Source organism: Equus asinus, chromosome 1 (assembly GCF_041296235.1).
Source record: "Equus asinus isolate D_3611 breed Donkey chromosome 1, EquAss-T2T_v2, whole genome shotgun sequence".
Lineage (NCBI taxonomy): Eukaryota > Metazoa > Chordata > Mammalia > Perissodactyla > Equidae > Equus > Equus asinus.
In genome coordinates, this window is record NC_091790.1 from 100409608 (window position 1) to 100464548 (window position 54941).

Below are 54941 nucleotides of genomic sequence, written 5' to 3' on the forward strand. Positions count from 1 at the left end.
CATGGACACCTCAAGGCCCCTGGATATCAGAGGCCTGCGGAGCGGGCGGGGGGGGGGGGGGGTGTCACCAGGCTGGCACAGCTGCCTACAGAATTCCTGCCAGGTAGTGGCCAGGACTTTGAGGAAAGCTAATTAATATACTTTATATATATATATATATATATATATATATATATATATATATATATATAATGTAATATAATTTAAAAGCCTCCCAGTCCGGAAAAACCTCTCCAAAAAGGTAGACGTGAAAGAAAACAGATGTACTATTGAATAAGCATTAAGCCAGAACTCTGTGCTCAGTGCTCATCTCAGCCACTAAGAGATGGCAAAGACTGGAAGAGGCTTGCCCTTTTTACAGCCAGGTCAACCCATGCACGCGTGTTCTCAAGAGAGACGGAAACCAGTCCTGCAGTGAGAGCACCTGACAGCAACTCTGTCACACAGCTCACCTGCACACACCTGGCTGCTAGGAGATGTGACCTCAAAGAGATGCTCCCAGGTCCTTGAGAGACATTCAAGGTCAAAGCTGACAGAAGGCCTACTTTCTTCCAAAGAATGTATATGCATTTCAAAGAGAGGAGGAAGCACACCCAATCACAAGTTTTCCAAGGTAAATGCTCCAAGAAAAAGGAGAGGAGGGAAGTCTTCCCACATTCCAGGGAGAGGTAATATTACTGCACAAAATTGGGGTTCTCTTGTCTGATGTACATTAAAAAAGCCAATTATTGGGGCTGGTCCCATGGCATAGTGGTTAAATTTAGCACATTCCACTTTGGCGGCCTGAGTTCATGGTTTTAGATCTTGGGCACAGACCTCCACCACTCATCAGCAGCTGTGCTGCGGCAGTGACCCACATACAAAATAGAGGAAGGTTGGCACAGATGTTAGCTCAGGGCCAATCTTCCTCAGCAATAACAACAACCAGAAGTCAATTATTATGGCATCAGCTTTTGGGAAAAGAAGTCAGCTTTATTTTGCAAGATCGATCTGCAAAGAGACAAGGGCATATGCTCTCAGATCTGTCTCCCTGATCCAGGGCTTGGGGCACAATTTATGGGATGAAGGGCAGGGCAGTCTGAAGTGTGGAGCTAGATTGGAAGTAATGAGAAGGGAAGTAATTGATGATCTGCATGAGTGTGGTCAAGCTTCATGCCTCTTCATGGGATTCATGTTCACAGAATGGTGGCATTACCACGATCTGAGGGTGGAGTTTTTAGCTCCTTTATGTCAAAAAGGTCACTTATCACAGAGTGACATCAGCATCATGGCAGAATGAGTTGCTGCCTTTGTCTCTTCCCTCTAAGTTATGACTAAATGGACATCCACTAACCAAAAGAGGATTCCCTACACAGCACAACAGGATGCCTGAGGGATTCATGTCACTATACATCTGAAAGTGGGTGGACTGGACCCCCGGGAAGCAGTCGAACTAGGGGAGCAGCCACCTCTCCCTCCCCAGCAGCAGCGATCCAGGTTGTGGATCCTTACATGGCAGCCAGTGCAAGTAGCTGTGTGTGTGGGGGGGGGGGGGTAGCCCGGCCTGTGTGCAAATGCTTGTGGAGTGGCAGTAGCCCAGCCCACAGGAGCACCCACTGTGCCACAGCAGCCCCACCCATGTGAATGCAGAGCTGTCAACTGGCACAACTATGAGCAGATGAGGCAAGAACAGAACAAACAGCCCCTGCTCCCCCCAGATGGTGGCAGGTGAAACTGTGACCAGAAACTACAGGAACCACAGCAGAACCAGTGACCCAGCCCCCAGCGGTGGCAACTCTGACACCAGCTCCACCAACAATGGGGGATACATGTCCCTGGGTCCCAGGCCCCACCAGTGACAGTGATACCCATGAACCCAGCACCCCTGACAGTGGTGCAACCAACACCTCCAGACAATTTGGGAACAGCAGCACAGGTGGTGCATGGAATGACAGCATCTGAGATGACTACCCTGAGAGAGCCAGTGGAGGAACACAAGACGCAGGTGACCACAACCAAAGTAAGTAAAGCTGTACCCAAATAAGAAAAGGTGATTACTACCACAAATGCACTGGCAGAGGATCAATTCATCAAACACCATGAAGAACTACAGTAACACTGCAGAACAGAAGGAAAATGACAACTCTCCAAAAACCAGTCCTGAAGTCACAGGAGATTACAATCTAACTGACAGAGAATTCGAAATAGCTATCAAAGAAACTCAACACGTTACAGGAAAACTCAGAAAGACAGTTCAATGAGCTCAGGAATAAAATAAATGAACAGAAGGAATACATCACCAAAGAGACTGAAGCTCTAAAAAAAACCAAGCAGAAATTCTATATGTGAAGGACATAATTAATGAGATAGAAAAGTAATAAAGAGAGCCAGATCTAGCGGCCTAGTGGTTAAGTTTGGTGTGCTCCACTTCAGCGGCCCAGGTTTAGTTCCTGGGCACAGACCTACACCATTCATCTGTCAGTGGCCATGCTGTGGTAGTGGCCCACATACAAAAAGAGGAAGATTGGTGGCAGATGTTAGCTCAGGGTGAATCTTCCTCAGTAAATAATAATAATAATAATAATTTAGAAAGCATAAAAAAAAAACAGAATAGAACTTATGGAGGAGAAAATTACTGACCTCAAAGATAGAAACCTAGAAATGCTTCAGGTGGAGGAAGAGAGAGAACTAAGTTTTTTTAAAATGAAGAAATTCGTAGAGAAATATCCAACTCAATTATGAAAAGTAACACAAGGATTATAGGCATCTCAGAGGGAAAAGAGAGGGAGAAAGGAGCAGAGAGCTTGTTCAAGGAAATAATAGCTGAGAACCTCCCAAACCTGGAGAAGGAACTGGACTTACAAGTACACGAAGTCAATAGAACTCTTAATTACATCAATGCAAAAAGACCTTCTCCAAGGCATATAATATTAAAACTGCCAAAAGTTCAATGAGAAAGAAAAATATTAAGGTCAGCAAGAGAGAAGAAAATAATCACAAAGGAACCCCCACCAGACTCTCAGTGAATTTCTCAGCAGAAACCTTACAGGCTAGGAGAGAATGGAATGACATATCCAAAATACTGAAAGACAAAAACTATCAGCCAAGAATCCTCTATGCAGTGAAATTATCCTTCAGATATGACCGAGAAATAAAAGCTTTCCCAAATAAACAAAAGCTGAAGGAGTTCGTTGACACTAGACCTGCATTACAAGAAGTGATGCAGGGAGCCCTCCTCCCTGAAACAAAAAGTCAAATGTTTACAAAGTTTTGATCAAGGAGATAAATAGACAGACAAAATCAGGAAACTGTATCTCTTTATCAGAAAAGATTAGCAAACACTTAATTATAACATAAAAGAGAAAGAAAGCATCAAAAATAACCATAAACACTTCAATTGAGTCACAAACTCACAACACAAAGAATAATAATTTGTGAGAACAAAAACGTAGAAGGGGAAGAGGAAGGTGATGGAACATGCTTAGGCTAATGGAGACAAGAGGCAATCAGAAAATGGACTATCTCATCTATGAGATCTTTTATACAAACTTCATGGTAACCACAATACAAAAAATCACAGCAGAGTCATAAATCATAAATAAAGAGAAAATTGAGAAAACTATCACAGAAAACTACCAAACTGAAATGGCAGTCAGAGATACAAGGGAAAAGAAACAATGGAAATATAGAACAACCACAAAATAAAAGAAAAAAATGATATTATTAAGCCCTCATATATCAATAATCACTCTAAATGTGTGGATTGAATTCACCAATCAAAAGACACAGAGTGTGGGGACAGCCTGGTGGCGTAGTGGTTAAGTTCACACACTCCACTTCAGCAGCAGCCTGAAGTTTGCAGGCTCAGATCCTGGGCTCAGACCTAGTGCTGCTCATCAAGCCATGCTGTGGCAGCATCCCACATAACATAGAGGAAGAATGGCACAGATCTTGGCTCAGTGACAATCTTCCCCAAGCAAAAAGAGGAAGATTGGCAACGGATATTAGCTAGAAGCCAATGTTCCTCTCACACACCCACACACACAAAAAAAACACACACACAGAGTTGACTGGATGGATTTAAAACCAATACCCAACAATATGCTGCCTCCAGGAAACAAATCTCAACTCCAAAGACAAACATAGGCCTGGAGTGAAGAGATAGATGATACTCCAAGCAAATGGCAAGCAGAAGAAAGCAGGTGTAGCCACACTTGTAGCAGACAAAGCAGACTTCAAGGTAAAAAATAATAAGAGACAAATATGGGCATTATATAATGATAAAAGGGGCATTCCACCAAGAAGACATAATATTTTTAATATATATGTACCTAACAGAGGTGAACCAAAGTATATAAGGCAACTATTAACAGATCTAAAAGGAGAAATTGACAGCAACACAATAATATAGGGGACCTCAACACCTCAACTTACATCAAGGGATAGATCTTCCAGAGAGAAAATCAACAAGGAAACAGTGGCCTTAAACGAAACACTAGACCAGATGGACTTATAGATATATAGAGGCTATTCCACACAAAAGCAGCAGAATATGCGTTCTTCTCAATTGCACATGGAACATTCTCAATGATAGACCATATGTTGGGAAACAAGCCCAGCCTCAATAAATTTAAGAAGATTGAAACTATATCAAGCATCTTTTCTGACAACAATGCTATGAAACTAAAAATGAACTACAAGAAAAAAGCTGGGAAAGTCACAGAAAGGTAGAGATTAAACAACACATTTCTGAACAATCACTGGATCAATGAAGAAATCGAAGGAGAAATCAAAAAATGCCTGAAAAATGAAAATGAAACACAACATACCAACTCATATGGGATGCAGTAAAACTTATAGCAATACAGGCCTACCTCAACAAACAAGAAAAATCTCAAATAGGTAATCTTAAACTACACCTAAAATGACTAGAAAAAGTGGAATAAACAAAGCCCAAAGTCGGTAGAAGGAGAGAAATAATAAAAATCAGAACAGAAATAAGGGAAATGGAGACAAAAGAAAGAAGAGAAAGAAAAAAATCAATGAAACTAAGAGCTTAGCCAGACCCACTAAGAAAAAAAGAGAGAAGACTCAAATAAATAAAGTTAGAAATGAAAGAGGAGAAATTACAACAGACACAAAGAAATACAATGGAGTATAAGAGAATACTATGAAAAGCTATATGCCAACAAATTGGATAACCTAGAAGAAATGGATAAATTCCTAGAATTATACAACCTCCCAAAACTGAATCAAGAAGTAATAGAGAATATGAACAGACCAATCACAAGTAAAGAAATTGAAAGAGTAATCAACCACCCCACCCCACCCCCAAAAAAAGGCTAGGACCAGATGTCTTCTCTGGTGAATTCTACCAAAACTTCAAAGAAGATCTAATACCTATCCTTCTCAAACTATTCCAAAATATTGAAGAAGACAGGATGCTTCCTAATTCATCTGCAAGCCAAACATTACCATGATACCAAAACCAGACAAGGACAACACAAAAAAATGAAAATTACAGGCCAATATAGCTGATAAACAAAGATGCAAAAATTCTCAACTAAACATTAGCAAATCGAATACAACAAACATTAAAAGGATCATACACCATGATCAAGTGGGGATGCAGGGATGGTTCAACATCTGCAAGTCAATCAATATGATACACCACAGTACAAAATGAGGAATAAAAACCACATGATCATCTCAATAGATGTAGAGAAAACATTTGACAAGATAAGCATCCATTTATGAGAAAAACTCTTGATAAAATGGGTATAGAAGGAAAGTACCTCAACATAGTAAAGGCCACATATGACAAACCCACAGCCAACATCATATTCAATGGAGAAAGACTGATAGCCATTCCTCTGAGAACAGGAACAAGACAAGGATGCCCTCTCTTGCCACTCATATTCAACATAGTACTGGAAGTTTTAGCCAGAGCAATTAGGCAAGAGAAATAAAATAAAAGGAATTGGAGAAGAAGTAAAACTTTCACTGTTTGAGGATGACATGATTCTATATAGAGAAAACCCTGAAGAATCCACCAGAAAACAACTAGAAACAATCAACTGTACAGCAAATTTGCAAGGTACAAAATCAAGATACAAATATCAGTGCATTTCTATACACTAACAATGAACTAACAGAAAGAGAAGTCAAGAATACATCCCCATTTACAATCACAAAAAAAAGAATAAAATACCTAGGAATAAATTTAAGTAAGGAAGTAAAAGGCCTATACCATGAAAACTATAAGACATTATTGAAAGAAGTCAAAGAAGACATAAAGAAATGGAAAGATATTCCATGCTCATGGATTGAAAAAGTAAACATAGTTAAAGTGTCCATATTACCTAAAGCAATCTACAGATTCATTGCAATCCCAATCAGAATCCCAATGACAATCTTCACAGAACTAGAACAAAGAATCCTAAAATTTCTATGGAACAACATAAAACCCTGAAAGGCAAAAGAAACACTGAGAAAAAAGAACAAAGCTGGAGGTATCACAATTCCTGACTTCAAAATATATTACAAAGCAATAGCAATCAAAACAGCATGGTACTGGAGCCAGCCCCGTGGCCGAGTGGCTAAGTTCGCACGCTGCGCTTCAGCGACCCAGGGTTTCACCGGTTCGGATCCAGGGCGCAGACATGGCACTGCTCATCAAGCCACACTGAGGTGGCATCCAACATGCCACAACTAGAAGGCCCCACAACTAAAATATACAACTATGTAGTGGGAGGATTTGGGGAGAAAAAGGAAAAATAAAATCTTTAAAAAAAAAAAAACGAAAGAAAAGAAAAAGGAGATTGGCAGCAGTTGTTAGCTCAGGTGCCAATCGTTAAAAAAAAAAAAAAACAGCACGGTACTGGCAGAAAAACAGACACACAGATCAATGGATCAGAATTGAAAGCCCAGAAATAAACCCACACGTCTATGGACAGCTAATCTTAAACAAAGGAGTCAAGAACATACAAGGGAGAAAAAAAATTCTCTTCAATAAATAGTGTTGGGAAAACTGGACAGCCACATGCAAAAGAATGAAAGTAGACCATTATCTTACACTACACGCAAAAATTAACTCAAAATAGATTAAAGACTTGAATGTGGGACCTGAAGCCATAAAACTCCTAGAAGAAAATATAGTCAGTACACTGACATCAGTCTTAGCAGCACCTTTTGAATACCATGTCTACTCAGGCATGGGATCAAAAGAAAAAATAAACAAATGGGACTACACCAGACTAAAGAGCTTCTACAAGGCAAAGGAAACCAAGAGAAAAACAAAAAGACAGCCCAACAACTGGGAGAAAATATTTGCAAATCATATATCTGACAAGGTGTTAATATCTGAAATATATACAGAACTCATACAACTCAAGAGCAAAAAAATTAAATAATCCAACTGAAAAATGGGCAGAGGAACTAAATAGACATATGTCCAAGAAGACATACAAATGGCCAACAAGTACATGAAAAGGTGCTCAACAGCACTAATTATCAGGGAAATGTAATTCAAAACTACAATAAGATATCACCTTACACCTGTTAGAATGGCTATAACCACCAAGACAAAAAACCATGTTGGAGAGGATGTGGAGAAAAGGGAACCCTCATATGCTGCTGGTGGGAGTGCAAACTGGTGCAGCCACTATGGAAAACAGTATGGAGATTCCTCAAAAAATTAAAAATAGAAATACAATACAATCCATCTATCCCACTACAGGGTATTTATCCAAAGAACTTGAAATCAACAATTCAAAGAGAGTTATGCACCGCAATGTTCATTGCAGCATTACTCACAATAGCCAAGATGTGGAAACAACTCAAGTGCCCATCAATGGACAAATGGATAAAGAAGATGTGGTATCTATACAACGGTCATTAAAAAAAAAGAGAAAATGGTCGCATTTGTAATAACATGGGTGGACCCTGAGGACTTTATATTAAGCGAGATAAGCCAGACGAAGACAAACACCACATGATTTCACTCATATATAGAAGATAAACACATGGACAAAGAGAACAGATTAGTGGTCACCAGAGGGGAAGGGGGTGGAGAGGTGGTTGAAAGGAGTAAAGGGGCGCATATATATGGTGACAGACAAAAATTAGACTGTTGGTGGTGATCACGATGCAGTCTACACAGAAATTGATAAATAATAATGTACACCTGAAATTTATGCAATGTTATAAGCCAATATGACCTCAATAAAATAATTTTTTTTAAAAAGGTCACTTATCAAGCATTTGTGCAGGCCCAGTTGATGGGTTGGTGGTGTCAACCAGCCTAACTGGACAAGGGATCTCAGTTCCTGAAAAACCACTCTTAATCACTCTGTTGATAAGATGGGGTCATGTGAACTGGTCCTGGAGGGCCTGTGGTTACAGTAAGGCCCTGATGAACTTGTATTTGCCTTACAGCCCTAACTAGGGGCACTGCTGCCCTGCGCCCCAGTTTCCCAAGCTGGAGGAAGGACAGTAGCTCCGAAACATGGTGGTGGGGTGCCAATGGGGTGGAGGACCACACCTTCATCTTGAGCCTTAGTCTCCCAGTCAGAGCAGTGGGGCTACAGATGGATTTGCCAGTCCCATTACAGTGCTCAGAGTTTACAGAGGGAGGTGTGCGCCTTGGGGAAGCCATGGATTTGATCTCTTTAGTAGAATTTGCTGAGGGCAGCAATTGGGCTCCTTCAACTGTGTGTGAGAGATTTTAGTGCTGGGTGAGATGTGCCAGGTCCAACAGTCTCTGAGACCAGGCGTCAAGCTGTGTGAGTCCAACAGCACACCCCCAGGAGACAGTGAACACCCCAGGGGTGCTGAGCTCTGCATCCACACATGGCCAGCAGCACGTAGCAGGTGATGAGGTTCTGCTGGTCATTAAGGGCGGCATTGCCGCCAGCTCCAGGATGTTAGCCAGCGGAAGCTCCAGGAGGACAGCTAGGAAGACAGGAGTGCAGGAACCGGACACAAGGGGACTGCAGCTGGCCATGTGCAACGAGACTGAGCAGGACATAGGAAGACAGGGGACCCGGGGGGGGGGGGTGCGCCCTGAGCAAGAGAAGGGGGTCCACACCTCTTCTGTCCCAGGTTCTGTGGGAGCTCAGGGTCCCCAAGCCCAGGCTTGACCTAGGGTCAGCCCCATCTGCCTCACCAGCCAGGACATCAGGTTGTAACAGCTAGATCTTAAGTTAGCGTGAGGGAAGCCATCTTAGGGAAAGGAAGCAATATTGTAACTAGATATGACCCTGACTCACTAGACTTTCTGAATGCGTTCTGGCCCGCTCATAGCCTAGACGATTAAGCACCTCTCACTTTTGCAAAATACATGATCTGCTGGTTCTATGACTCTTGCTTACGTATATCTCCCAGCTGCAATAAGACAACTTTGTTCTCTGAGTTCCCCAGGAACATGACAACTGCCAGAAAGAAAAATTCTGCATTGGAATCCATCACAAATGATGGAAGAAAGAGAAAATGTGGCGACTTCAAGTTCGTCACACACCAGATGGTCAACATCCCTAAACCCTCTCCTTCCCTGTCCATTTCTGCTATAACTGCCTCAAAATTCTGTTTGATTTTAAGATGGCTCTTTAGGACAACTTTTTGCTTGGTTACAAGGTCTAGGGGACAACACGCCATCAGACTGGCTGAGATGAAGGTGGAACACAGGGATGTGGCTCACCTCCCTCCATGCCTGCCCTGGAGAGAAGGCGCCCTTAGAGCTGGGAAGGGAGGATTATGGACTAGTCATGGGGAGCCCACGCCATGGTACATGAGCTTGTGAGGTCACTCCTCCCAGGCTTCAGTGCCAACGAAGTCCTGTCCATCGTCACACTGTATCCATGACTAGAGGAAGGACAGAGTCTTGACTGACCTTCAATCCCTAGTACCAGGCCCTTCCCAGGCTGCTGGCCTCAGGGTGCACGTGGATCTCCCACAAGAGAGGGGCCCTCCTGAGTCACAGCGGCCCTGGAACTGCTGGTGCAGGAAGGGGAGGGGTGGGATGCAGGGTGCCAGGGCCCGTCTCAGAAGGTGAGATCTGGGCCCTTGCCCTGCCTTCAGTTTGTCTCCATCTCTGCCTGTCTGGGTTCACTCAATAAGTCACCACATGTTCAAGTTTCTGCCACGTGCCAGCTGTTGTATCAGGAGCTAGGGAGACAGGATGAATTGTCCCAAATGGAAAGGGCTTCAACCAGGGGCTGAATTTTGTTTCTGAACCATTCTCCATGAAAAGCAGTCAGGGCTCCTTGGAGAAATGTTGAGTGCAGAGAAAAGAAGGGAGTGTGGGACATCTCATGTCAGAAAGCAGGGAGCCAGGAGCTGGCCCAGTGGCACAGTGGTTAAGTGCGCACGTTCCACCTTGGCGGCCCGGGGTTCACCGGTTTGGATCCCGGGTGCAGACATAGCATCACTTGGCAAGCCATGCTGCGGGGAGCTGTGGCTACATCATTTGATCGGCTGTTTGACAGGGTCCAGCCGATTAATGCCGCGGGGTGCAGGGTTGCCCCTTGGTGAAGAATAACCGGCCGGCCCCTCACATAGTTCTGAAACCTGTGCTGCTTCTAATTGCCCTTCATTCCTTTTCCTTTCTTAACCTCCAGTTTTCACTCCTTTGGGTGGCTGCTAGGGAGGCACTACCTCCCGGGAAAATTAGATATAGTAAGAGAATGTGACCACCTGCAGGTAACTTTCAAGATATTTTTCAATTAATTAATGGAGGAGCACACAGTCCCTTTTGAGACAAGCAGAAAGGAATCCTGCCCAGATAAGCTGTCGAATTAGGTTTATGGCCTCCATCTGGTTAACGTTTCCTTCTCCCTCCAGTTCTTTGTCTAAATATATATATGCATCGTCCTTCTAAGTTTGCTGGTTAATTGGATGATCAAGAAGTATCTATATATTATTCTTGACCTTCTGCTTTCTGTTAAAATGTTATAGAGGTTTTCTCCTAAAAGCAATAAATAATAAATAATTGATGAGTAGAAGGGCAGAGGGGTGCAGGTATGCCCCTCGGTGAAGAATGGCTGGCCGACACCCCTGATATTTTCTGAATTATATGCATGCTTTCTAGCAAGGTTATGTCTATACTTATTTCTGTTTTTTATTCTTGAAGATATATAGTTTAGCTTAGCTTTTCAGCCCTTTACTTTACTAACAAAATGATATTTTCTCCGGGCAGTGTGCTTAGGGACTGTTAGCTCTACAATCTAAAAGACAAAGGAATGCTTTCACCTCCTAAAGGGCGCGAAAATGTAAAGATGTTTAACGGCCCGCTGAGAATGCAGATAGCCCTGGGGATAAGATACCCCGGAGTCACCTTTTGTCCCCATTAACCATCTACACTAATGGCGTAAATGATTGAGGGAGGCAGGGATGGCTCCACCAGGATGCAACCAGACGGACTGCTGTCCTGTCTGGAGGCCTGGACCTTCTCTCTTTGATTTAACTTTACCATGAATTACAACAGATGCCTAGGTACCTATCTCTTTTAGCTTAGAGACAACAAACACTAGTTAATTGCGGAGAAGACTACCATTAACCTTATGCTCTATAGAATAGAATGCTAATAAATATTCTTGTGCTCGTTTTTTACTTCCTTATCTCTCTGAGAATATTTGTAGAGCTATTTCTGTACTAATCCTGAAAAATATAAAAATGACACTTGTGCACAGTAAAGTTGGACTTGCTAACACCAACCCAAGTCTCACGTCCCCTTTATTTTCCCCTCATTGTGCCGACGCCGTCCATCCCTCAGGAACCTGGACTCAACCGGGGCGGGACTCCGGCACCATGCTGTGATAGGCGTCCCACATATAAAGTAGAGGAAGATAGGCATTGATGTTAGCTCAGGGCCAGTCCTCCTCAGCAAAAAGAGGAGGATTGGCAGCAGATGTTAGCTCAGGACTAATCTTCCTCAAAAAAAAATAAAAAAACATAAAGCGGGGAGCCAGCTTAGAGTCCCCACCAGTCAAACTCAAGCATCAACAGGGGACCAATAGTAACAAGTTACAGTAGAAAACACGGACAGCTCTTCTCCACAGGAAGTGCTAGTCACCACACAGAGAAGGAGCAACAGGGTTAGAAAAACCACCATTTTGCAACACCCAAAGTAACAGTCAATCCAGGTGAGGATGGTCAGATCATGGGAAAACCACCAGGAGAAATCTTCTTGGGGAGCAAGACATTCACAGTCTCAAAGCATCCCCCATAGATGACTTATTATTTACAAAGAGGAAAGCTTTTTCCACAATAGACAGCTGGTCCCCATCTGAACCAAGCAACCAAACCTGGCCACACACCCTGGGACCCACCGCGGCTCCCTGCTTCCCACACACAACACTCACATGTGGTGGCCTTCCAAGAGATGTCCACCAACGGGCATCACTAAGACTCCATCAGATGAGTGCAAAGTTTCCATGAGACCAACAACCTGGGCTCTCCCAACAGTCAATGTTACAGAAAGAGGGACGAGGATGAGAAGAGGGAAGAGGCAGGAGGAGGAAGAGGAGGAGAGGGAGAAGAGGGGAAGAGGGGAGGAAGGGAGGGAGGAGGGGAGGAAGGGAGGGAAGAGGGGAGGAGGGGAGGGAGGAGGAGAGGAAGGGAGGGAGGAGGGGAGGAGGGGGAGCGGGGGCCAGGAAAGACAGAGACTAAAGAGACAAGAGACAGCTGGGGAAATTCAATTGTGGACCAGACATTAGCTGACCTGACTGAATCAAAATTAATTTTCTTAGTGTAATAATGATATTGGGGTCATGTAGAGAATGTGCACTGCTGAATAATTTAGATAAGTTCGTCATGCCTGCAACTCACTTTCAAAGGATTTAGCGAACAAACAAAAATATATATATACATACGTACACACATATACATATAGCTCCACATATGCTTATACACATACACACAACAAATATTACACTTACACACAAGACATACATATGCATGCAGTGGGAACGAGAGAGGGAGAGGCAGGAAAGGGAGAGAAAGAAGATTCACGGGCTGAATCTAGGTGAAGGGTACGCGGACGGGCACTGTACCGTGTTCCTAGATCTTCAGAAAGTTTGCAGATTTTCAAAGTAAGAGAGAAAAGGCCCATGGGCTGGCCTTCCAGGCCTGGGGCGTGTTGGGGACCAGCTGGTGGGAGGGGTATTGGGAACCAGCTGGAGGCAGGGCCTTCAAAGGCCCTGGGTTGCGTAATGCACAGCCAGGAAAGCAGCAGGAGAGGAGAGGAGACCCCTCTCTGAGGAGGGGCCCTGTGAGGATGCACGATAGGGAGCCCAGGGTGCTGGGCAGGTAAAGGGGCCACCCCAGGATGTGGGAAAGATGGGTCTGCAGGTCATCCGGGAGCTGCATCTGCCACACCAAGGGACTCCGGACCCTCATCAGGGACACACAGTTCAGTGCTGCTGCACCAGGCGGGCCCCTCCCCATCCTCAGGAGGCCCTACAGGCTAGAGGACAGTGGGCACACCCTCCCACCCCCTGCCTGCCCCCTACCTGCCAAGCCCACCACCAGCCCATACTGGGCAGCTTCTGAAAGAGCTTCTGGGGAGAGAGGTAAATGTGAGATGGAGCTGCACTCCCTTAGACAGGGCTGTCGCTTGTGCTGGGTCACAGACTCAGGGAAGACGCCTCCGGGCCCTGAGCCCTGCCTGGGCTGCTGGAACCACCCAGCCCACCCTGCCGCCAGCTCAGACTGAACCAGGCGGGAGACACTACAGCTCCCCGCCTCCATGCTGGGGGACTCCTCGCCTGCAGAGAACACCCATCGGGCCCCCAGCCCTGCGTTAACCACATGTCTAGCTTCTGTAAACTTGATACTCTAACATCTGCCCTACAGGCATACACTGGACACCCCACTGATACGCCTGAGGCACCTTCTGGGCCTCCTGCCTCCCCTGCAACCCTCCTTGGGAGAAGTCCTCCTCCCAAGGTGGGGGCAGAGGGAGGAGCACTTTTCAAATGCAAATCAACCATCCAGAGCCCACACCCCCTCCACCTCATCTATAGGGGTCTTACACTCTAGGCCACTCTCCCCTGCCCTAATCACCCCTGGACAGGGACCAGACAACTAGGGACAGCCCCTACACCCCAGGCCTCACTGATGTAACTCACAGGAGCCAATCCTCAGCCTGCTGCCCCTGCCTTGCCTGCTCCTTGCTGCAGAAACCACAGTCTCCTGATAGACCCGGTGCTTCCCCGAGTGGCCTTGCATGGAGTGCCATGCCTCCTTCTCTTGGGAACTGTGAGTAGTAAACTACATTCAATTGCAGGCATTTCCTGATCAGTTGGCCTAACTACACCTCAGATTTTCTAATAATACTTTAATTTTAATTTTAATTTTCTATTAATATTTTAAAACAGTCTCTTTTAGGGGCTGGATGTCCATCCCAGAAAGACCCACGAGGGCTGTGAGGGGATTTCCTCCCCACTCCACCATCTCCCACTGCATGTTCACAGCAGCCCACTCTAGAGCCCACAAGGCCCTACTAGGCTGATCCCCTGACCCTGCTCTAGCTCTATCACCCCCTGCACTGCCCCGAGAGGCCTTCCTACCCACAGATGCTTCACCCTGCAACACAGGTCCTCAGTGCCAGGGGCTCCCAGAGCAGGAGCCCAGGTGGGCTGGTAGCCAGGAGAGGCTGTAAGGAGAAGCCCATTGGTGCAGCTCAGTGCCAGGCCCACAGGCTGCCATCATCAGGCCCCACTCCATACTCTGTGCTGTGCACCTCACCATACTGCAACAAGAGGGCTCTGCAGGACTTCCTGGTGGACAAGGTGGAAGGATGGACGAGGGGGAAGGATGAATATGCTAGAATGATAGAAGAGGGGAGAGGACAGGCAAGGTGGAAAGATGAACACAATGGAAGAATGGACAAGGTGGAAGGATAGGAGAGGTGGAAGAATGGATGTAGTGGAAGGATGGACACAATGGAAGAATGGGAGAGGTGGATGGATAGACAGAGTGGAAGGATGGACAAGGTGGAAGGATGGATGTAGTGGAAGGATAGACAATGACAGAAGAATGGGAGAGGTAGAAAGATGAATGAGGAAGAAGGATGGACACAGGGAAAGGATGGACAAGGGGAAAGGATGGACACAGTGGAAGGATGAGGGAGGGAGAAGACTGGATGAGTCATTCCATGGCATTTGGGGGCCCTGGCAGCTGGCAAGATTCAGGATTCAGGAAGGCAGAGAGCCCATCACTCTACCCCGGCTGGGAGGGAGCCTCTAGTAAGGATGGAGAGGCATCAGGAGGTTTGGGTGGTAGTAAGTGACCTGGGCACTCCCTCTCCAAGTGCACTTGGCAGTCCTGCCCTCCCTGGACATCAGTTTCCCAAACAGAAAGGAGGGTGGGTGGAATAGTTTCATTGTACCCACTGGAGTAGGAGCTGGGGCCAGGCTGACTTGGGAACAAGGCTCCAGGTGTGATCCTTCATCTAATTCGGGTTCTAGAGAGGCATTCATGTTGCGAGGCCCTGAAGGAGGGTCTTTCTCTGAGAGAGGAAAGCCTCTGACCAGGTTGTTGGGGGTCCCCAAGATCATCCCCAGGCTATATGGTTCTCCAGAAGAATTCAGCATAGAGTTATACTCATGGCTAAGATTTATTATAATGAAAGGAGACCAAGCAAAATCTGCAGAGGAAAGGCACACAAGGTGAAGTCTGGAGGAGACCAGCCGCGAGCTTCCAGACCTCTCCGAGTAGCGTCACCCAGAGGCACTGGATCCGCAGCAACGAGCAGGACAACACATGAGAAGTGTTGTCCGCCAAGGAAGCTCATCAGAGACTCAGAGTCCAGGGTTTTTATCCGGAGCTGGTCTCATAGGCATCCTCTGCCCAGAGTGTACCAAACTCCAGACTCTCAGAGGGAAAGCAGGCGACAGAATAGCGCATTGCTTGTCCAGACAGCTTAGGCACAGGAAGCCCTTCTTATCCTTGAGGGAAAGTTGTCATCAGTGTAGGGAACTGTTTAGCAGCCAGGTTCCCAGACACCAGTCGGGGGCCAAGCTCCCAGCAGGCCCCTGTAGGACAGGCAGCTGCAGGCAGGCTGTGTTGGCGCTCTTCGGCACACCAGGGCCCCAGCAGGTTGTGATTTGACTCCACCTGGGGGAGGTGAATGGGCAGGTTGAGGACAGAGTGACTGACCATCCCAGTTTTCATGGAACCAGGGAGTTTCCTGGGGCAGGGGACTTTCTGTGCTAAAAGCAGGACAGTGGTGGGCACACCAGGGTGACTCGTCATCCTAGTTGAGAAACAGTTTCAGAAGAGGAAACACCATTAGCAGAGGGCAGACAGCAAGGGTGGGAGGCCCAGCCTGGCAGGAGGTAGAGCAAAGGAGGGAGAATAACTGGGTGGGGCCTTATCCTGAGAGTTTGGGACAGAGGCCTATCTCCCTCCCCATGACCACTCATCCTGAAGTAGCACTTTGACAGACCTGGAGACTGAGCCAGGCAGGTTCAGTACTCAGCCCGAGTTACAGGGTCGGCAGGTGGCAGAGCCTGGTTGGAAGGCTACTCGCCCTCACTGCCATCTACCATCCTCTCATCCGGCCCTGGTTCCGCTTGAAACAGGACCAGTCATTGGAAGTCCACGCTGCTCTGGGTCTCAGTTTCTCCATGTCAGCAAGCTTGTTAGATGAGATGGGCTCTCATCCACCTCTTCTTTCCACTCTCCTCTGGAAGGGAGACAAACTCATCTCTTCCAGCCCTCTTGTCAGCCTGATGCCCTTCGCCCCGAGGTCCTACCAGCTGGACCCACAGCGTCATCCCTCACCATGCACCTTGCCGTCTAAGGAACACGCTCAGCTGGGATCCCTGCCCCACCACTCCATGCCCCCAAGTCACCAACAGGCTGGGGTTAAGGAGGAAGGCAGAAGCAGTGCAGCCAAGGCTGCATCTCTGGGAGGAGTAAGGGAGACAGGGCAGCAGTGGAGGAGGGGGCAGGGACACAGAAAGCTGGCAGAGTAAAGTCAGGAAGGAAACAAGCATAAACACCACAGCTGCTTCTTCCCCACATCAAATCCCCCCCAACAGCCTCTGAGGGCAGCAGCCATTCCACTCTCGATGCTCAGGGACACAGTTTGAAAATCTCTTAAAAAGTCAGATCCTCTCCCACAACCCACAAAAATGACTCACTCTCTTTTCCAATCCCCAAAAAAGGCCATAAGTTTCTCTGGAGAGGGTAGTGGAGGGCATCTGGAATGAATCGCCTCCAGCCTCGGAGAGTAGGGTTACCTTGCTAAAATCCGAGCGACTGCGGCAGCCCTAAACATAGCCCCGAATCTGTGGATGCTCCGCCCCTCGAGAGCGAGGTCAGAAACTCACTGTGGAGTCCGGGCCGCGTGACCACTCGACCAACGGAGAATGCAGGCCCTGTGCCTCCCGAGGCTGGTCATAAAAGGCGACGGAGCCTCCTTGTTTGCTGGCGCACTCAGACCACTGAGCTAAGGAAGAGAGGCTGCCATGCTGTGAGGAGGCTGAGCCAGAGAGGGGTCACACACAGGCTTTCCATCAGTCAGCTGTCTCTGGCTTTAGCCATTCCAGTTGAAGCCCCAGACACTGTGCCACAGAAGCAAGCCATCCTCACAATATCCACGAACATAATAAAGCAATTGGGGTCATTTTTTCCCCAGTGACAGTAACAGTGATTAAGGAAATGCATGCATGTTCAAACCTGAGACCTCCCATTCCCCCCACCCAGTTGTCCTCCCCAACCAGGTTCCCAAAATGTTGGCAGCTCTGAAAATGCCTCTGCAAAGTCTCGCCAGCCCAAAACCTGAAAAGATGACAGCAGTAGCTATCCCACAAAATGGCCTGATGGTGAGGCTCCCTGACAACAAGTCTACTTATGTGCCAGAGTTCCCCTCATTAGCCCACCATTCTTCTCTTTAACAGAACAGCTTTACTGGGGTACAATTCACATAGAATAAAATTCACCCTTTAATGTATAGAACTCAGTGGCTCTTCCTAAATTCACAGTTAATTGTACAACTATCTCACTCCAGAACATTCACCACCCCAAAAAGAAACCTCATACCCATTAGTCACTCCCCATTCCCCCTCCACATCCCCACTGCCCCTGGAAACCACTAAGCCACTTCAGAGTCTACGGCTTTGCCTCTTTGGGACATTGCATGTCAAGAAATCATACAATATGTAGTCTCAGCTGTCTGGCTGCCTTCACTTAGCATAACGTTTTCAAGGCTCACCTATATTAATTTTGGCTAACTAATATTCCACTTTATGGAGACATGACATTTTGTTTGTTCATTCATTCATTCATTATCATTTGGCTTGTTCTATTTTTTGGCTTTTATGAAAACGTTTCTATGAACATTTGTGTACGAGTTTTGGTGTTGACATATGTTTTCCATTTTCTTGGGTATATACCTAGGAGTCACATAGTAATTCTATGTTTTGGGAAACTGCCAAACTGTTTTGCAAAACAGCTACACCATTTTACATGCCCACCAACAATGTATGAGTTTTCCAATTTCTCCATATCTTCACCAACACTTTTTATATTCTGGGGTTTTTTGTTTTGTTTTAATTTCAGCCATCCTAAGTGATGTGAAGTGGCACCTCATCGTGATTTTCATTTCCCTAATGGGGAGTGATGCTGAGCATCTTTTCATGTGCTCATTGGACATTTGTATATCTTCTTTGGAGAAATATCTATTCAAATTCTTTGAGCACTTTTTAACTGAGTATTGCCTTTCATTGTTAAGTTGTGAGAGTTCTTTCACTCAACATCATTGTTTCAAGATTCATCCATGTCCTTGTGTGTATCAGTTGTCTATTTCTCTTTTTTAATTAATATCTTTCATTTCTTAGAGCAGTTTTAGGTTCACAGCAAAGTTGAGTGAAAAGCACTGAAATATCCCATACACCCCTTGTCTCTCCACACACACAGCCTCCCCCACTATCAACATCCCCCACCACAGTGGTACATTTGTTCATGATCAATGAACCTACATTGACACATCATTATCACCCAAAGTCCACAGTTTACATTAGGGTTCATTCTTGGTATTGCACACTCTATGGGTTTGGACAAATGTATAATGACATATATCACCATTACGGTATCATGCAGAATAGTTTCACTGCCCTAAAAATCCTCTGTGCCCTGCCTATTCATCTCTCCCCTTCCCCTTATCCTGTGGCAACCACTAATCTTTTTACCGTCTCCATAGTTTTGCCTTTTCCAGAATGTCATATAGTTCGAATCATACAGTATGTAACCTTTTCAGACTGGCTTCTTTCACTTAGTGGTAGGTATTTACATTTCCTCCATATCTTTTCATGGCTTGATAGCTCATTTATTTTTAGTACTGAATAATATTCCATTGTCTTGATGTACCACAGTTTATTTACACACTCACCTACTGAAGGACACCTTGGATTCTTCCAAGTTTTGGTAATTATGAATAAAGATGCTATGAACATCTGTGTGCAGGTTTCCGTGTGGATATAAGATTTCAACTCCTTTGGGTAAATACCAATAAGCATGAGGATCTTATGGTATCTTAGTCTGTTCAGGCTGCTATAACAAATAAACCATAAAATCAGAGGCTTAAAAACAACAGAAATTTATTTCTCACAGTTCTGGAGGCTGGAAGTCCAAGATCAGGGCGCCAGCACAGTTGGATGAGGGCTCTCTTCTGTATTGCAGGAGTCTCACTGTGTCCTCACATGGTAGAAGGAGCAAGGTTGCTCTCTGGGGTCTCTTTCAGAAGGGCACTAATCCCATCTTGAGGACTCCACACGCAACCTAATTACTTCCCAAAGACTCCACCTCCTAATATAATCACCTTAGGCATTCAGGTTTCAACATATGAATTTTGAGGGGACATGCAGCCCATTGCATATGGTAACGGTATGTTTAGTTTTGTATGAAACTACCAAACTGTCTTTGAAAGTGGCTGTACTAGTTTGCAATCCCACCAGCAACAGATGAGAGTTCCTTCCCCATCATTCTTAAATATGTACAGACATCTGAGGATAGAAATCAAAGCAACACAAACAATAACAAGAGAAAAAAATAACAGCAACTATACAGGGAGAAGAAAGACTTGTGAAAAAAAATCCCTATCATAAAAATCCTCACAGAGACAAGAAAAAAATATTGCAATCATGAAAAAAGAAGATACTATAAAAAAGAACATTCAAAAGTCAAAAAGGAGCTCTTAGTAAATAAATGTATGATATCAGAACTCAAATTTTCAGGATAAGAGTTGAAAGCTAAAGTTGAGGAAATCTCCCAAAACGTAGGGCAAAAAAAACAGATGAAGAGTTGGAGAGATAAGATGGGACAATCAGAAATCAGTGCAAAAAAGCAAATATTCAAATCTGAGAGTTTCATAAAGAGACAATAGAGAAAACAGAGGAAAGTAAATGTTCAACAAAATAAATAACAACAAATTCCTCAACTGAAGATATGGGGGTTTTTTTAATTTTTTTTTTACTACAACATGAAAGGACTTTTTTTTTTCCCTGAGGAAGATTCATCCTGAGCTAACATCCTCTGCCAATCTTCCTCTCTGTTTCTTTGTATGTGAGCTGCCACCACAGCATGGCCACTGACAGACTAGTGGTGAAGGTCCATGCCTGGGAACTGGCCCAGGCCACTAAAGCAGAGGGCACTGAACTTAACTACTCGGCCGCCAGGGCTGGCCCAGGACATGAATTTTTAGATTGAGGGCCCAACATGTGCTCAGGCAATAGATGTAGACTCACACCAAGGAACATCACTGTGAACTATCAGAACCCTGGGCATAACAAGAAGATACCAGCTTTTAGAACTGTAAAAAGAAAAACGAAAGAAGGAGAGGAGAAGGAAGGAAAGATGGGAGGGAGGTAGGAAGGAAGGAAAGAAAGATGGGAGGGAGGAAGGAAAGAAGGAAGGAAGGAAGAAAGGAAGAAAGGAAGGAAGGAAGGAAAGGAGGGAGGGAGGAGGAAAGAAAGACGGGAGGGAGGAAGGAAGGAAGGAAGGAAAGAAGGGAGGGAGGAAGGAAGGAAAGGAAAGGAAAGGAGGGACGGAGAGAGGATATGTCACACAATTTTTGGACTCCTCATCAGAAATACGAGAACCTAGAAAGCTGGGGGTTCATGGAGTAAGCCTTCAAAATCAGGAAATGACTTCTAAATATATCCAGCCAAAGCATAGATCAAGTGAGAGGATATAATAAAGACATTTTAGACATGCAAGGTCTTTGAAATTTACCTCCTTTGCATCACTTCTCATAGGCCTACTAGAGGATGTGCTCCACCCAAACCAGGGTATAAACCAAGAAATAAGATGCAGGACACAGCACAGAGCCAGCATTGAAGAGACACAAAAGGAACACTCAGGATGAGGGTAGGGGAGATGCCAGCATGACAGGCGCTCAGAGCACAGCGGTGATAATCCACAGTGGACGTCCCAAGGCTAAAAATTAAACTGGTGACATATCTGATGTGTAGGAATATCTTGAGAGATTTAGACAACTGGTGAAGGATTGGCCGTAGAATTCTTGATAAATGCATGGGATCTTACTTAATCAAACAAAAAAATAAGGCAATTATTAACTCCATGGAAAATAAAAAGTTGTGCATGAGGGAAAAATCAATCAATTCCATACTCCTCAGATACGTTTGCTTGGCTTACCCCGCACCTAAATTGTTTTATACTTAAAAATCGGAAGATTGCACATAAAATTCCAGATTTCTAGATTTTATTTATTTATTTTTTTTTTTGAAAAATTACAAGATCTAGGCGAACTGTGCCTGCACTTCCCCAAGACCTCCGCTGAGGCCGCAAATCCGGGACACAGCCCGTCAGCCCCGGCACCGTCTACACCCCAGCTCTAGAGACTGGGAGAGGCCGGCGGGGCTGGGGCGCACAGACTGACGACCAAGTGTCGCCTCCCAGACTCCGTGTGAGGACCCGGAACTGGCTGGGGAACGCCCAAATCTCCCGCCTTCAATCCTGGCCTCTTTATTCTTTCCCCTCCCATTTTCCCTAATTTGCCCTTCACCTGTCTCTCGCTTCGCTTTCCATCACCTCGTTTGAGCCCTCAACAAAGATGGCACCCAGCCGGAAAAGGGCAGCTAGCGTGACTTCCGTCCGTGTGCCCTCAACAAACATGGCACCCGGCCGGCATAGAGTAGGACGTGACTTCCGGCCGGACGGCGCGCGGCGAGGCTCGCTTCCGACGGCGCTCCAAGTGACGTAGGCGGGGGCGCCGTGCGGCGTGTGCTGAGGGCGGTGTCGGGGCGCATGGAGGTCAGCGATGGCGCTCGCTGCGGCGGCGGCATAGGTTTCGCGGCAGGGCGAAGGGGCTGTTGAGCGTGGGTTTTGAGGGCACGAGGGCGTGGTCCAGAGTGGAGACCGGCCGGGCGAGCTGGGATGCGGGAGGCCGGGACGGCAGGGAACGGAGTGGCAAGGGGCCGGGGCCGGAGCCGGACCAGGACGCGAGAGGGCAGGAAGGCAGGGGCCGGCACGCGGTGGGGCAGGAAGACTGGGGCCGGGACGCTGCGGGGCAGGAGGGCCTGGGCGGGGACGCGGGGGGTCAGAGAAGGGGCCAGAGGCCGGGTCCCATTCGGACCCGCACACGCCGGCCTCCCTCGGTGCCGCATGGCGACTGCGTGGCCTGCCGGCTGCCCGCGCTGAGCCTCCCCGTCTCTGCGAGCTGTCCTTCGTGCCATGGTGTAGGTGGTTCTGTCTCTGCATCTGAGGGCCGAACTTCCGGGTTGGTGTCAGCCTAACCCCAGATGGGCTTGTGGACCTCGGTTTCCTCTGTAGCTCGTGGGGTTGTCGTCAACCGGGAACGTTCCCGGCGCTCCCCTGCTGCCGGGGCTCAGTGAATAGGGGATGTTGCCCTTGGCCAGTATTCCCCCTCTCTGAGCCTCTTTTTTTGTGTAGAGTTAGACTAGGCTTTTTACAGCTGCAGTGATCTCATGTAATAATAAAATGTGCCGGCCACATACCAAGTTCCAGGAAATCAAAGATCAGACACACTCTCTGCTTTGGCAGGAGGGAGGTCCCAGTTAACATTTTATGGTGCCCTGGTCTCGTGCCTGACCTAGGTCTTTTAATCACCCTGGTGAGCAAGTCTTACAGAATTGTTAAAAGCAAATCGTTGCGATATGTAACAGATTCGTGCAGGAGGTAATGTTTTGTCTGGGTGTAGAAAGATGAAGGGTGATTTCCTGGGTGCTGTGGTGGGGGTGAAAAAAACCGGTAGTAGGCCCGGCCCTACCCAGGTGTAATGAAAGTGCAGGGCCCTGTTTAGAATGAAGGAGTGTGTTGCCAGGAGGAAGAAGTAGTAAAACTGGAGAGGTAATTCTGGGCCATGTTGTGAAATGCTTCTTATGATGGGTCCAGGAGTTTTGCTCTTAGAAGGTTGTATGTGTGTGTTTTTAAGAAGGTTGGTGATGTAATGTAGATTGATTTGGAGAAGCTCACTCCCGTGTCTCTAAGTATTAAAATATATCCATAGAAGCTGTAGGGTATGGATTGGGTGTCAGGGTATTCCAGGAGCAGTCTGATTTTAAAATATCCTGTCCCGTAGTCTCTGTAAGCCAATAATTCTTAATCCTGGATGCTCTCAAAGAAAAAAATGCTCTCCGAGCCCTGAGTCTCCCATTCCAGGGGTCTTGGGCCCAGCCTGGGAATCAGAATTGTTGAACCCCTCCCTAGGTGGTTTTGAAGCACAACCGGGACTAAAAGTCCCCCAACCCACGCTCTGGTGCTCCTGAGTTGTCGTGTTTGGTTACATTCTATGCTGGAACAAAAACTCTGGGATTTTTACTTCGGAAAATGCTGTTATATGTATGTGGGCAATCAGAAGGGAGAGGTTTGGGCTGGTTTATGGAGAGCGTGCCTGTGACTCCATTTCATTTGTCATGTCCTCTTGTGTCTGTGAGTCAAGAACTGCCCCTGCACCACTCCCTTCTCTCTCCTTTCTCTCTTCAGGGCTTTGGAATCACTTGCTAGGAGTCTTACCTCCCTGCCACCCAGGCCATCATGGCAGCTCGCCTGGTGAAGCGATGTACATGCCTCCTGAGAGAGGCTGCTCTTCTAGCCCCTGCCGTATCTCCGGTTGGCCAACTGAGACTTGCCAGGGTAGCGCATAAGACTCTGACTTCCTCAGCTACCTCACCCAGTTCCCACTTCCCAGGATCCTTGTCAGAGCTTGTGGAGAGGGAACAAGTCTTTACTCCCTACCCAGAGCGCCAGGAGGTGGACCACCTCATCGAGAAGGCTGCCCGGCCTGAGGAGCTCCTGGACCTGCTTGGTGGTGGTCACTGCCTGCACCAGAACCATGCAGCGCTCATCCTCATCCGCCTCTCTCGCCTGCTGTCTGAGAAGCCAGGAGACAAAGCCTCGCTCGTTCGGGATGCCCGCTTCCAGCAGCTTCTCCATCTCGTCAACAGTCAGGTGAGTTCTGCAGTGTTGTCTGAGGGCTCGACAAGCAGAACACAGCAGAGGCCCTGGAGTCCAGAGCAGTCAGTCGCTTTTCAGGTGTAGACAGGAACTTTGCTTAGTCCGTCAACATCCTGCGATATTTTCTGATTTGATAGATTCCACAGTACCTTTATGTACTTTCTCTGTCAGTCCTCACAAGAGCCCGTGTTAGGTGAATACTGCTGTCATCATCTCAGACAGGTGACCAGGACGCAGTAATGGAAGCACAAGGAGTGAGCCTGGTTCTTCTTGGTTGGTCGGGTGCTTCCCCCTCACCGTACAGTCTTGACCTGCGTAGCTCCCCCATCAGTGTCTGGCTGACGGTGGGCGTGCTTTTGAAGCAGGAGGAGATGCAGGGGTGACTGATGGCGGATCCCAAAAGCTTGAGCTGGACGTAGGTGTTATTCAGCCAGTCGGAGCCTTTAAGGGTGAGTGCAGAGAGAAGGGACCTGTTTGTGTGGCTCTAGGGGGCAGAGCTCAAGCCAGTTTCTGTTCAATTGAGGAAGGTCTCCCTTCATGTAGGCTCTTCCCCAGGTGCTGTGGGGTTTGCTGGACTGCCAGAGGGGTCCATGGCCCAGAAAGGAGGTACAAACCCCTACTCTGGCCGTGTTGGCCCTCACTCACTCCCCTGGTCTGCTCTGGAAGGGAGAGGCTGCGCTTCTGTCACTCAGCGTCAAACCCTGTGTCCACTTGTCAGGGAGGAGGAGGCTCACCCCTGGTTCAAGGAAGGGGTTGCACCAAATGAGTGTCTTTTAAACTGCAAGTTATGAAAGCATGGTGGATGTGGTCAGCCATTTTTTAATGAGATCACGTAACGTAGAAGATGCCTACCTGCCTCACACATAGTGAGGGAGGGCTGTTTCGTGGAACTTTGTGTTTCAGTTAAATATGTAAATATGCACGCATGTGTGTACTGGGGTCACAGTACTGATTTATTTCTTGCTGAAAATAAAAGTCATAAAATTACATTAATTAGGTCTCTTGTTCTAAGACTATAATTCTAGTTGTTATTTCTTAAATATTTTATGCACACAATTAAAGCAAGTTTCCCAAGACAAAATGGAACGTTATAACAAAATTGTAAGCCAGTAACAAACTGGGAACAAGATATTGACAACGTGATTGGTGACCACAGTTTCTTTTTTTTTTTTTTTTAAAGATTTTATTTTTTCCTTTTTCTCCCCAAAGCCCCCGGTACATAGTTGTATATTCTTCGTTGTGGGTTCTTCTAGTTGTGGCATGTGGGACGCTGCCTCAGCGTGGTTTGATGAGCAGTGCCATGTCCGCGCCCAGGATTCGAACCAACGAAACACTGGGTCGCCTGCCATGGAGTGCGCAAACTTAACCACTCGGCCACGGGGCCAGCCCCGTGACACAGTTTCTTTTAAAAAGTCTTACTGCTGTCCAGGAAACCTAGAGAAGGATACAGGTGCCCAGGTGTCATGTGATAATGAGATCAAATTCAGTACTTTCTGCTTGCTCCCCAGCCCTTCACACAGCAGCTTTTCTGTTTCCTACTCAGCTCGCGTGTGTGATTTCCATTCCTTCTCTCGGCAGTGCAGTCCCATTTCACAGATGGAGAGACTGAGCCTGAGGGGCCAGCAGACTTGCACCACCATTAAAGGCAGAATTGAGAGGCTAAGCACAGCCAGTGACTGAGCCTTGCTCAAACTCAGATGTTCCGACTCCAGCTCATGTTGAAGCCTTCTGTGAGGGTGGGGTCTGGGCCAGAGGATCTTGGAGTGGCCCCCTGTTCCTCTGAGGCTTAGAAGCACCCTGCAGGGAACAGCAGGGTCACCATTGTTCAGAAGCCGAGCAGGAGCCCAGGAGAGGGAGGCGCTGTCATGCACAGGACAAGACTGGTTTCAGATAGCCTGGGTGCACGTTCTGGTTCTACCATTCCTGCTAAGACTTTGGGGAAACGATGTGTGGAGCGGAGTGATGACGCCTCCCAGGCTGTTGGTATCTGACACACAAGAGTGTGTGGAAGAATGCCTGTGTTTCATAAGAGCTGGCAGTGGTGGCAGCAGGCAGCCAGCCAGTTGTTCATCCCTCGATGCCTGGCGGTTTGGGGGTGGGCAGGACTCAGTGATAGCAGGGCATCTTTTTACCCACAGATCAAAGGGCTTTCGTGCACAGCTTCATGCACTGGGGATGACAGACTGGCTGGCTTCAGTCACAGACTGGAGGGTTTGATGTGGCGCCCTGGTGCCTAGCTGTCGTCTCTGCTTTAAGGCAGCAGTTGCATTCCCAAGGAACGCCACGTTCCCAGAAACTGTTCTGACTGCTTCGCTGGAGGAAGGGATTTAGGGTTTGGGGTTTCTCAGACCCAACCACTTTTTTTTGTAGAAAAGTCTGTGTTTTTAATAACTAAAAATTGTAGTTGTCGTCACAGGCAAAAGAATGAGTTCTTGACCAAATTGACCTTCCAAAGCCTGACGGTCCTATCTGACCCTGAGGCACCCTCCCGCAGGCTTCACTCTCACTTCTGGACTTCAGAGTTTTACTTGCCCATCAGGTCTGTGCGTGTGAGAGGAGCAGAAGCCAGGCGTGCCCGCGTGAGTTGCTGAGCCTGCTCTCTGTTTAATGTCACATCAGTCGAATTTGTTATTAGGCGAACTCCAGGAGAATTTTTCTTAGGGCAGAGAGTTGTTGCTTGCAGGTGATAGCAAACAACCAACTGACTGGAGTGGACGCAGGATATTGGAGGCTGGAGAACCTGACTCAGAAAACAGGCGCGGGCAGAGGCTGTGAGGAGCAGCCTGGTGCGGCCTGTTAGAAGTGCCTGCCTTACGATAGTAGATGAACTGATTCTAGGGACGCGGCTTCGGGCTCAGACCCTTGGCCAGCTCTGTAACGACACAGGATCGGTGGGGTCCCAAGTGTGACTTGCCTGTGTCCTCCCCACCAGATAACCACGGTCTGGCACGGCACCCTCGTGAAGCTGCTCCGGAGCCTCTATGCACTGGCGCTCCCCTCAGGATCCAAGGAGCTGCAGTCGGTGGAGCAGGAGGTCCGCTGGCGAATGCGCAGGCTCAAGTACAAGCACCTGGCCTTCCTGGCCGAGTCGAGCACCACCTACATGCAGGAACGGGAGTCCCGGGAGCTGCTGGCTGAGCTCCTCGTGCACCTGGAGCGGCGCTGGGCAGAGATTGAAGACGGCCGCACAGTGGTGGCCATGATGATGAAGGTGGGGCACCTCTCAGAGTCACTGATGAACCGCCTGGAGGACAAGGTACTGGTGCTGAGAGCATTTCTCCCTGGGAACTTGAGCTTGTTTCCTTGGGTGACGGCCTCTGGGGAAGGGGTGTGGGAGGGGAGCCCTGAGAGCTTCTCTCTACATTGTCTTCCTCCAAAATTGCCTCTTGTCCGTAACCTGGAGAGAGCATGGCCGGCAACTCCTAAAGTATGGCCTGTGTAGGTGGCTCGGCTTCTGGCTGGCGCTTCCTAGAGACATCATGCCCCCACCCCCTACACCCTCAGCCCTGCAGTCAAGTCAAATTCAGCCCCCGTTCCTGTCGTAGCGGGGGCTGGCCCAGATGGCTGCCACAGCAAGCTCCACAGCTCATGGGCCCTGGGTCCTCTGCCCTGGGACCTGGGGATAAGTTTGGCTGTGGACAGAGCACCCCAGGCCTGGTTCCCCGGGGTGGGAGTGGAGGCAGGCCCTGCACAGGTGGGGCCTGTGTTTAGTAAGCTCAGGCCCAGTTGCTGTCTCGCAGGGGCTGCACTGCATGGGACCCCTGGCCCTCGGGCCATCGAGCTGATCCCTGCCGGCTGTGGTTGACAGTGCCTGGAGCTGGTGGAGCAGTTTGGCCCCGACGAGCTGCGGAAGGTGCTGGTGACGCTGGCAGCTCAGAACCGGCGGTCGGTGCCCTTGCTGCGGGCCGTCTCTTATCACCTGGTCCAGAAGCCCTTCCCCCTGACGAAAGGCATGCTCCTGGACCTGGCCTATGCCTACGGTGAGCCTTTGCACAGGGAGGACTGGGGGAGGGAGCGAGCTCTGGCTGCAGCTGTGTCAAATTCAGTGCCTGCCCCACCCATGGCAGGCACTGGCCCAAAAGGCTGCCATAAAAACACTGTGACTCATGGGCCCTGATCCTCTCTGCTGGGCCTCAGGGATAAATTCGGTTACAGACACCAAGCTCCTGGACCTTGAGACCAGGATAGAGTGGTAGGGTGGGCCCACAGGTAGCCTGCCAAAGCTCACCAGGTAGGACCCCCGGGTCTGCTCTGTCCCGAAGGTAAACTCGGCTTCCACCAGACCCAGGTGTTCCAGCGCTTGGCCGCCGACCTGCTGCCCCACACACCCAGCCTGACATCTGGTGAGGTGGCCCGCTGCGCCAAGTCCTTCGCCTTCCTCAAGTGGCTCAACCTGCCCCTGTTCGAGGCCTTTGCCCAGGTGAGCAGGGGTGTACCTCTGAGGCCTGGGCTTGAGGGCCCTCCATGCCTGACCCTCACTGCGAGGAGCCGGCCCTCTAGTCGTTTCATCAGAGAACTACAGCTGGCCTGGGAATGCTCCCTGATGGCAGGTGTGGCATGCTTACTTTCTGGCTCATTTGGAGAGCAGTGGTAGAGCTCGATAGGGAAAGGAAAAGTAGTTGAGAACAGTCATGTCTCCTCCGTCATTTCACCAGACCTCGTAGGTGCTTCCACTTCTCGTTGGGTGGCTGTGGCGGGGAGAGTGCAGATGAGAATCCACTGAGAACTCGCCCTAAGCTTCCAACCTCCCCAAAATGGAGTCGTAAAAAAAGACGACGCCTGTGCTTGCATTTAGTCAATAAATGTGGTTTCAACTGGTTGTGCATAAAGGGTATTTCTAAAACCATCATCAGGGAGCAGTTTCCAAGGGTCCTGGTCCTTTGTGAGGAATTGCTGCTGGGAGCGTAGAGTCTGGTCCTCCACCTGCCACGCTGTGTAAATTTCCCCATGTGGCTGGGGGCTCATGGGCCCTGGGGGAGGTCTGGGTCTTCATGGGGCGCTGTCCAGGGCCCAGAAGCTTCCCTGGCTCCAGGCCCCTCTCATCCTGCCTCTCTGCCTTACCTGGCCGGCCTAGCACGTCCTGAACAGAGCCCAGAGCACCACTGTGCCACACCTGTGCAACATGCTCCTGGCTTTCGCCCGTCTGAACTTCCGTCCAGAACGAGAGGATCAGTTCTTCAGCCTGGTACAGTCTTCGTGCCCCTGTTCCCTTGTCCCCGACTCTCTCCCTGCTGGCTGATGCTCTGCCCTCCAGGGAACAGCTCAGGGCTGGATGGGAGGGAGGGAAAAGGTGAGATTTTTGCAGAGGAGTGCTGGGTGCAGAGACAGAATGGGAGAAGGCCTGGCAAGGGGGTTCCAGGGAAGCACTGGGGGCAGCCAGAGGTCCCAGAGGTTGGGGACAAAACTCACAAAATCCTAGCATGTTAGCTGGGCGACCGAGAGCAGCTGTGGGTCAGGAGAACATCAGCTGGTGGGCTCACCGTGCAGTCAGGGCTGGGGGCCACTGCTCTCGCTTCCTAGCACTCCCTTAACGCCCTGCCAAGGTTCAGAGACCTCCCTGGTCCACTTCAGAGACATGCTGGCTGGGCCCAGGGGTGTGCAGGCCACCATGCTAGGGGAGCCCACATAGGGGTGAGAGCATCATGTGTGGGGATGGCATTTGACCCTAGGCCCCCACAGAGGGTGCTGCCTGGGCTGACCAGCTGCTTGCACTTTCTCAGGGCCGGAAGCACCACCTTCCCTGTCCTAGGGGCCCAGTCAGGATGTTCCTGAATCTGTAATTTTGTGCCTTAGGCCCCTGCCAGTGGGTAGGTGGTGAGAAAGCCCAGCTGAATGTTCCTGCTGTCCAAATTGGTCCTAGGGAATGAGGAGAGTTTCTGGTATCTTCCATCAGGGGTGCCCCAAGCCTGACCAAGAGTGCCTTTGCTGAGGTTGCTCCCCATGGCCACCTCAGTGTGGCCGGGTCGTGAGGCAGCCCCGGCTGCTGCCTGCCCCGTGATATCTGCAGCTGCTGAACAGAGCCTGCTTTCTCCACCCAACCCTGTCCTTGCCCAGGTGCGGGAGAAGCTGGGGTCGGAGCTGGCAGGCCTGGACCCGGCCCTGCAAGTGGACGTGGTGTGGGCCCTGTGTGTGCTGCAACAGGTGCGGGAGGCGGAGCTGCGGGCTGTGCTCCGCCCTGAATTTCACACCCAGTTTCTAGGTGAGCAGTGGGGGGACATCGCTCCTCCTCCTAAGTGATGGTGAGCCCATCACCACGCACCCTCCCCCCAACCCCAATACTGCTGTAGCTCTGGCAGCTGCCGGGTTCTGTCTGCCTTGAGGCAGGCAGGAGATTGGGGGCCTCCAGGCTCCACTGATCGTCAGAGAGAAGGGAAGACAGGCAGACCGGAGCTTGCATTGGCTCCTTCTCTGTCCACTCCTGGTGGCTGACCAGCAGACCCTCTTTCTGCTGCTCCTGACCCAGAGCCCAGGGTGGGGCGTGGATGTGGGGGATGCTTCTGCCTCTCTCACCTAGCTCCCCATGTCCCTCCATCCTGGTCCTCCTGGCCCTCGGCCCACCCCTCCCTTCTCACTCCATCCTCTCCCCTTAGGTGGCGAGTCCCCAAAGGATCAGAGTATCTTCCAGAAGCTGCTGCACATCAATGCCACCGCCCAGCTGGAGCACCCCGAGTATACCAGCCCCCTTTTGCCGGCCTCAGCCTTGATCCCCAGGCTCTCAGCTCTTGACAAGAAGGTGACCCCCTTGCAGAAGGAGCTGCAGGAGACACTGAAGGGACTGCTGGGGAGCTCCGACAGGGGCAGCTTCATGGTGGCCACGCAGTATGGCTGGGTTCTGGGTGAGAGCTCCCCCTGCCCTTTCCCACCTCATTGGGATGGAGGCTGATTCAGCCTGAGACCTGCCAGGACCCCCACAGTCCCGTCTGAGGGCTGTTCTCACCCGCACTGTCTGAGCAAGGGCTGGCCCAGAGAGCTGCAGAGACTCTGGTCTCCAGTCTCCAGGGTCTCTGTCCATCCATTGCTGGGGGCTTTCAGCCCACTTGGTCTCCAGGAGATCATCCCCAGTGTGTTTTCATCCCATGCCCCTTTTTCAGATGCTGAGGTGCTGCTGGACGCCGATAGCCAGTTCCTGCCCCTGAGGGACTTTGTCGCCCCTCATCTCACCCCACCCTCCGGGAGCCAGCCGCTTCCCCCTGGGGCCAAGAGGTAAACAGTCCCTCAGCTCTCCGGGTGTGCGCGCTTGGCTCTTTGGCATTTCTCTTCCCCCGCAAGGGCCTGGGAGAGCTATCAACACCCATCATGCCCTCCTCCCCCCACCAGGCTGGCCTTCCTGCGCTGGGAGTTCCCTAACTTCAACAGCCGAAGCAAAGACTTGCTGGGGCGCTTTGTGCTGGCCCGGCGACACGTGCTGGCTGCTGGCTTCCTAGTGGTAGACGTGAGTACCTGGTGGATGTACCCATGTGAGGCCAGGAGCTGGGCAGGGAGCAAGACCAGGCCTCAAGCCAGAGGGTGCACAGATGCCCAGCCCCCAGCTCAAGGTCAGCCATATTAAGGATTCTGTCTTTAGATATGAGAAGAGGGGACCTCGGGAAGTGTCATATTTTTTTCAAGATCACACAGCTTTTAAGGATCAGAGCAGGGCCTCGCGTGCTGCTCCCATCTCCATAGCCAGGCCTCTTGGAGAAGGTGAGGCTGGCAGGATGCGTGGGCTGCGCACAGTGTGTGCCCCACGCGGAGCTCTGCACTGCGCTCTGGCCCCAGGGCCTTGGCTCCAGGTTCTCAGCTGGGAAACCTCTGCCACCTCTTCCTGCTCTCTTCCAGAGAGCCGACTGTCCTGTAAAGGCCAGAGAATACATGAGTGGCTTCATGGAACACATGAGGGTTTTGTCACTTTTTTACTTTGGGTGGTGGGGGTGTTATTTGTTGACAATTCTTTAAAAGCCTTGGGCCCCGTGTAGTTGCTGCTGGCCATTGGCTTGGGCCCCTGCAGCTCTGAGCACTGACGAAGCCAGGGGCTGTGGTGCAGAGCCTGCGCTGACCCTGCTCCTCCCTCTCCCAGGTCCCATACTACGAGTGGCTGGAACTCAAGTCTGAATGGCAGAAAGGCGCCTACCTCAAGGACAAGATTCGAAAAGCAGTGGCCGAGGAGCTGGCCAAGTGACCTGTCCCATGGCATGGACTGCATGCCCAGGGGGCTGGACTCGCCCAGCTGTGGGCACTGGGCGCACAGGAGGTGGCACGCCCGAGGACAGACCTTAGTGCAGGACCGTGGCCTGAAGTGGGGTGCTGGCCGGCAGCCCCAAGTGGCAGATTGCCCTCTCGTGGGAAATAAATCTTTTACTTTGGTGTTCGACACCAGGAGGCATCCCAGGCATTGTCACAGCTCTCCACCATGCACCCCACTTTCTCACCCACCCATCTCTGCTTACGCGGCCAGGGAATGGCTGGCTGTGGCTCTGCCCTGGGCACTCTCCACCGCCGTCAGCAGGACCAGCTTGCCTGAGAGGCAAGGAGCCGTAAACGGGGGCTGGTTCTTCAGAATTCCCCTGTCACTCCAGCTGCTCGTCTGTCCCAGCTTGTCTCTGCCACCCACGGAGACCCTTCTCCCATACATTCACACGTGGCTGGCCTGTTCCTTAGGGCCTGCAGTCAGCCCAGCACAGACCAAGTCCTGGAATTCTGAATCTCAGTGTGAGGACCTTCCCAGGGAAGGCCCATTGGGTTTGCAGTGCTTGGCTTGGGGTTCTGTTCATCGTGTGGTAACTGATCACAGTTGTCCTGGGAGGTCTCCTCCCATCCATGGTCTCGGGTGAGTGGGGGGACCCCAACAGCCTGTACTGACAGGTGGCATGAGGGCTGGACACTCAGGAGGCACTGGCTCTGGAGTAGAAGACGAGCATGCTGGGCTGCTGCTGCCCAGTTGAGAGAAACCCCTCGCTGTCATCACCCCGGACCAGGGGTTCGTGTCTTGGGAACCACTTGCGTGAGCCCAGTACCCCTTCACCACAGCAGCAGGGTCGCCAGATGGTGGGAAACGAGGCTTTCTCCCTTCCCGCTTCCAGCCCGTTGCTGGAGACTTCCACAAGCAGACCACTCCCTAGAGGGAAGGCAGTGTTGTCATTTGCCCCCAGCAGTACAGAATGGAGGGAGGACTGTGGGAGTGGAGCTGAGCGGAGAAGGGCCAGTGCACTGCCCCAGGCCCCCCCATCCCAGCCATTCCCCACCCCCTCCCAAGTGGTCCCCCAAAAAGAGCCAGTCCAGTCCCTCCTGCTTAAAGCCTCACCACTCACATGGCCACTGGGGTGGAGGGCCAGCTGTCAAGCATCACACACAAGTCTTATTTGCATAGGCTGGCAGAGGAGGGGCGTCCCTCACCTGGTGGGAGGGGCCAGCCAGAGATGGTTTTCTGAAGCTGGTGACACAAGACCCAGGCAAGATGAAAGCAGGGAGAGCATTCCAAAGTGAAGGACCAGTGTGGACAAGCGCCTAGGATGCACAGCCAGTTCGGGAGGGCCTCAGAGATCCCACCAAGGACGGGAAAGTGCATCCTGCCCATCACTTGGGACCTCCAACTTCTATTTGAGATACGAGTTCCCATGTGACTATAAGAAACTGCAGTGGCCCCTGTGCCCTCTATGGGCACATAATATCCTGAAGATTTATGTAAATGTCCACCAGGATACCGATGGGAACGAAAGTCTGCATGCAGACTGCCCCATCACAAGGACCCATCTTGTTCCCCTTTACACTCACTCCTCCCCCTTGTCCTCAGCCAGCCACAACCACCAACCTGTCCCCCAGTTCTGCTCTGTTACTGCAAGAATCTTGTGTAGAGGAACCATACAGTACCTACCCTTTAGGAACTGGATTTCCTCACTGGCACGGTTCTCTGGAGGTTCTTAGACTGCTCCAGCCCTGTGTGCAGGTGTTTGTGTGAACCTAAGGTTTTATTTCTCTAGGATAGATGCCTGGGAGTGCCACTGCCAGGTCCGATGGGATTTATGCTGAGTTTAAGAAACTGCCAAACTTTACCAGAGTCGCTGCCCCCTCCTACATCCCCACTAGCAGTGTGTGAGGAGCAGCATGTGGTCCCGCTGAGCATGGCAGCAGCTCTGATCCCTGTGGACTAAGAGCTCGTGGCTTTCGTTTGCATTTCCCTAAGGGCCGGCGAGGTTGACCCCTCACCTGACTTTTCTGCTAGTCAGCGGATATGAAGTGGTGTCTCGTGGTTTTCATTTCTCGCTTCCATGATGACTAATATCTTTTCAGGTGCTTACTGCCCAATTATATAATCTTTGGAGAAATACCTATTCCGATCCTTTGTCCAGTTTTTAATTAGATTGTCTTATTATTGAACTGTAAGAGTTCTTTATGTTCTAGAGTCAAGTCTGTAATCAGATGAATGATTTGCAAATATTTTCTCTCATTTTTGGGGTTGTATTTTCACTTTCTTGATGATGTCCTTTGAAGCACAAAAGTTTTACATTTTGCTGAAGTCCAATATATCTTTTTTTTCTCCTTGTGCTGCTGGTGTCACATCTAAGAAGCTTTTGATGAATCCAAGGTCATGAAGATTTACCCCTAGGTTTTCTTCTAAGAATTTTATAATTTTTGCTCTTACATTTTTGTCTTTTATCAATTTTGAGTTAATTTTTGAATTTGGTTTGACGTGTCAACTTCATTCTTTTGCATGGGACTGTCCATTTGTCCCAGCGCCACTATTGAAAAACTATTCTTTCCCCTTCGTATGGCCTTGGCACCCTTGTCAAAAATCAGTTGGCCATAGATGTTTGGGTTTATTTCTGGGCTCTCAATAGCACACTGTCTTGATTGTTGCTTGGCAGTAAGTTTTGAAATTGGAAAGTTTGAGTCCTCCTACTTTATTCTTCTTTTTCAAGATTGTTTTGGCTTTTCTGGTCCCTTGCAATTCCATTTACGTTTTAGCATTAGCTTGTAGATTCCTACAAAGTAGTTGGGGTTCAGCTAGGGATCGCAGTGAAGCACTCGATTGGTTTGGGGAGGACTGCCATCTTAATGGCGTTGCCTCTTCTGATCCAGGAACATGGCGTGTTTTCCCACTTATTGAGATACTCCTTAATTTCAATGGTGCTTTGTAGTTTTTAGAGTATAAATTTTAAGCTCCTTCTGTTAAATTTATTCCTAAATATTTTATTCTTTTTGGTGTCACTGTGAATGGAATTTTTTTTATTTCAGTTTTGGACTGTTCATTGCAAGTTTGTGGAAATACAATTGTTTGGCTTTTTGTTTTGGGGGGTTTTGGTGAGGAAGATTGGTCCTGAGCTAAAATCTGTGCCAATCTTCCTCTATTTTCTATGTGGGATGCCACCACAGTGCGGCTTGATGAGCAGTGTGTAGGTCCACTCCTGGGATCTGAACCCGCGAACTCCAGGCCGCTGAAGCAGAGCATGCAACCTTAACCACTACACCACTGGCCCAGCCCCAACAATTAATTTTTATATATTGATCTTGAATCCTCCAGCCTTGCTGAACTAATTTATTAGTCCTAATTATTTTTGCTGCTTTTAAGATTTTGTCTTTGTCTTTCAGCATTTTTATATTATTCGGCTGTTTGTGGGTCTCTTTGCATATATCCTACTTGGAGTCCATGGAGCTTCCCGATTGTATAGGTTATTGTTTTCAATAAACTTGGGAAGTTTTCAGCCATGGCTTCTTTGAACATTCTCCTTTCTCTCTCTCCTCTCCTCCTGGCATTCCCATTATGTGTATGTTGGTGTGCCTAATGCTGTTTCACATTTCTCTGAGGCTCTGTTCATTTTTGTTTTTTCTCTCTGTTCTTCAGCTTGTGTAATCTCCTGTGATCTGTGTTCAAGCTCACTAGTTCTGCCAGTTCAGATCTTCTGTTCACCCCCTCTAGTGAATTTATAATTTCTGTCCTCTATTGATATTCTCTATTTGATGTGACCTTGTCATCAAACCATCCCTTCTTTAATTGTGCTTTCCTTCGGTTCTGTGCACGTGTTTATAACAGCTGCCTTGCCGTCCTTTCTGTTAACTATGGCATCTGCTCCCTCTCACAGGCAGTTTCTATCACCTGCTTTTTTTACCGGTGGTGTGCGAGTCATGTTTTCCTGTTTCTGTGTGTGCTTTGTAATTTTTTGTGGGAAAGTGGACATTTTAGATAAAATATTTAACAACGCTGGGTCCTGGCCCAACCCCTCTCCTCACTGGGGCTTGTTTTTGTTGCTTGCTTGTTTAGTGACTGGCTGGATTATCTTGGTGAAGTCTATTCCTCTTCCCCTGCATTACTCAGCCTCTGATGCTTTCCTCAGGGAGGTGCATGAGAATGCCCACAGTCACCCTTGCCCGTGGTCATTAGACCCATGTGTCTCCTCCCTGCCACCTCTCACCACAACCTCCGCAGTTCTGGAGAACACCGTTAGGTTTAAACTTCCAAGGTTCTGCTGCAGGTGAAGTCAGTTCCTATGAGAAGAGATCAGGAACTTCTCCCACAGGCAATATCTCTGAGCCAGGGCCCGATGGCAAGCTTCTGAGAGACACCTCCAATCTAGGAGCTGAGCCCTCAGTGGGTGGGGGCAGCAGCCTCTCCTGGCACGGACTCACTTCCCCGTGAGCTGGGAGGGGAGTGCCAGTATTCTCAGCATGCCAGGCCCAAGGCAGAGGCTCCTCCCACAAGTGGGGGCTGAGCAGAAGAAGGGAGCCCCACCTCTCAGCCATACCTGCCTAGGACTCAGCCTCAGCAACAGGTTTCTGGGGGCAGGATAAGAAGTGCTGAAGTCATCCGGGGAAGAAAGTTCTGTGACTGGAGGCAGGGGCGGGGGCTGAGGGGACCCTATGTTCTTATGTTGAAAAGAGCGGTGAGAGCAGACATCCTTGCCTTGTTCCCGATCTTAGGGAGAAGCTTCCAGTCTTTGACCATCAAGTATGATGTTAGCTGTGGGCTTTTGTATATGATCTTGGTCAAGTTTATTTCAACTTGCTGAGAAGTTTTTTAAAATGTAGGGGCCGGCCCAGTGACGTAGTGGTTAAGCTCAGCATGGTCTGCTTCAGTGGCCCAAGGTTTGCGGGTTGGGATCCTGGGCGCAGACCTACACCACTCATCAAGCCAGGCTGTGACAGCAACACACATTCAAACTAGAGGAAGATTGGCACAGATGTTAGCTCAGGGCCAATCTTCCTCACCAAAAAAGAAAAAACCTAAATGGCTATTGGATTATGTCAAATGCTTTTTCTGTATCAGTTACATTATCATATAGTTTTTCTTTAGTCTGTTGGTATGCTGGGTTACATTGATTTTCAAGTGTTGAACCACCCTTGCATACCTGGAATAAATTGCATTTGGTTGTGGGGTATAATTCTTTTTATACATTGTTGGATTTGATTTTCCAATATTTTATTGAGAAATAAAATAAAATAAAAACTTGTCCCTAAGTTAATGGGAGATATTGGTCTATAGCGTTTGTTTTTCGTACTGTCTTTGCCTGGTTTTAGTATCAGGGTATTTCTTGTCTCATAAAATAAGTTAGGAAGTATTCCCTCCTCTTCGGTTTTCTGGAAGAGTTTGTTTAAAATTAATGTTAATTCTACTTTAAATACTTGGTAGAATTCTCCATTGAAACCATCTGGGCCTAAAGATTTCTTTGGGGATGTTTTTAAATTAAAAATTCAATTTTTGGGGGGCCAGCCCCGTGGCCGAGTGGTTAAGTTCAAGCACTCCACTGCGGTGACCCAGGGTTTCGCTGGTTTGGATCCTAAGCGTGGACATGGCACTGCTCATCAGGCCATGTTGAGGTGGGATCCCACATGCCACAACTAGAAGGACCTACAACTAAAATATACAACTATGTACTGGGGGGATTTGGGGAGATAAAGCAGAAAAAAAAAAGATTGGCAACAGTTGTTAGCTCAGACGCCAATCTTAAAAAAAAAAAAAAAAAGCATGGTGCTGACTATAAAAAAAAATCCATTTTTTCCATGGTTATAGGACTATTCAGATTATCTATTTCATTTTGGTAGATTTTAATTTTCAAGTAACTGGCCCATTTCTTCAAAGTTGTTGAATTTAGGAGCATTAAGTTGTTTGTAGCATTCTCTTAGTATCCTTGTAATGTCTTCAGGCTCTATAGTATCAGCCCTGTTATTAGTCAGCATTCTCCAGAGAAACAGAACCGACAGGAGCTATAGACATGGATGTAAGAGGAGGTTTATTATAGGAATTGTTCCACCCAGTTCTGGAGGCCAAGAAGTCCCACAATCTGCTGTCTGCAAGCTGGACAGCTGTGGCCAGTGGTAGAATTCCATCCAAGTACAAAGGCCTGAGAACAGGTCCACGGGTGTCAGTCTTGGAGTCCAAAGGCTCAAGAACCAGGAGCTGCAATGTCCGAGAGCAGGAGAAGACCAACATCTCAGCTCAACAAGAGAGAGAGAATTCGCCTTTCCTTTACCTTTTTGTGCCTCTTGGGCTCCCAACAGATTGGACGATGCCCACCCACATTCCTGAGGGTGGATCTCTTCACTCTGAATCAGATGCCAGTCTCTCCAGAGACATCCTCACAGATGCACCAAGAAATAACGTGTTACCAGCCAGCTGGGTACTCCCTAGCCCAGTCAAGCTGACACACAAAATTAACCATCACAGCCCCCACTGCATTCCTGATGCTGGTCATTTGTGTCTTCTCTCTTTATTTTGGTCAATCTTGCTAGGGGTTTATGAATTTTATTGATTTTCCAGATAACCATTTTTTGTTTCATTGATTTCCTCTATTGTCTTCCTGTTTTCAACTTCATTGATTTCTACTCTTGACTTTATTATTTCCTTCTTTCTGCTTGTTTTGATTTATTTTGCTCTTTCCCTAGTTTCGTGAGGTAGGAACCAAGATGGCTGATCGAGACGTCTCCTCTTCCGATGTGCTGTGAATGTGCCCTCTCCTGTTGTAACTGCAGACCCATACTTGGATGTTCTGTATGTGTTTTCATTCAGTTCTGTGTTTTTAAAAAATTAGCTGGGGTACTTCCTCTTTGAATCAGGAATTATTTAGAAGCGTATTGTTTACTTCCCAGTGTTTTGAGATTTTCCTGTTGTCTTTCTGTTAATGATTTGTAGTTTGAGTCCATTGTGGTCTGAGTACGTATTCTGATTTCAGTTATTTTAAATGTGTTGATGTTTGCTTTACAATGTGTCTTGGGGAATATTCCCCACTTTAAAGAGATGTATTCTGCTGTTGTTGGGTGAAGAGTGCTATGTTGATCGGATGCTGGTGGTGGTGGGGTGGTCAAGCTGTTATGCGCCCGTGCTGGTTTTCTGTCCAGCAGTCCTGTCGGGTGTTGAGAGGTGTTGGTGAAGTCTTCAGCCGTGACTGTGGACTTGTCTATTCCTCCTTCCAGCACTGTCAGTTTTTGCTTCCTGTGCTTTGAGGCTCTGGTGCTTGGTGCTTACAGTTAGGATTGTTAGGTCCTCCTGGAGGACTGATCCACTATATAATGTGTCATTACATAATGTCCCTCTTTGCCTCCAGCCATTTTCTTTGCTCTGATGTGAACTTCCTCAGATATCAACATAGCCGGCCTGCTTTTTCATGTTTGTGTTGTGTTGTGTTTGGTTAACATTTGCATGGTGTATCTTTTTCTGTTATTTTACTTCCAGGATACCTATGTCAATGAATTTGAAGTGAGTTTCTTATAAATAGCATATAGTTCAGTCTTGCTTTTTTATCCACTCTGCTAATCTTTGCCTTTTAATTTGTGTATTTACATTTTAATGTATTTAATGCAATCTTTGTGTTTAGCTATTTACATTTACGAATGTTAAGGTCCCAGTCTGCCATATTGTTGTCTTCTGGCTCACCTCTGTTTCTTGTTCCTGTGGATTATTTGAACACTTTAAGGGACTCCATCTTGATTTATTTATTCCTTCCTGATGCTCCAAGATGCCTTTCTTTTAGAAGAAGTTCCTGTAGCCAATCTTAAGGGTAAGTCTGCTAGTGTTAAAGCACTTCAGTTTTCCTTCCTCTAAGACTGCATTTCTCCTTCATTCTTGAATGATACTTTCATTTCTCTCAACACTTAAAAAATGTTGTGCTGCTTCCTTCTGACCTCTGTGGTTTCAGATGAGAAGTCCACCGTCATTCTAATCGATATCCCTATAGGTATTGTGTCATTTCCCCCAGGCAGCTGTCAAGATTTTGTCTTTGTCCTTGGTGTTCAGAAGTTAAAGTGTGATGTGTCCTGACATGGATTTCTTTGGGTTTACCCTATTTGAGGTTTTCTCAGCTACCTGAATCTGTAAGTTTCTATCTGTTGCCTAATTTGGGAAGCTCCAGCCGTCATTTTTTTGAATACTTTTTTCAACCCTGTTCTCCTTCCCTCTTTCTGGCACTCCAGTGATGTGAACGATGCATCTTCTGCTATTGCCCCACAGGTTCTTGAGCCTCTGTTCAATTCTTTTTCAGTGTGTTTTCTTTTTATAATTCAGTTGAGTAATTTCTATTGACCCATCCTCAATCTCACTGATACATCCTCTGTCATTTCTATCTACGAATAAGCCCACTCAGCAAGTTTTTCATTTCAGCGATCGTTCTATATTGTTCTATGATTTCCATTTGGTTCCTTTTTGTGTTTATTTCTTTGCTGAGATTTTCCATTTGCCTCAGATAACTTGTTATTACTTGTTGAACCACTTTTATTATGGCTGTTTTAAAATCCTTGTCAGATAATTCAGCATCTTCCTCACCTCAGTGCTGGCATCAGTCAATTACTTTTTCTTATTCTAGTTGTGATTTTCCTCGTTCTTGGGTTCCTTCCTGACTTTCCTGGTGTGACAGGTAATTTTTTTATTGTATCTTCAACAGTTAGGCTATCACGTTCAGATTTTTTATTGTAGCAGGTTGTCACGTGAACTCTCAGTGTGCAGGTCCAGGGTTACTTTCATGGCCTGTGATTCCAGTAACAATGTAATGTTCAGAGGCTCTGTGGCAGTGTTGGTCTTGGGCTGCTGGTCCCTGCTGGTGCTCTGGAAGAGATGGGAGGCGCTTCCCAGGGGAAAACTATCCTGTGCCTACGAGTAGGGAGAGTGCTTCCTGGACTGAAAGCCTGTTGTGGTGGGATCCCCCTTGCCATTGCCCCCATCCCCATCCCCTGGAGCCTCAGGGTTGAGGGGCCTTAGGCCTTGTAGGGAGGGAGTGTGCATCCTTTGGCCCCTTGTTGGGAGGGCTGGCAGGGCAGTGGGAGTTATGAAGGACTGAACTGAAACAGACCATGGTGGGAGGCAACTTAGGAATGCCTGAGAGGTGAGGCTGAAGACCCGTGCAGAGGAAAGGAAGGAAGAAGAGGAGGAGTGCCCCTCTAGCCCGGGGTATAGATGGACAGATTTCCAGCCACTGAGAAGGATGCGAATGCAGGGCTTAGGTTGGGGCGTGGGGGGCCTGGTGCCCAGTGCAGTGGAGAGATGCCCAGCAGGCAGCCCCTGGCTCCGTGGGCTCCGGGATAGAGCCAGCCGAAGACCGAGGACGGAGGAGACTCCCCCACGACAATGGCCGCCCTTATTCCCTTCCCCACCCCCGCTCCCGGCTAGCTCTGGGGTAGTGACAATGTTCATCTGTCTCCCGGAGCCTGGCACAGGGCGGGTGCTCGGCGAATCTGAGCGCAGGAGAGCCTATGTGGAAGCAAGGGCGCATCTCAGGAAGTCTTGGGAGGGCTTGCATCCTGGGGGGTGTGGCAGGGGCGGCTGCCAAGAATGGAGGAAGGCCTGTTTTTCACCGTCCTTCCAGTACCCGAGAGCTGAGGGTGGGGCAGCCCCGAGCTGCGGGGAGCCCCAGGGACCCGCCTGCCCAGAGTTTCGCTGGGGCTGCCTACCCAATGCGCTCCCGCCAGCCGGCTCCGGTTGTCATGGAGCCGGGAGGCGGTTGCCACAGAGACCGACGTGCGAGGACCAGCCAATCAGTGCGGAGCTGCGGCGCCAGCTCACCTCTCGGATGGAGGCGCCAGGCTGGGCGTGGACCCTGCGCCGGGGCAGCTGGGGTCCGGGCGGCCGGGCAGAAGGACTGCACCGCCGCCTCCCCCAAAGCGCCCCTGCCCTCTAGAACCTTCAACCACTCAACAGCCCCCGCACCCCGAGTTGTGCCGACTCTCCGCCTTTCTCCGACCCAGCTAAGGCGTGATGCCGCCCTGGGTCGGCCCAGCCTCCGACTGGCCCCGAACCCCTTTCCAGTTAAAGAGGGGATGCTGCGGGAAAGGCGGGGCCGCGCGCCGCGGGAGGAGGGCGCAGCCGGGTCGGGGGGAGGCCCCCGCCCCCCGCGCTCCGCAGTGCCTGGCGCGCCCGCGCACGCTCACTCGGGGCGCCCTGCGGGCGGGGCGGCGCTGACGTCACCCACTGACCCCCCCCACCCCCTGGCCGAGGGGCGGTGGCCGCGCAGGCTCCGCGGGACGGACTCACAGACGGACCCGGGACGGAGGGACGGGCGCACGGCCAGGCCATGCCCGGGGAGGCTGCTCGCGCCGAGCTGCTGCTGCCTGAGGCGGGCGGCCCGGGTCCCCGCACAGGTGAGGCTGCAGCGCTCTCCCGCCTGCGTGCGTCCCCGCCGCCCTGCTCCTTCTGCCTGCCTGTCCCCTCTCCGTGCCTGTTCTCTCCGTCCCCTCCCGGGTCCTTTCGGCGCCCTGAACCCCCTTCACCTGAACCCCGACCGCCCCTCCCCGGTCCCCACTCAGCGCTGCGGGGAAGGGCAGGGTGGAGCGGGGATGTCGTCCCGGAGCCGGGAGGCCTGCGAGCGCCCCAGGCTCCGTGCGCTCCGTGCGCTCCGGCCGCGGCCCGCCCGCTGGGCCGCCGCGCCCCATTGTCCGCGCAGAGCTTTGGGCCGGGCGGGCCTGGGGGGCTCTGGACGGGAGGCGGCGGGTTCTCAACTGCACCTCAGCCTCTGAGGACACACGGAGCGCAGGGCGCCGGCCCCCCAGCTGTCTGAGGGCTGCCTCAGCATGGGCGACTGGCCCAGCCCGGGAGGAGCAGGCCCAGCCCTGGAGGCTGAGGAAGCCACAGGGGCAGCCTGTGGATCTGGGAGGCCCGAGGCCCTGGGGGAGCATGGCCTGGGAACAGTGGCCCCCGAGGGCAGACCCGCGTCCTTGGAGAGGCCAGGTCAGCAAGTGTCAGTGGAGGCTGAGGGGTCTGGAAGACCAGGCAGGATGGCCTGACCAGCCAGGTCAGCCATGTGTGGCTTCAGGAGGGCCAAGGGCACCTTGCTATGGGTGAGAAGTCACCTGCAGATGGAACCAGTACTGGGGCCAGGGGGCTGGCCTGCCTCTGGGGTCCAGTAAAGAGGGTGGGGGCTGGGACTCCCCAGACTGGGGCTGGCTCTGCTGGGACTGCTTGGTGACCTTGAATGAGTCATACAAACCTTTGACCTTTGGCTTCCCTTCCACTGCCCCCTTGGCCCATGTCCACCCTCCCTCTGCCCCGGGGCTCTGGAATCCAATGCCAGTGGGCAGGGGTGCCACTCCAGGCTCAGTGCCAAGAGCCCAGTCTCCAGCACCCAGCCCTGCCTGCCACACCCACTTCCAGGAGCTGAGTGTCCATCACACCCCAGTGGAACCAAAGGACCCCCTTCTCAGGACCTCCTGGCCACCCCGGCACCCTAGCGGTGTGGCCCAAGGGCCTGGGGCTCTGCTGCTGCTGCTGCCTGGGGAGAGGCCACCCCTTCGCAAGCTTCACCTCTAATCCTGGCAGATACTCTACTTTGCAGACAGAAAGCTGAGGCACAGGAGGTGTTGCACTTGTGAGTGGTCATGGGTGAGCATGGTAGAGCAGGAATCCCCCAGAGAATGCCCCTGGAGCCTGAGCAGCCCCTGTGCACAGCTGTGGGACCCACTCACATGTTCCTGACAGAAGGAACAAGCCCTGCCAGCACCACGGGGCGGCTGCCACCGTGGAGAGACTCGGCCAGGTCCTCCTGCAGCCTCTAGAGCCCACGGGCCCACCACAGCTGAATACAGGGCAGGGCAGGGCCCCCTCTGAGTTCCATGGGATGGCCATCGTCACTACCAGCACCGCCCCATGGCCTAATGCTCCAGCTCAGCCTCAGTGGGACGCCCTGCCTGAGGACCTGCTTCCCATCCTCCCTGTGCCAGCTCTGGGAGTAGGAGTGGGGCAGAGCCCGGTAAGACCCTGACAATTGGCCTCAGGTGGAGGCAGCAAGAGCAGAGGGATGAGGCAGAGAGGCGAGACTCCCACTTCACAGCAGGCATGAGACCTGGAATGTTCCAGAGCTGAGCAATGCAGGCTCCTGCCCCCGCCCCCTGAGGCCCTTCTGACCTGGGAGGTCATGAGAGGGCCTGCCCTGCCAAGCTCAGCAGAGGCTGCGGCACAGATTAATTGCAGGGAGGCAGCAAGCCAGTGTCCGAGGAGACAGATGCTAGTTTCATCTTTATGGAGCATCTCGGAGAAAAGCCAGTGCGCCCCTTTGTGCCCACAGCCACACCCCACGCATTGTGACCCCACGCTGCTCATGGTGGTCAGAGAGCTTGGAAATTTTACCCAGACACAACAATCCCCTCTCCCTCTCCTGCTCTCCCTTTTCAGCCAACACCCCCGGGGCCCCAGCCCTGTGCTCAGCTCTGGGCTGAGGGAGGGACGGCTGTGGCCTGGGGGCCGCTTCTCAGTGAGGATGCTGCCCTCCTCACACCCTCCTCTCTCCACAGATCTGTCCTGCGATGCAGCTGCGGCCACCACCCCGAGAGGGGACCAGCTGGAGCACTGTGCCCTGACCCCCGGGCCCAGTGCCCTGGCCCTCACGTTCCTGCCCAACAAGCCAGGAGCCAGGCCCCCACCAGAGGGAGCCAGCTGGGATGCAGGACCGGGCACCCCCTCAGCCTGGGCAGTCCCCACGGAAGGCGGCCCCAGCCCAGGGCCCCCCGAGGTTCGACCTGCCGAGGGTCCTCTCCTAGCCACCCTGGAGCCCCGGATTGTGATGGGCGAGGAGACGCACCGCGCACCCCCACTGTCCAGGGCAGCCCTGCCAGAACTCAGGGACTGGGAGGGTGGGCACGCCAGCCTGAACCCACCCCCCGAGTTGTGTTCTCAGGGTGACCCTCCTGTGCCTTTCCCTGCTCTGGACCCTGACTCCTACTTCACACCTCCCTCCACCCCCACCGAGACAGCCTCTGCCCTGCTCCCCAGCGCTGGGCCCTGCAGGGACGCCCGGGATGCCCAGGCTGAGCCAGGGGGCTCACCACCTGCCTCGCCACCTGCCTCACCACCGGCCTCGCCCTCAGGCTCCTACATCACAGCGGATGGGGACAGCTGGGCCTCGTCCCCATCCTGCTCCCTGAGCCTGCTGTCCCCGGCTGAGGGGCTGGACGTCCCCTCGGGCTGGGGCTTCTCCCCGCTGGGGTCCATGGCGGACGAGCAGGAGCTGCCCCCTGCTGGGCCCCCGGGCTCCCTGTCCTCAGAGTCCAGCCTCTCGGCAGACAGCAGCTCTTCCTGGGGCCAGGAGGGCCACTTCTTCGAGCTGGACTTCCTGGCCAACGACCCAATGATCCCCGCCGCCCTCCTGCCCTTCCGGGGCAGCCTGATCTTCGAGGTGGAGGCAGTAGAGGTGACACCGCTGCCCCCCGAGGGAGAGGAGGAGGAACAAGAGGAAGAACAGGAGGGGGAACAGGAGGAGGAGGCCCCTGCCCCTGGAGGGGACCTGGCCGGGGAGGGCGAGGACGACAGCACTTTTGCCTCCTCCCTGCAGTCGCTGTCTGACCTCTCCATTACTGAGGGCATGGATGAGGCCTTTGCCTTCCGAGACGACACCTCGGCAGCCTCCTCTGACCCCGACTCGGCTTCCTACACAGGGGCAGATGACGAGAGGCTGTACAGCGGAGAGCCCCACGCCCAGCCCACCGCTCTGCTCCAGAACAGCCCTGGCGAGGCCCTGTCCTGGGGCCCGGAGTGCGCTCCTGGGGTCTTGGAGGGAGAGGCCAGCCATGCCACTGAGAGCCAGGAAACTGCTGCTGAAATAGCTGGGGCGGAGCCCGCTTTAGGCCAGGCATCCACTGCGGCTGTGGCCCCGCACGCCCCACAGGAAGGCCCTGGCCTCACCGGGCTGACCCCTCAGGCCCTGGGGAAAGAGGCAGATTCCACTGCAGGACCAGGGCCTGTCGCCACAGCCACACCTCAGCCCCTGCAGGAGGGAGACGATGCCACCTTAGGCCTGGAGCCTCGGACTGCACAGGGCGTGGCGGGTTTCCTGCCAAGCCCAGACTCTCCGCAGGATTTGAAGGAGGAAGCGGGCCAGGGGCCTGCTGCTGCAGCCAGCCCTGAGCCACAGCCTGGAGAAGTGGACCTGGCCACACCCCTGCCCCTGCAGGATGCAGGCCTCCCCTCAGGCCAGGGGCCTGCTGCTGCGGCCAGCTATCAGGCCCTGCAGACAGATGCAAGCTGCCTCCCAGGGACTGAGCCCATGGCAACCTCGGCCCGGCGGGAAGGAGACAAGGCCTTGAGACTGAGGCCAGCACCTGACGATAGGGACGCAGGCCACACTGGAAGCCCAGAGCCTCCAGCCTTGGACCAGGCCCAACAGGGCAGCCCAGAGCAAGCTGCAGATGCTGAAATACCCTGGGCCTCACAGGAAGATGCGGGCTGCCTCAGTCCTGCCACAGAGGCCCCAGACCCTGCTGAGCCTGACACAGAAGCCCCAGACATCTCCAAATCTGCCTCAGAGGGCCTGGACACCCCCAAGCATGACAAGGAGGTCCTGGGCACCCCCAAGCCTGCCTCAGAAGGCCTGGACAGCCCGGAGCATGACAAGGAGGTCCTGGACACCCCCGGGCCTGCCTCAGAGGCCCTGGACACCCCCGAGCATGACAAGGAGGTCCTGGGTACCCCCAAGCCTGCCTCAGAAGGCCTGGACACCCCCGAGCATGACAAGGAGGTCCTGGGTACCCCCGAGCCTGTCTCAGAGCACCTGGACACCACTGAACATGACAAGGAGGTCCTGGACACCCCTGAGCCTGCCTCAGAGGGCCTGGACAGCCCCAAGCATGACAAGGAGGTCCTGGACACCCCCAGGCCTGCCTCAGAAGGCCTGGACACCCCCAAGCATGACAAGGAGGTCCTGGACACCCCAGGGCCTGCCTCAGAGGGTCTGGACAGCCCCGAACATGACAAGGAGGTCCGGGACACCCCTGAGCCTGCCTCAGAGGGCCTGGACACCCCTGAACATGACAGGGAAGTCCTGGGCACCCATGAGCATGATAAGGAGGCCCTGGGTACCCCCAAGCCTGCCTCAGAGGGTCTGGACACCCCTGAACATGACAAGGAGGTCCTGGACACCCCCGAGCCTGCCTCAGAGGGCCTGGACACCCCTGAACATGACAAGGAGGTCCTGGGCACCCATGAGCATGATAAGGAGGCCCTGGGTACTCCCAAGCCTGCCTCAGAGGGTCTGGACACCCCCGAACATGACAAGGAGGTCCTGGACACCCCCGAGCCTGCCTCAGAGGGCCTGGACACCCCCAAGCATGACAAGGAGGTCCTGGGCACCCCCAAGCCTGCCTCAGAGGCCTTGGACACCCCCGAACATGACAGGGAAGTCCTGGGCACCCCTGAGCACAATAAGGAGGCCCTGGGTACCCCCAAGCCTGCCTCAGAGGGCCTGGACAGCCCTGAGTGTGACAAGGAGGTCCTGGACACCCCCAAGCCTGCCTCAGAGGGCCTGGACACCCCCAAGCATGACAAGGAGGTCCTGGACACCCCCGAGCCTGCCTCAGAGGGCCTGGACACCCCCAAGCATGACAAGGAGGTCCTGGACACCCCCGAGCCTGCCTCAGAGGGCCTGGACACCCCCGAACATGACAAGGAAGTCCTGGGCACCCCTGAGCATGATGAGGAAGCCCTGGGTACCCCCAAGCCTGCCTCAGAGGGCCTGGACACCCCCAAGCATGACAAGGAGGTCCTGGACACCCCCGAGCCTGCCTCAGAGGGCCTGGACACCCCCAAGCATGACAAGGAGGTCCTGGGCACCCCCAAGCCTGCCTCAGAGGCCTTGGACACCCCCGAACATGACAGGGAAGTCCTGGGCACCCCTGAGCACAATAAGGAGGCCCTGGGTACCCCCAAGCCTGCCTCAGAGGGCCTGGACAGCCCTGAGTGTGACAAGGAGGTCCTGGACACCCCCAAGCCTGCCTCAGAGGGCCTGGACACCCCCAAGCATGACAAGGAGGTCCTGGACACCCCCGAGCCTGCCTCAGAGGGCCTGGACACCCCCAAGCATGACAAGGAGGTCCTGGACACCCCCGAGCCTGCCTCAGAGGGCCTGGACACCCCCGAACATGACAAGGAAGTCCTGGGCACCCCTGAGCATGATGAGGAAGCCCTGGGTACCCCCAAGCCTGCCTCAGAGGGCCTGGACACCCCCAAACATGACAAGGAGGTCCTGGACACCCCCGAGCCTGCCTCAGAGGGCCTGGACACCCCCAAGCATGACAAGGAGGTCCTGGACACCCCCGAGCCTGCCTCAGAGGGCCTGGACACCCCCGAACATGACAAGGAAGTCCTGGGCATCCCTGAGCATGATGAGGAAGCCCTGGGTACCCCCAAGCCTGCCTCAGAGCGTCTGGACACCCCTGAGCATGACACAGAGAGTCTGGATACCCCTGAGCATGACACAGAGGGCCTGGACATCCCTGAGCCTGACATAGAGGCCCTTGGAACCCCTGAGCCTGCCTCAAAGGGCCTGGACATCCCAGAGCGTGACACGGAGGCCCTGAGCACCCCCAAGTCTGCCACAGAGAGCTCGGACACACCCATGCCTGAGACCGAGGCCCTGGACACCTCTGAACCTGCCACGGAGGCCCTGGACACCCCTGAGCCTGACACAGAGGCCCTGGACACCCCCAAATCTGCTATGGAGGCCCTGGACACCCCCCAGCCTGACACAGAGGCCCTGGACACCCCTGAGCCTGCCATGGAGATCCTGGACACCCCCAAATCTGCTATAGAGGCCCTGGACACCCCTGAGCCTGACACGGAGACCCTGGACACCCCCAAATCTGCCATGGAGGCCCTGGACACGCCCAAGCCTGCCACAGAGGCCCTGGACACCCCCAAATCTGCTACAGAGGGCCTGGACACCCCTAAGCATGACAAGGAGGGCCTGGCCACGCCCAGGTCTGCCATGGAGAGTTGGGATACCCCTGAGCCTGACTCGGAGGCTCTGGACACCCCCAAGCCTGACATGGAGGCCCTGGGAACCCCCAAGTCTGCCACGGAGGGCCTGGACAACCCCGAGCCTGACATGGAGGCCCTGGGCATCCCCAAGTCTGCCATGAAGGGCCCGGACACCCCCGAGCCTGACATGGAGGCCCTGGACACCTCTGAGCCTGCCACGGAGGCCCTGGACACCCCTGACCATGACATGGAGGCTCTGGGCACCCCCAAGTCTGCCATGGAGGGCCCGGACACCCCCGAGTCTGATGTGGACATCCTGGGCACCCCCGAGCCTGAAATGGAGGCCCTGGACACCCCCAAGCCTGACGTGGACATCCTGGACACCCCTGAGCCTGACATGGAGGTCCTGGACTCCCCTGAGCCTGACATGGAGGCCCTGGCAACGCCCCTGCCTGAGACGGAGGCCCTGGACACCCCTGAGCCTGACACAGAGGGACCGGACACCCCCAAACCTGACACGGAGGGCCTGCACACTCCCAAGCCTATCACAGAAGCCAGGGACACCCCTGAACCTGACACAGAGGGCTTGGAGACCCCCGAGCCTGCCATGGACACCCCTGCCATGGAAGCCAGGGACATCCCCGAGCCTGACACAGAGGCCGGGGACACCCCCAAACCTGCCACGGAGGCCCTGGAGACCCCTAAGCTTGACATGGAGGCTCTGGACACCCCTGAGCCCGACACAGAGGCCCTGGACATCCCTGAGCCTGCCACAAAGGCCCTGGACACCCCTGAGCCTGACACGGAGACCCTGGACACCCCCGAGCCTGCCACAAAGGCCCTGGACACCCCTGAGCCCGACACGGAGACCCTGGACACCCCTGAGCCTGACTCGAAGGCCCTGGACACCCCTGAACCTGCCACGAAGGCCCTGGACACCCCTGAGCCCGACACGGAGGCCCTGGACACCCCTGAGCCTGACATGGAGACCCTGGACACCCCCGAGCGTGCCACGAAGGCTCTGGACACCCCTGAGCCCGACACGGCGGCCCTGGACACCCCTGAGCCTGACATGGAGACCCTGGAAACCCCCGAGCATGCCACGAAGGCCCTGGACACCCCTGAGCCCGACACGGAGGCCCTGGACACCCCTGAGCCCGACATGGAGACCCTGGACACCCCCGAGCCTGCCACGAAGGCCCTGGACACCCCAGAGCCCGACACGGAGGCCCTGGACACGACTGAGCCTGCCACGGAGGCCCCAGACACCCCTGAGCCTCCCACGAAGGGCCTGGACACCCCTGAGCCTGACACGGAGACTCTGGACACCCCCGAGCCTGCCACGGAGGCCCTGGACACCCCTGAGCGTGCCTCCAGTGGAAAGGAAGTAGCTGAGGATGTGTTGGTGCCCGAGTGGAGAGCCTGTCCTGATGCCGGCGTGCACACTGGTGGTGGAGCTGAGCCCCACTTGCTGCCAAAGGAGGCCCAGGGGGCCAAGAACCAGTGGAGTGGAGGCCTTAAGCCAAGGCCGCAGGGTGCCGGGAAGGCTCCCAGGAGCAGCAGCCCAGAGGGGTGTCCTGCTGCCTGCCCCGAGGTCAGCCAGGCACAGCCCCCAAGCCCAGTGGAGGAGGGAAGGGCCACCCCGGAGCCCCGGCTTCCAGGGGCTGTGGCCTCAGAGGCCTGGCTGGGCTCCTGTGCAGAGCCTCCATTGAGGGCTGTGCCCAGGCTGGGTGAGGGCTACCCCAAAGAGCCTGCCCCCACATCCCCACCTCCCTCCTGGCAGCCAGAGCCTGTTCTGAGCCTGGGCAGTAGCCAGCGGGCCCAGGCAGCACCCAGAATCCCCGGCCCCTTCCCACCACAGTCCCTAGAAAGCCCCACGGGGGGCCTGCCCAGGGCGCCCCAGGACAGTATCCTGGGCTCTGAGCCCTCTGCTGCTGGTGTCCTCGTGGAGGCAGCCCCGCCTCCCATGGCGCTCCCTGGCCCCTGCCCTTGTCAGGGCCCCCGGGAAGACTCAATGGAGGGTGAGGAGCCCCCGGGCTCTCCAAGCCTCCCATCCCCCAAGGCAGGAGCCCAGCGGGCGGTGGCTGCCTTCTCAGGAACCACAAACCTCCAGGGGGCCGGACAGCGAGTCACCCTCCCGCCCCACGCCCCCCTTCTCAGCCCCAAGGCAGCCTCCAAGAGGGGCAGCCATGCCAAAGACCTGGCCTCACAGCTCTCACCCCCCTGCCAAGTGCCTCCTGGCTCTGGGCCCTGGAGCCCAGCCGGCCCTCGAGGGCTCCCAGCTACCGAGCATCAGGACGACCAGGACAGCCTGGAGGAAGGTGAGGGGGACCCCGGGCTGGAGCGCTGTCCTGAGCAGCAGGACCAGAGGCAGTGGGGTGGGCCAGAGGGGTTCCTGCTCCATGGTGCAGAGCTGTCCTCACACCTCTCCTGTCCCCAGACTCACCACGAGCACCGGGCTCAGGCCAGCACTCAGACAGCCACGGGGAGTCATCAGCCGAGCTGGAGGAGAACTTCTCAGGACCGCAGAGTGCGCAGTGCCCGGCCCAGGTGCCTGGCCCAGGGGGGAGGGTGCGCCCCTGGGAAGGCTCCACACCCACCCTCGGATGCTCAGACCCCACCCTTCCCCAGGCTGCAGCGGGCAGTGGCAGCGAGGAGACCGTCGCCAAAGCCAAGCAGAGTCGCAGTGAGAAGAAGGCCCGAAAGGTGGGCTGGGGGCCTGGCTGCACAAGGGGACCCCTCTCACCCCATGGCTAATGAATCCTACCAGTGGGGGTCCTTGGGGAATTCAGTAGTGAACACCTTGTGAAACAGCTGGGGCCTGCATGTCAGTTGAGGTGGCCCTCTCAGCCTGAGTCCAATGCCCTACTGTACACAAGGGGGGGCTGCCTGGGGTCCCAGAGACGACTGTAGGGGTCCCATGAGGAGTCCCATGGAGTGCTGCCCAAGGTCCAAAGAAGTCTGCTTACATCCAGAGATGGTCCCCAGGAGGTGGCAGAGCGCTCATCCCCTAGCAGTGTGCTGCTTGCCCCTGGGCCTGCTCCTTCCCCCCCACCCCCCACTGGGACCCCTGGGGCTGACACCCAGGTCTGAGCCCCTTGTGCCCCCAGGCAATGTCCAAGCTGGGCTTGCGGCAGATCCAGGGGGTCACCAGGATCACCATCCAGAAGTCCAAAAACATCCTTTTCGTCATCGCCAAGCCCGACGTCTTCAAGAGCCCGGCCTCGGACACCTACGTGGTCTTCGGAGAGGCCAAGGTTCGACTGGCCGCGGGCACGGGCAGGGGCTGGGGGTGTGGACTTGGCTGACAGCTGTGCCCTGTGCTACAGATTGAGGACCTGTCCCAGCAAGTGCACAGAGCCGCCGCCGAGAAGTTCAAGGTGCCCGCGGAGCCCTCTGCCCTGGTCCCTGAGTCTGCACCCGGGCCGCATGTGAGGCCATGCGAGGAGGAAGAAGGGGACGAGGAGGAGGAGGAGGTGAGGCCCAGGGATGCTGGGCCCTGCCTCAGGCATGCAGGCGGGGAGGCTCTGCTTGGGGGGACTTGGCCTAGGGGAGTTCTGCCTGTAGGGTCTGGGGGAGCACTGCCTGTGGGGGTCTAGGGGAGGTCCACAGGGTCGGGGGTGGCGGGGTGGGCCCTCAGAGACTCTGCCTGGGGTGTCGGGGGGGGGCAGCTCCAGCAGCTCCTGCTTGCCCCCCTCCAGGTGGACGAGGCGGGGCTGGAGCTGCGGGACATTGAGCTGGTGATGGCGCAGGCCAATGTGTCGAGGGCCAAGGCTGTGCGGGCCCTGAGGGACAACCAGAGCGATATCGTAAACGCCATCATGGTGAGTGACTAGGCCCCTTCGCAGACACCCTGGCTGGCTCTGCTGGGGCCTCTCCCACGTGACCCTCTCTTTCTACATTTCCTGCAGGAGCTGACAATGTAGCCGCTGACCAGTGACCCAACTCCATCCCTGCCCCTCAGCTCTGCTGCTCAATAAATGAGTGTTCCCTCATTGTTTCTCTGTTCCTGCTCCAACTGCTCCCCAAGCACAGGCTCTGGCTGAGCAGGATTTGAGGCGGCGTGAAGACATTTCCAGAGGCTACACAGAACCCAAGGAGTGTGGTGGTCCAACCCCCACATCTTCAGAGGGTGGTGGTCCTTCCCACATGTCCCCAGAGTCATGGCCCTCCCCACCGTGTCCCCAGAAGGTTCTAGAGTGTGGTGGTCCTCCCCTCGTGTCCCCAGAAGGTGCTGGCCCTCTCCCCGTGTCCCCAGAGTGGTGGTCCTCCCCTCATATCCCCAGAGGGTGGTGGTCCTCGCCCCATATCCCCAGAGGGTGGTGGTCCTCCCCCACATATCCCCAGAGGGCAGTGGTCCTCCCCCCCCATATCCCCAGAGGGCAGTGGTCCCCCCCTATATCCCCAGAGGGTGGTGGTCTTTCCCCTATGTCCCCAGAGGGTGGTGGTCCTCCCCCACATATCCCCAGAGGACAGTGGTCCCCCCCCCCCATATCCCCAGAGGGTGGTGGTCTTTCCCCTATGTCCCCAGAGGGTGCTGGTCCCCGCCTCCATGTCCCCAAGGGTGATGGTCTTTCCCCCATGTCCCCACAGAGTGGTGGTCCTCCTTCCCCATCCCCAGAGGGTGGTGGTTCTCCCCGCATGTCCCAGAGGGTGGTCATCCTTCTCTTTTGTCCCCCGAGGGTGGGGGCCCTCTACTGTGTTCCCAAAGGGTGGTGGTCCTCCCCTTATGTCCTGGGGTGCCTGATTTGCCTAGAGACTGCAGGCAGTCTGGTCACCTGTCTGTGACTCAATGCATGGGCCTTGGGACTGGAGTTTCCAGGTGGATGTCCCCAGATGTAGGAGACCCTAGAAGTTTCCACAAGGGCACCTGCACTGGAGAAGCTGCAGGAAAACCGCATTTGCTCAGGGGGCCAGTGGTTAATCCTCAAAGTTCCTGGCCCCTCACTCCGGCCTATGTCCTCTTTTCTCCAAAGTCTAGGGACCCAGAGAGTGGGGGCCATGTCCCAGGACAGGGTGAGGGACTGTAGTGGGGGACCACATGTGGGTGGGGGCCCCTGAAGGGGCAGGAGCAGTCCTGACCATCTGCACAGAAGGCTCATGCAATCCCACTACAGGTCCCACTGCTCAGGCACAGGCTGGGCTCTAGAGGGGCCAGCCCTGGGCTGTGGCTGTCTTTCGCTGTCCCAAATGCTTCCAGGGCAGATCGATTTGCACACGTGTCTAGAGACAGTATCTACCAAGTGTCTCCCTTAGCTCTGCCCGGCCTGGGCTGCTCGTGAACAGCTCTCAGACATCCTGTCCAGAGCAGTCTGAGGTTCTTCCTCCTGTCCTGCCCTGCCCCTCTGCAGGAGGGAGCCTGAGGGACTGCAGACCCTTGCCTGGT

At 52.6% G+C, this 54941-nt stretch overlaps 2 protein-coding genes and 2 non-coding genes across 7 annotated transcripts; all 4 read left to right on the plus strand.

Moving 5' to 3' along the window:
* The first annotated feature begins 22128 nt into the window (after window positions 1–22128).
* TBRG4 (transforming growth factor beta regulator 4) lies at window positions 22129–32775 on the plus strand. 4 transcript variants are annotated; one of them, XM_014828347.3, is made up of 11 exons: window positions 22129–22257; window positions 23950–24414; window positions 27353–27676; window positions 28229–28400; window positions 28683–28840; window positions 29495–29605; window positions 30475–30619; window positions 31011–31256; window positions 31512–31623; window positions 31738–31852; window positions 32477–32775. In XM_014828347.3, the coding sequence occupies exons 2-11, from the start codon at window positions 24001–24003 to the stop codon at window positions 32576–32578; spliced, it is 1899 nt and encodes a 632-aa protein (XP_014683833.3). In that variant the 5' UTR covers window positions 22129–22257; window positions 23950–24000; the 3' UTR covers window positions 32579–32775. The 4 variants fall into 4 exon arrangements, with proteins under 4 accessions (XP_014683833.3, XP_070358636.1, XP_070358682.1 ...); XM_070502535.1 differs by having other exon boundaries at window positions 22231–22291; XM_070502581.1 differs by having other exon boundaries at window positions 22257–22322.
* On the plus strand, window positions 27928–28064 carry LOC123288391 (small nucleolar RNA SNORA5). The gene has a single exon (XR_006532068.1). It is a non-coding gene; the product is annotated as a small nucleolar RNA SNORA5 (small nucleolar RNA).
* Window positions 28447–28581, plus strand: LOC123288389 (small nucleolar RNA SNORA5). The gene has a single exon (XR_006532066.1). It is a non-coding gene; the product is annotated as a small nucleolar RNA SNORA5 (small nucleolar RNA).
* Window positions 32776–42757: 9982 nt separating the features above from the next.
* Window positions 42758–53550, plus strand: NACAD (NAC alpha domain containing). Its single transcript, XM_070502681.1, has 8 exons — window positions 42758–42954; window positions 45100–51876; window positions 51996–52105; window positions 52187–52261; window positions 52666–52812; window positions 52885–53031; window positions 53257–53379; window positions 53467–53550. Exons 1-8 carry the CDS (start codon window positions 42888–42890, stop codon window positions 53479–53481), a joined length of 7461 nt encoding a protein of 2486 aa, XP_070358782.1. The 5' UTR covers window positions 42758–42887; the 3' UTR covers window positions 53482–53550.
* Window positions 53551–54941: the final 1391 nt, after the last annotated feature.

What these genes read in the sequence shown, in the direction of transcription:
- TBRG4 (XM_014828347.3), top strand. Translation starts at nt 24,001, where the DNA reads ATGGCAGCTCGCCTGGTGAAGCGATGTACATGCCTCCTGAGAGAGGCT. An exon ending in TCCATCTCGTCAACAGTCAG is followed by an intron (nt 24,415 to 27,352) that starts GTGAGTTCTGCA and finishes CCTCCCCACCAG; the next exon opens with ATAACCACGGTCTGGCACGG. An exon ending in ATTTCACACCCAGTTTCTAG is followed by an intron (nt 30,620 to 31,010) that starts GTGAGCAGTGGG and finishes CTCTCCCCTTAG; the next exon opens with GTGGCGAGTCCCCAAAGGAT.
- NACAD (XM_070502681.1), top strand. Translation starts at nt 42,888, where the DNA reads ATGCCCGGGGAGGCTGCTCGCGCCGAGCTGCTGCTGCCTGAGGCGGGC. An exon ending in CGGCCCGGGTCCCCGCACAG is followed by an intron (nt 42,955 to 45,099) that starts GTGAGGCTGCAG and finishes CTCTCTCCACAG; the next exon opens with ATCTGTCCTGCGATGCAGCT. An exon ending in GGGACGAGGAGGAGGAGGAG is followed by an intron (nt 53,032 to 53,256) that starts GTGAGGCCCAGG and finishes GCCCCCCTCCAG; the next exon opens with GTGGACGAGGCGGGGCTGGA.